A 72,089-nucleotide genomic window follows, 5' to 3' on the forward strand; every position below is an offset into this window, starting at 1 on the left:
AGCCATATCTCCACCCGTTTCTGTAGCTGATCTTTGAGAACCTTCCGCATTATCTACAACTCCCCAATCTAGGTGTCAAATGCAAACCGACCAGCAATCCACCTGTAATTACAGTATGTCCAAGTCTGTTGTATAACTCCTAAACAATGGAAGTCCCAGCGGGTCACAGATCTCCAGTAAACATAAAAGGTCAACATAAAAGCGAGCATGTACCTCCTGCCTGATAAATATGACCAAAGACAAGATATTTAGCCCAAACTTGACACTGGTAAAATCTAACCACTTCTAAAACATCATGAACAATACCCTCTAGTTCTAATGATTAATCTACTTGCCAATGGCTCAAATACTCCCTCTCGAAAAGGCCGATCTCTTACACAGAGTTTGTGCACTACTCCAACTCTAGACACTCCGATCTGAGGAGGCAGGGTCTTGGCATGAACTCAATCCTAGAGGCTTGTACATCACAATGAAACCAATTCTCACTCTTCTAGATTCCAATGCGATGGGGTTTATTTGTTCAATCTCAGCCCTGCATCTGAAAAGACAATTTAGTGTATCTATGCTGTGGTAGTCCAAGGGAAATGTGAGGTTATCCATTCTGGGAAAGCTTGGATAGACACAGTGCTGAGGGATTAGATGGGGCAGACTATGTCCAGGAAAGTTTTCTCAAGCAGTGTGTAGATGGACCGACCTGGAAGGGGACAACACTGGACCTCCTCTTGGGGAAAGTAAACGGCAAATGGCTGAAGTGTCAGTGGGGAAGCACTTTGGGACCAGTCACTATAATTGTATTAGTTTTAAAATAGTTATGGAACAAGATAGGGCTGGTTCACAAGTCCTCTATTGGGCTGGGATCATTTTGATAGTATTAAACAGGAACTTGCAAAGGATTGGCAGAGACTGCAGGTAAAGGGACATTTGGCAAGTAAGAGTGAGACAGGAAGAGTTCAGGGCCAACGTATATATGTTACAGTGAAGGGGAAAGTTGGCGGGAAGTAGAAACCCTGGCTAATGTGGGATGTTTGATTGAATTATACAGCATGGAAACAGGCCCTTCGATCCACCGAGTCCACACTGTTTATCGAGCTCCATCGAACTCTTCACACTAGTTCTAGTTATCCCATTTTCACATCCACTGCCTGCACACTCGGGGAAAATTATAAAAGCCAATTAATCCTACAAACCTGAACCAAACTCCACACAGACAGCACCTGAGGTCAGGATCGAAGCCGGGCTTCTGGTGCTGTGAGGCAGCGCTTCCACAGTGGTTACTCTGATCATCAGATCATAAGTCATAAGGTCATAAGATCATAAGATCATGTCATATGTTCGTAAGATTATGATAGGAGCAGAATGCCATTCGGCCCATCAAGTCTACTCCGCCATTCAAATATGGCTGCTCTATCTCTCCCTCCTAACCCCAATGCTCCTACCATCTCCCCAAAACCTCTGACACCTGTACTAATCAAGAATCTATCTATCTCTGCCTTAACTGTACCCACTGACGGCCTCCACAGCCTTCTGCGGCATAGAATTCCACAGATTCACCACCCTCAGACTAAAGAAATTCCTCCTCATCTCCTTCCTAAAAGAACATCTTTTGATCCTGAGGCCTCTAGTCATAGACTCTACCACTAGTCAAACATCCTCTCCACATCCACTCTATCGAAGCCTTTTACTATTCTGTATGTTTCAATGAGGTCTCCCTCATTCTACCAAACTCCAGCGAGTACAGGCCCAGTGCTGTCAAATGTTCATCATATATTAACCTACTCATTCCTGGGATCATTCTTGTAAGCCTCCTCTGGACCCTCTCCAGAGCCAGCACATCCTTCCTCGGATATGGTGCCAAATGCGGCCTGACCAGCGACTTATAGAGCCTCAGCATTACATCCCTGTTTTTGTATGTAAACCCTCTTGAAATAAATGCTAGCATTGCGTTTGCTTTCTTTACTACCAATTTGACTTGCAGATTAACGTTTTGGGAATCCTGCACCAGCACCCCCAGATCACTTTACACCTCCGATTACTGGATTCTACCCATTTAGAAATCTACTTCTTCATTCCTACTACCAAATGCATGACTCCACACTTTGCTACATTACATTACATCTGCCACTTCGCTGCCCATTCTCCCAATCTATCTAAGTCCTTCTGCAGGTTCCCTGATTTCTCTACACTGCCTGCCTCTCCACCTATTTTTGTATCATCCGCAAACCTGCCACAAAGCCTTCAATCCCCTTATTCAAATCATTAATATACAACGTGAAGAGCAGAGGGCCCAGCATTAAGCCCTGCGGAACTCCGTTAGTCACTAGCAACCAACCAGGAATAGCCCCCTTTATTGTCACTCTTTGCCTTCTGCCGTCCAGCCAACCTGCTATCCATGCTGGTATCTGCCCTTTGATACCATGTGCTGTCATCTTCCTTAGCGGCCTCTCATGTGGCACCTTATCAAATGCTTTCTTAAAATCTAGGTAAACAACATCTACTACATCTCTGTCTGTCCTGCAATATATTTCTGCAAAGAATTCCAGCAAATTTGTCAAGCAAGACCTCCCCTTCACAAATCCATGCTGACTTTTGCCTATTCTATCGTGAACTTCTAAGTGCTCCATAACCTCATCCTTTATAATCTATACGTAACTAAAACTCTGATCTTGTTATCTTCCGCTTTGGCGGTCTTTCTATTTGCGCAATAACGGTTTGTGATAGCGCTACGAATTTTCGCCAGTTCACTCACTGTTCTGTGCTGTGAGTCCACCATGTTTCGTTATGATCGGTTGAATGTCATTAAAGTTAGCGAGGTTTAAAAATCTTAAAAACCGTGCGTGCACAGATCGATCTTTTCTCCTGCCAATCTGCGCCGCGCGGATTAGTCTCTTCTCCTGTCATTTACCGGGACGGTCCGCCCCTTTCTGCACCATTGCTTCTTTACTGGAGCTAAGGAAAGCTTGCGGAGGTTTCCAACCAGACTTTTGGTTTACCCGAATCAGCCCCGCCCCGAGCAGCAGCCCAGCGTCGGAGACCCGACCCAGCCCAGCCCGGAGTCGGAGATGTCACCGATGTCACCAAACAGAAAGCGGAGACTCTGATCCTGGCAGAGGAGAACGACCAGCGCCCGTTGTGAGTCCCATCGTACCGCCAATTCCAGCCACTACCCCTCTGGTCCCCCTTGTTGGCTCCTCCCCCCTCCCCATGATGCCCCCCACTTCCCCATGGCTCTTTCCCGTCTTTTCTCCGAGGTCGCTCCCCCCGCCCACACATCCCTCTCCCCCCACACAACCCCCCCGCCCACAAAACACCTCCCCACACACACACCCTCCCACATCCCTCCTCCCCCTCCCACACCACTCCCACACCCCTCCCGCCCACATACACACCTCCAACCCACCCCACACCCCCGCCACACATTCCACTCCCCCACACCACCCTCTTCCCCCCCTCCTACACCTCCCCGTCCACATACACCCCTCCTCCCCTCCCACACATGGGGAGAAGGGGGAGGGAATGCTCGGGGATGAGGGGAAATGAGCTGCGCCAGTGCAGTTATGGGCTATGGGTGAGTGGTGGACTATTGCGTTGGGTGAACGGGTTGTGTTGGAGGTCCAGGCCTCCCATGTGAGGAGGACCAGGCCTCCCATGTTTAGTCTAGTGGACTAAAATCTTACCAACCACCAGTCAGAATAACCGGCCTTTAGTTCCCACTATTCTGCTTTGCTCCCTTCTTGTGCAGCAGGGTAATATTGGCAATTTCCAATCATCTGGAAGCACTCCTGACTCTATTTGAAATATCACTATCAATGCCTCCACAATCTCTAAAGCCACCTCTTTCAGAATCTTAGGGTACAGTCCATCAGGTCCAGGTGACATCCACCTTCAGCCCCTTCATCTTCCCAACAACCTTCTCCCTAGTAACAGCCACTCCATGAACTTCAATCCCCTGACTCGCTTGAATTCCAGGAACGTTACTGGTCTCTTCCACCGTGAAGACTGATGCAATAAAGTTATTCAACTCCGCGGCCATTTCTTTGCTCCCCATTATCTCTTCTCCTGCATCATTCTCCAGCGGCCCAACGTCCACTCTTGCCTCTTTATATAATTGAAGATATTCTTGCTATACTCTTTTATAGTATTAGCTAGCTTACCTTCGTATTTCATCTTTTCTCCCGGTATTGCCGTTTTAGTTACCTTCTGTGGTTCTTTAAAAGCTTCCCAATCCTCTGGCTTCCCGCTAATCTTTGCAATGTTATATGCCGTTTCTTTTAGTTTTATAGTGTCCTTGACTTGTCAGCCACGGTCACCTCTTTCTCTCCCAAGAATCTTTCTTACTCTTTTGAATGAAAAGATCCTGCATCTTCTGAATTATTCCCACAATTCCTACCGTTGCTGTTCCACTGTCATCCCTGCTAGGGTCCTTTTCCAGTCGACTTTGGCCAGCTCCTCCCTCATGCCTCTGTAGTCCCCTTTGCTCAGCTACAATACCAACACAACCAATTTCACCTTCTCCCTCTCAAATAATAGATTAAAACATCATATTGTGGTCGCTACCTCCTAGTGGTTCCTTTAAATTCCTTAATCAAATCCGGTTCATTACACAACATTAAATCCAGAATTGCCTTTTCCCTGGTAGGCTCCACTACAAGCTGCTCTAAGAATCCATCTCGGAGGCACTCTGCAAATTCCCTTTCATGGGGTCCAGTACCAACCTAATTTACCCAGTCTACCTGCATATTGAAATCTTCCATGACCACGGTAGCATTGCCTTTTTTACGTGCCAATTTTATCTCCTGATGTAACTTGTACCCTATATCCTGGCTACTGTTTGGGGGCCTGTAAATAACTCCCATTAGGGTATTTGTACCCTTACAATTTCTCAGCTCTATCCACAATGACTCTACATCGTTTGATCCTATGTCACCCCTTGCTAAAGACTAAATTTAATTTCATACTAAAAATGCTAGCCCACCCCCTCTGCCCACCTGTGTGTTTTAATGAAAAGATGTATAACCTTGAAGATTCGGCAGCTTGCTCCGATTCTCTTCCAGCCACGTCTCTGCAATTCCCACCACATCACACCTACCAATTTCTAACTGTGCCACAAGCTCATCCACTTTGTTTCTGATACTGCGCACATTCAAATACAACATCCTTCATTTTGTATTCTCCCCTCTCACACTAGTCCCGATTTTAGCTGACCTTGGATGGCCCTCTCTATCCCTTCTTAAACTTTCCACCCCGTTAATTCAGGAGACTTCCATAACTTTTCCTGCACTCTCTTTCCCTTTAACCCCACCCTTACACTTCAAATTTGTTGATCCACCCCCCACTATTTAGTTTAAAGCTCTATCTGCAGCCCTGGTTATACGGTTTGCCAGGAGTCTGGTTCCAGCTGGGTTCAAATGGAGTCTGTCCCATCGGAACAGTCCCCTCCTTCCCCAATACTGGTGCCAATGTCCCACAAATTCAAATCTGAATGTTGAGGACCTGGTCAAGAAAAAGGAGACTTGGCAAGTGTAGACATCTGGGACCATGTGGAATTCCGTGCCACAGAGGGCAGTGGAGGCCAAGTCACTGGCTGGATTGAAGAGGGAGTTAGATAGAGCTCTTGGGGCTAGTGGAATCAAGGGATTTGGGGAGAAGGCAGGCACAGGTTGGGGCCGATCAGCCATGATCACAATGAATGGCGGTGATGGCTCGAAGGGCCGAATGGCCTCCTCCTGCACCTATTTTCTATGTTTCTATGCAAGGGTTGCAGGAGTACATGTAAGGTGGGCACCTGGTATATAAGGCATCTCGGACAAATAAAGTAAAGGCGGGAACTACAAAGAGATAGAGTGATCATCCATTAGCAACTGATGTAAGGACAGCAGCCTCAGTGCCTTCCTCTTAGTTCAGTCATTCTTTTACATATTGAGTGCTCACTTACATGGTGATCTCTCCGACTCGAATGGAACAAAAAGCACATTGTATTATACAGCTGTTGAGATGTGAAATTGATTGTTTTCTAACCCAAGGTTATCATTAAAGCTCCTTTGCGAAGGTACACGATGTGTCGAATATGTTATGGAGTGAGATTTCTCCTGACCTTGGAGTGAAGGCTCGCTTGATGGGTATTCAGTTTACCCTGAGAGTTACTCCCCAAGGTGACAAAGGACCATGGTTTTCATGACCTCCCCAGATGGTAGTATAATTGCTGATGGACCGATTCATGCTCATAGGTTGAGACATCATCAGGCTGAGAATAAGTTTGAAAAACTTTATTGGGAGATTTAGCATAACTTGTAAGGACTTGGGGCGAAATTGAAGCAAAGTAGGTTCAAGCAGGTTTCACCCACTGCTTATTCTCAGAGAATTGACTGTATTTTATGAAGATTACGTCCAGGATTGGTCAGTTGGCCAACTGGGGCCAAACCTACATCTGACACGGTCTGCACGTGGATAACAGGTGTTACTGTTTTTCATGATGTTAAAATGAATTTTGTGTGTTCTGAGGCTTTTTATTTGTATGCCTGACTTGGAAAATGAAATTCCTCGTATGTTGCAAAGCATACTTGGCTAATAAAGTATTACTAGACCAAGGGGGACCCGTTGTGTCCCGTTCCCCCAACGCAATACTCTAGCACTCACCCATAGCCCCCAACTGCGCAGGCGCGGCTGACAGGTTCCCGTTGTGACGTCAGATATCCCCGTTGTGATGTGAGTCACGGCAACCCTCCCCCAAATGCGCCTCGCCATCCCTATCCTCCTCCATTCCCCCTCCATTCCCCCTCATCTCTCAGCACTCCCTCCCCCTCCTCTTCACCCTCCCTCTTCTTTTCCCTGTCCTCCTCCCCTCCCCCACTCCCTCCCTCACCTCTCCCTTCCTCTCCTTTCTCCTGCCCTCAGTCACTCCCTTCATCCCTCCATTACCCCTCTCCGCTCCGTAACCCCCTCCTCTCCCTCTATCTCCCATCCTTCCCCACTCCCTCTCCTCACCTCCCCTACTTTCCCCTCCCTCTCCCTCAATCTCCCCAGTCTCCCGCCTCACCTCCTCAAGAACTCGATGAAAACCATTGCCGGCCCCATTTTCTCCAGATGAAGTTGTACTTGAGGCAGGGGCTGTTGTGGGGGGGGGGGGGGGGGGGATGGGGGTGAGGGTGCTGGAGTTGGGGGGGAGGGGGAAGAAGAGACTGATGGTACCCAGCGCGGCCTCACCCTGCCCCCGGTCCCCGCACCTGGTCCAATCTCCAATCTCAGCCCAGGGCCGGGGGTGGGGTGGGGGTCAGAAATTAAAATAGAAGGTGTAGCATTGCCTGCTAGCACACGCAGATATCGAACCCGGCGTTCGGAAGCCGCGGTCACGTGACTCGGGAGGGGCTGTTGTTTTCGCGCTGTTTTCCCCCTGCGCACGTTAGTTCAGCGCTGACCACCGATGTGGCCAGACGTGTCTGTTAAACCTGTATTCTTGAACTTTCGAATAAAGTATTGTTGAAAACTCCAGGAGTCGTTTATCAGACCATTAAATTGGTGGCCCCAACCTGTCTAGCCGTCGTTAGACAAGAAGAATTATGCAGGAAGAGAGTGTTCCCGCAGAATCGGCCAGCACGAGGCAGGGCTCACCGGCCTTCAAACTGCCAGCCTTTTGGCCTGATCAACCGCAGGTGTGGTTCGCCCATGTGGAGGCACAATTGCATTTACACTGCATCGACCACGACGACACTATGCATTTTCATGTGGTAGGAGCATTACCACAGGACTGTGCCTCGAGGCTGTTGCCCTATATCAGAGACCCTCCATCCAGCGGCAAGTACAAAGGGTTGAAGGCCTGTTATTTCACGCCTACGGTCTTACCCGTAGAGACAGGGCGGCAAGATTGCTACATATGGACTGCATCGGCGACTGAAGGCCATCGACGATCATGGCAAAGATGTTGGCCCTAATGGACGGGCACCATCCTGCCTGCTTTTTGAACAGACGTTCTTAGAGCAGATGCCCGACGAAGTGCAGCTGATGCTAGCGGGAGCAGATTTCAGCGACATGCAGCGGCTCGCAGAAAGAGCTGACGAGCTGTGGGCGCTCAGACGGCGAGATGTACACGCCGTCGCCCGCCCCATGAACATACAACGGGCGCAGCCGAACCAACATCGGGAAGGAGAAGAGACCCAGCCCAGCGTCGAAGACGAATCACCACGGCCAGTGGTCTAGAGTCAACGCAGATGGTGCAACTACCATCAACGATACGGGCCCGAAGCCCAAAGATGTCGGAGCCCTTGTTCGTTTCCGGGAAATTCCCCGGCCGATCGTCCATAGAGGCGAACGCGATTGGCCCCAACGTACGCCTCTTTGTCCGTGATCGCCACTGCGGCCACCATTTCCTGGTGGACTCCGGTGCCCAAGCCAGTATCCTGCCTCCAAGCGCCCGAGACGTTCATGCTGGTAAGGTGGGACCTGTCCTCTCGGCCGTTAACGGGAGCGATATCCGCACCTATGGCACACGGACCACAAAACTAAATTTCGACTCCCGCCAGCACAGGTGGAAGTTTATTGTTGCTGACGTCGCTCAACCGATCCAGGGGGCCGATTTCTTTCGCGCGTTTTCATTGTTGGTCAATGTATGGGGTGGTTGCATGATCCCTGCGTCGGACCCACGCCCTGCTAGGCCGCGCAACCCTTCAATGCCCCTGCAGCAGCCGAGGTAGCTGAGGTAGCAACTGTTCGCAGCCCTGCTCACCGACTTCCCAAGGTTGCTCATGCCCCGGTTCGACAGGGCCGCGCCCCGATTGGTGTGGTCCACCACATTCACACCGAAGGACCACCAGTACATGCCCGCGCGTGCTGTCTCCCGCCCGATAAACTGCGCATCGCACGAGACGAGTTCCAACTTATGGAGGACCTAGGGATCGTCCGGCGGTCGGATAGCCTCTGGGCCTCCCCGTTACACATGGTGCCCAAAGCATCTGGGGGTTGGAGAACGTGTGAATACAGGCGTTTGAACGCAGTAACCACAGCCGACAGGTATCCAGCCCCGAACATCCAGGATTTCTCAGCCCATCTGGAAGGTGCGACCATCTTCTCGAAGGTCGACCTCATCCGCGGGTATAATCAAATCCCGGTCCACCCCGATGACATCCCTAAAACGTTCGGCCTTTTCGAGTGGCTCAGAATGCCTTTTGGTTTGAAGACGCAGCCCAGGCATTCCTAGATGACCATCCTGGTGGCCAGCCGCTCGCAGGCAGAGCATACCAAGCACCTCCGCCTACTTTTCGAACGGCTGCACAAACATGGGTTGGTGATCAACCCCAAGAAGTGCCAGTTCGGTCTGCGCTCCATCTAGTTATTAGGGCATAGCATCACCTCTCAGGGAGCGAAACCACTGCCCGAGAAAGTCGACGCCATCCGTCATTTCCCCAAGCCGTTATCGGTCAAGGGTCTGCAGGCGTTCATCGGGACTTTTACTACCGATTCGTCCTGTCGGCGGCCACCATCATGCCGTTGTTCCAGTGTTTGGCCGGTAAGCCCAAGGGCCTGGTCTGGTCCGAAGAGGCACAGAAAGCGTTCGAGGGGGCTAAGACCCCATTTGCCAACGCCACTATGCTGGTACACCCTAGGGCTTCAGCCCAAATGGCCCTCACCGTGTACGCCTCCGACGTCGCGATAGGCGCCGTCCTCGAGTAGCATGTATGTAATCGCTGGGTGCCGCTGGCATTTTTCAGCAGGCAACTGCAAGCCCCAGAAGTTAAATACAGCGCTTTTGACAGGGAGCTCCTTGCGCATTACCTAGCAATCCGCCAGTTTCATTATTTCCTGGAGGGGCGCACTTTCACTGCATTCACCGACCACAAGCCGTTAACTTTCGCCATGTCCAATGTTTCTGACCCTTGGTCTGCCAGACAGCAACGGCACCTCACCTACATTTCCGAATTCACATCTGACATTCGGCATGTTTTTACTTTTTATTTATTTTTTAATCAAAAATATTTATTCAAATATTAAAATAGTATTTACAATACAATAAAACAAAACACCGCCATAATACAAGACAAACAAATATGCTAAGCAACTGCTAAACAACTATATTGCAATCCTTGTCCAGGATACATTCAACCCCCCTCGGTTGAATAGGGCATATTCCCTTTCTATCCACACCCGGGCATGGACGTATCCCTGGAAAAGGGGCAGGCAGCCGGCTCGGGTAGAGCCCTCCACCGTCTGGCGCCTTGACTCGCGGATGGCCAGCTTGGCCAGGCCCAGGAGCAACCCAACCAGGACATCTTCAGCCATGACATTCGGCATGTGGCAGGCAAGCTGAATGTAGTGGCCGACGCGCTGTCCCGTCCATCACTGCCCGAAGTTTCAGCTCTCAGTCTAGACGTTGATTATGAGGAGCGGGCAGCTGGATGCCGGTATGGAGATTTATCGCAATGCTGAATCAGGACTGAAGCTGGTTGAAGTGCCATGTGGCGCTTCCGGCGCGCAAGTCCTTTGTGATATTTCCACCGGTAAAGCCCATCCTATTGTCCCGGACACTTGGTGGCGTCGGATTTTTGACACCATGCTCCACAGCCTAGTGCACCCGTCCATTCGCGCCACCTGTGCCTTGGTCATGGCGAAGTTCGTCTGGCACGGGTTAAGGAAGCAGGTTGCTGCATGGGCTCATTCCTGCATCCCATGCCAGACCTCTAAGGTGCAGAGACATGTGCACCCGCCGGTCCAGGATTTCGCCGTCCCGGATAGCAGGTTCCAGCACATCCATGTTGACATGGTAGGTCCCTTGCCGTGTTCGCGCGGGGCTGCCCACTTACTGACTGTCGTGGACAGGTTTACCAGGTGAGCAGAGGCTATTCCGTTAGCGGATACCTCCGCTGATGCATGCGCGAGAACTTTGGTATCCCAGTGGATCGCTCGTTTCTGGGTCCCCTCACACATTACCACCAATAGGGGGGCCCTAGCGCACGCAGAGATCAAACCCCGCGTTCAGAAGGCGCGGTCACGTGACTCAGGAGGGGCTGTTATTTGCGCGCGGTTTTTCCCCTGCACACGTTAGTTCAGCGCTGACCACCGTTGTGGCCAGACGTGTCTGTTAAAGCCTGTATGCTGCAACTTGAACTTTCGAATAAAGTATTGTTGAAAACTCCAGGAGTCGTTTATCAGACCACTAAAAACGTACCTGTTGAGCCGTTGGGTTGCAGTTATGATGGGGAAAAAAAAGATGGCGGTCTGAAATTGTGCGAAGGTTGAGGGGTCCTTGGGGTGTCCTTTGTGATGACTGTCAAGTAAAGACACAAGTGGGGATGGGGCTAGTGGGTGCGCTGTGTTATTTTTTTAATGTTTTAAACGTCAATAACGTAAATTCAATCTGACGAAATTTGTTTAATTTACATCACAGGACAATGGTAAGTAAGGTGGGCCAAAAATTGTAGCGCTATCATGTACTGTTTTTGCGCAAATACAAACTGGGCAAACAAACTAGATGAATTTTAGTAATATAGAGATTGTATTGTATTGTATTTCCAATGACTGCGAGATATTCAACTAAATGTTTTCATTTTTTCTCACTAGATGTTGCTGCCATTGCAGAACGAGTTCCTGATGGAGGCCAGGTTCCTGCCCAACTCCATGACTGGTACTGTGCCTTTGGCTTCCCCCGTAGCCTCTCTAACATCCGCTGCACTTCCTTCCTTGCTTCCGGTTCCACCAACGGTTCACTGGTTCCATCAGCTTCCGCTGGGACCAGTGCGGATGTCCCACGGATCCATGCTCTTCAGTCCATATTAATTCAACAAGTCAACTTGGCAGCTGCTACTCACCAGCAGTGAAAACACTTAATGCTGTATCTCTACATCCAATTCCTGGGATTCTATGGAGCAGACAGAACAAGGTAGAGACGTGGAATATCAAAGCTTCAATGGAGAGGTGATGAAGACCAAATCAACTGGAGACAAAAAAATGTTTCAACATTCGTCAGGGTGTTGCAGCTTCGACCTTGGTGGCCCATGGTTGGATATATCTGGGACAAAAGCTGCAACCTCTGGGATCATTCTCCTACATCGACTGTTCCTCATATCAAATCTTGTCCCAGACTTTGCTGGACTTTATCTTGCACTAAACGTTATTCACTTTATCATGTATTTGTACATTGTGGATGGCTTGATTGTAATCATGTATTGACTTTCTACTGATTTGTTTTCGCACAACAAATGCTTATCGGGTGGCATGGTGGCATGGTGGTAGAGTTGCTGCCTTACAGCACCAGAGAACCGGGTTTGATCATGACTATGGGTGCTGTCTATATAGAGTTTGTACGTTCTCCGCATGACCTGCATGGGTTTTCTCTGGGATCTCCGGTTGCCTCCCACATTCCAAAGACGTACAGATTTGTAGGCTAATTTGCTTGGTATAATTGTAAATTGTTCCCAGTGTGTGTGTGTGTAGGATTGTGTTAGTGTGCAGGGATCGCTGGTCGGCGTGGACTCGGTGGGCCAAAGGTCCTGCTGCCATGCTGTATCGCTAAACTAAACTATAGTAAACTAAACAAAAGCTTTTCACTGTACCTCGGTGCACCTGACAATAAACTGAACTCCACTAAAACCTGGCCTTCAGCCATCAGTAAATAGTTAGAAGGCACAGCTAATGAACAATTCAACTAAAAATAAAGTACAAACGTACCAAGAGAAGGACAAGCTCAGTGAGAGAGATGAAGACTAAAGAGACTGCGGACTCTGGAATATGAAACAAAAGACAGGATGCTGAGTCAGCAGCTCAGTCAGCATTGTGGGAAGTCAAAGTGAAGAACCTGCATCAGGACCTTTCCTCACTGCACTGCTGTGTGAATTTTGTCTGCGTTCCCTGTGACCAGAGGTTCCAGGGATATCTCTGGTTCTCCTCATTCCAAAGATGGGGGTTTGCTCAATTAATTGACCACTGGCGATTCCCTTTGATGGGAATGTGGAGAGAATGAAATGAGTGTGTGAACAATGGGTACCTGAGGGTTGGTGTGCAATGGGTTTCAGTGTCTCTGTGTGACTCCAATAATGCTGTTCTTGCCTTTAATCAGATATGCTGTTTCCTGCTGTGCCATTGGATGCCAGAGGTTCTGGGTGTAGCTGTCACTTCATCAGTTTCATTTCACGTCAGTCACCAAGAGGCCAACAGAAGCTCCCCTCACAGTGACCAGGCACTGGGGTTAGGTTGTCAGTGTGCGGACAGTGAGATGACTATCTCTGGTCCTCACTGTTCCCGGTGGTGGAGATTCAGTCTCACGAGAGACTGCCTCTTTGATCTGGCCCACCTTATCATTACCTCTTTGTCCACTTGCCTTCATTGGGCTCCACAATTTTTCATTGTCGTATCCTTCATCCTAACAAGGATTAATTCTTGGTTTAGAGCCATAGAGTCACGTTTAGTGCAGGATGGTGTTAGAACTGTTTATTTTATTTTCCTGTCAAGGTTCTTACTTATAATTTAGGGTTGCACCTGCTTATATTCCCTGGTTAAAGTCATTCTTATTGGCGCCAATTGTAGGGAAAGTAGAGTTTAATATTCGAGGCCCTTGTATAAAGTTGCATTACAATTTATTGATCATGCCCCTTCCATTTGATCTGCTGTAGTGTTTTGGTGTTGGTCAAAATCGATAAATGGTTTAAACCTATACTTGGCTTTGTCAGTTTGGCAAGTGCGTCTATGATGCCTCAATACTTTTTCCTCTCCCTCTGAAGGGGTGTTGAGGATCTCCCATCTCTGCATCTCATGCTGCTCGAAGTGTCTGCTAAAGGTCTATTCTGGTCTCCCTTTGTAATACATAGAGACATAGAGAATAGGTCAGGAGTAGGCCATTGGGCCCTTCGAGCCAGCATCGCAATTCAATGTGATCATGGCTGATCATCCACAATCAGTACCTCATTCTTGCATTCTCCCCATACCCCTTCATTGGGCTAGCCCGAAGAGCTCTATCTAACTCTTTTGAATGCATCCAGTGAATTGGCCCCCATTGCCTTCTGAGGCAGAGAATTCTACAAATTCACAACTCTCTGTGTGAAAAACTGTTTCCTCGTCTCAGTTCTAAATGTCCTGCCCTTTATTCTTAAACTGTGGCCCCTGGTTCTGGACTCCCCCAACATCGGGAACATGTTTCCTGCATCCAGCGTGTCCTAGTAGATTTGCACGTTGGCACAAACGACATTGGGAAGAAGAGGAAGGAGGTTCTGCAACGCGAGTTTAGACTTAGGTAGAAGAAGGGAGGGTGGTGTTGTGTAGACACAGAGGTGTTGTGTCATTCCTCTACAGAGCCAGGCATTGCTCTAAAACAAGTGCATTCGGTGGACCAAATGTGTAGGAAAGAACAGCAAATGCTGGTTTAAAGCGAAGGTAGACACAAAATGCTGCAACTCAGCGGGACAGGCAGCATCTCTGGAGAGAAGGAGTGGGTGACGTTCTTCAGACTTCAGTCTGAATCTGGGATCTGACAGTTTGCTGCAGAGACAAAGAAATTTGTGACGAAGAAACGGGAATTAAATGATATCTCATGTTCCCAACACAAAACCAAATTGCACAACAAGCAATGAAAAGTGATCGAATACTGACAACAGTGCAAAGAGGAGGGGGGGGGGGGGGGGGGGGGGGGGTGAAGAAGGCGGTAGAGTTGTTCCCTTCCAGCGAATGCAGCGGCGGAAACCAGTTTGGTGGTATTGAGGGACCAGGACAGATCCTCTGAGATATGTACCCCGAGGAATTTGTAGTTGGAGACGCGCTCCACCTCAGTCCCGTTTATGTGGATGGAGGTATGTCTGCCACCTCTGGTCTTCCTGAAGTCTACGATGATTTCCTTCGTCTTCTTTGAATTGAGGACGAGGTTATTATTGGTACACCAGGCTGCCAGGTTCTGGACCTCCTCCCTGTAGGCTGATTCGTTATTGTCCCTGATCAGTCCTACCACTGTGGTGTCATCAGCGAATTTTATGATGACGTTGGAGCCATACATAGGGACGCAGTCATGGGTGAAGAGGGAGTAGAGGAGAGGGCTGAGCACACATCCCTGTGGCATGCCGGTGTTCAGTGACAGTGGAGGAGGTGAGGTTGTTGATCCTAACAGACTGTCATCTGTTGGTGAGGAAATCCAGTGTCCAGTTGCAGAAGGAGGTGGTGATGCCAAATCCGCTGAGTTTGATGATCAGACTGGCGGGGATGACAGTATTAAATGCGGAGCTGAAGTCGATGAACAACAACCTGATGTAGGAGTTGTTATTGTCCAGGTGGGTCAGGGTAGGTCCGCAGATATGGCATCCTCTGTTGGCCTGTTGGGCCGATAGGCAAACTGATGGGGGGCAGGTTTGTAGGTTAATAGGCTTGGTAAACGTAAATATTGTCCCTAGTGGGTGTAGGATGGTGTTAATGATTAAGGCCACCATGGGGCGCCGGGGAGTTGGCAGCTCTGCCGGCTGTCTGTTGTTTTTTTCTTTCTATTTGTTATTTTTTAATTTGTTAAAAGTTGGTTTTAATGTTCTTCAGTTTGGTTTATGGGGGGGGGGGGGGGGGGGGGGGGGGGAATCGGGGGGGGGGGGGGATCTTTTTTTCAAGCTCTTACCTTCCCGGAGATGTGATCAATTTTCGGATCACATTTTTCAGGCTCTGCAGCCTACCATCGCTGGAGCTGGAAGCCGCATTGGACTGTCGTGGCCCCCACCGCAGGGCGCGGACTTACATCGGAGCGGATCTATGCCTGGGATCGTGACCACCGCGACCACCGTGAACTTACAATCAAGGGCTCGCAGTCTTGGGAGAGGCTAGTCGGGAGCTCCAATGCTGACATTCCCGATGCAGGAGCTGAACGCCTCGATGCGGTGGGCCCGAACGCCGCCTGCTACTGGAGTTCAGACCATCCCATCAATGGAGGATTCGAGGCTGCCAACCGAGGAAGAACATAAGGAAGGACTCGAACTTTATTTTGACTTTCATCACAGTGAGGAATGTGTAGGAGTCACTGTGGTGGATGTTCAAGTTAAAATGTGTTTTTGAGTGATTTGTTGCTTTTAATTGTATGACTGACCTGCCCAATGAAATTCCTCGTATGTTGCAAAACCTACTTGGCGAATAAAGTCTGATTCTGATTCTGATGTGCGGGGATCACTGGTCAACGCGGACCCGGTGGGCCGAAGGGCCTGTTTCTCTAAACTACAGCGCTTCCTATTACACATGGTCCCTAAGGCATCTGGGGGGTGGAGACCATGCGGGGATTATAGGCGCCTGAACGCCGTTACGACCGCGGAACGCTACCCTGTCCCACATATCCAAGACTTCTCCGCTCATCTATTTTCTGAAGGTGGACGTGGTCCGCGGTTATCATCAGATCCCTGTTCACCCGGACGATGTGCCAAAGACCGCCACAATCACCCCGTTTGGGCAGTTCAAGTGGTTCCGTCTGCCTTTCGGGTTAAAAAACGCCACGCAGGCGTTCCAGAGATTGTGGACATGGTGGGTAGGGGATTGGACTTTATTTTCATCTACTTAGATGACATCCTGGTTGCGACAGGAACACTTCACGCACGTGCGGGCGCTGTTCTAGCGGCTCCAGGACCTTGGACTCGTAGTCAATCCCGTCAAATGCCAGTTCAGCCTCCGCACAAGTTCATTCCTGGGGCATAATGTTACCTCGCAGGGCGCCACCCCATTACCCTCTAAGGTAGAGGCCACCCGGCAGTTCCCCCGGACGCTCACTGCCTAAGGGCTGCAGGAGTTTGTCGGCATGGTTAACTTCCACCATCGTTTCGTGCCGGCAGCTGCCAGGATCATGCGGCCCCCGTTTCAGTGCCTCGCTGGTAAGCCACGGGACCTTGTGTGGTCCACTGAGGCAGAGGCCGCATTCGACGGCGAGAAAGAGGCACTCGCCAAAGTCACCATGCTGGTACACCCGTGGGCCACAGCCTCGACTGCCCTCACGGTAGATGCCTCCGATACGGCCGTGGGTGGGGTGTTGGAGCAGTGGGTGGGGTGTTGGAGCAGTGGGTGGGGTGTTGGAGCAGTGGGTGGGGTGTTGGAGCAGTGGGTGGGGTGTTGGAGCAGTGGGTGGGGTGTTGGAGCAGCTCATTGACGGCTGCTGTTAGCTGCTAGCCTTTTCCAGCCATCAGCTGAGGTCTTCCAAGCGTAACTACAACGCGTTTCGACCGGGAGCTCCACACCCTGTACCTGCCCATCTGTCACTTTAGATACTTCCTGGAGGGCAGGTTGTTCACGGCCTTTACAGACCACAAGCCCTTAACATTCGCCTTGGCCAAGGTGTCAGACCCCTGGTCCGCTTGACAGCAACAACACCTGGCATTCGAGTCAGAGTTCACGACGGACGTCCAGCACGTGGCCGGGAAGTTCAACACGGTCGCTAACGCCCTGTCCCGCCCGGCCCTCCTGGACTGTGGTGGCCGTGGACCACGGTGTGTATTACATGGAATTTGCTGCATCACAACACTTGGACAATGGGATGGATGGCTACAGGACGGCCGCTGCAGGGTTGCGGTTGGTTGGGGAACGTTGGTACTGTACGATGTTTCCACCGGTCGCCCACGCCCCATTGTTCCCATGGGTTGGCGCCGCTGGATTTTCTACGCCATCCATGGCCTGGCCCACCCTTCAATTCGGGCGACTTCTGTGCTGGTGGCGGACAACTTTGTCTGGCAGGGCCTCCGCAAGCAGGTTGTGGCTCGGGCTAGAGCCTGCATCCCCTGCCAGACATCCAAGGTTCAGCGTCATGTACGGGCCCTAGTGCAAGACTTTGCGGTTCTCTCGGGCCATTTCCAACACATCCACGTGGATTTAGTGGGTCCACTGCTGCCGTCTCACACTGCCACGCATCTCCTCACGGTTGTTGATCGGTTTACGAGACGGCCTGAGGCTATTCCGCTGTCAGACACCTCCGCCGCGTCTTGTTCCCGGGCTCGTGGATTGGATTGCTCGGTTCGGGGTTCCGGCAGACATTTCCACCGATCGGGGGGGCTCAATTTACGTCCTCATTGTGGGCTTCGCTGGTGAAACTATACGGGGCACAGCTGCACCCCATCACCGCCTATCACCCCCAGGCCAACGGGATAGTGGAACGATTCCACCTGAAATCGGCACTGAAGGCACGGCTCACTGGTCCTGGACTGGGTCGACCAGTTGCCTTGAGTCCTGTTAGGCATCCGCACGGCCCCTAAAGCAGACTTGGATACATTGGCTTTGCGGGTGCCCGGGGATTTCCTCCCTGCGCTTGAGGGCAGCCGGAGTCTGCCCCGGCGGTTTTAGTGAGTCTCCGGGAGAGAGTGGGCATGGGACAGCCCCTACCTCGCAGCATGGGACAGCCCCAGTGCATGTGCTGCCAGACCTCAAGAACTGCCTATTCATGTTTATCCGCAGGGATTCACATCGGTCCGCACTGCAGCGAATCTACAAGGGTCCGTTCCGGGTGTTGCGCCCCGGCTTCGTGACATTCCTGTTGGACGTCAGGGGTAGAGAGGAGATCGTCTCCGTCGCTCGACTTAAGCCGACTTAAGCTTGGGGCTAGTGGAATCAAGGGATATGGGGAGAAGGCAGGCACGGGTTATTGATTGGGGACGATCAGCCATGATCACAATGAATGGCGGTACTGGCTTGAAGGGCCGAATGGTCTCCTACACCTATTTTCTATGTGTCTATGTTAAACCGGCCACCGGATGTCGACTGCCCGGTGGTGGTGGAGCAGCCTCGGCGTAGGGCTATCCGCCGACCGGTCCATTCGCACCTGTTGTGCCTGTTCCCCATCACCTGTTGTTTCGTTTCCTCCTGCACCATTACTGTCCCCTGGCTCTGTTCTGCCAGCTCCACCTGTATCGCTCGCCCGCCCCGTCCGTTGTTAGTACGCATTGCGGTCGCCGTGTCCAGCCTCCTGCTCGGTTACGTACCTCGGGTTCTGGAGGGGGAATCCTGTAGCAGCACCTACTGGTGGCCCGGGTAATGTCGAAACCTCGCTATTGGCTGACGTGAGCGCGGGAGCACCTCGCAGTTCGAGCGAGCAGCGTTAATTTTAGCAGCTGTTAATATTGACTCGGGTAATCACTTTATTTTCGTTTGAAAAAATAAAGAACTTTGTCAGACTTGCCAGAGCATTTCACTTAACATGGTGCTTCTCCAGTGCTTAGCTCTCTGTTATTGGTTTACTCTTTCAATAAGGCTTGATTGTGCCTAATTGGCTGTTGCTGATTATCAGCCTGCAGGAAGGGTGTGGAACGGTGTGTGGTGTTGTTTGCAGCAGGATGGTCGACCATGTTGCTTGCTTGTTAGAGTACAAGTTAATGTATGCGTATGAAAATCGGATTGCTACCTTCAGAAACTGGCCATTCACTGAGAACTGCTGCTGTACACCAGAGAATGTGAGCATGGGGATGGATGAGAAAGCAATGAGATTAATTTGGGACCTGTTTCCTGCTGAGTCATTTTTCTGTAAATGGACTAAATTGTTGTTTCATGAAATCTATAGTTCAGCTGTTGGACTGTTTATCAGGAATATTTGATAGTTATCTGTTCCTGCCTGGAACATTTGGAAGTGGACGATAATATACATTTGCTCTTGGGCTGCGATCTGGTTTGTGGAAACAGTTTTACTTTGAATTGGGTTAAAACTCAAATGGTGCTTCATCCAAGGGAAGTGACTGGGCTCATCTTCAGATTTAAATGATCCTGTGAATTGAGATATTGGGCTGGTGAACCTGAGTTTAATGGTCTGTAAGATTTTGGAGTCCATTATGAAGGTTGAGGTTACAGGGTACTTAGAAGTTCATGATAAAATAGGCTGAAAATCAGCATGATTTTGTGAAGGGGAGATCTTGCCTAACGATTTGCTGCAGTTCTTTGAGGAAGTAAATAGCAGATTAGACAAAGGAGTCAGTGAATGTTGTTTACCTTGATTTTCAGTAAGCCTTTGATAAGGTGCTGCACGTGAGGCTGCTAAAGATGATGAGCCCATGGTATCAAAGGAAAGGTATTAACATGGATAGCAGGTTAGCTGGATGCTAGAAGGCTGAGTGGCAATAAAGGGGGCTTTTTCTGGTTGGCAGCCTGTGACTAGCGGTGTTCCGCAGGGTGAGCCGGGGCCGTTACTCTTCACATTGTATTTTAATGATTTGGATAAGGGGATTAAAGGCTTTGTGGGCAAGTTTGCAGATTATACGAAAATAGGTGCAGGAGCAGGAAGTGCAGAAAAAGCAGGGACTGCAGAAGGATTTTGACAGGTTTGGCGAGTGGGCAGAGAAGTGGAAGATGGAATATCGTGAACAAAATGTGGAGTTAATAATTCTGATAGTAGGAATAAAGACATAGACGATTTTGTAAATGGGGAGAGAATCAGGAAATCTGAGGTGCAAGGGGACTCGGGAATGCTGGTGCAGGATTCCCAAACAGTTAATTTGCAAGTCGAATTGGTAATTAGGAAGCAAATGCAATTTTTTTCGAAAGGAGTACAAAAGCAGGGATGTAATGTTGAGTCTCTATAAAGCACGGATCAGACCGCACTTGGAGTAGTGTGAGCAATTTTGGACCTCATATCTGAGGATGGATGTGTTGGCACCGAAGAGGGTTCATGGGAGGTTTACGAGAATGATCCCAGGAATGAGTGGGTTAACATACGCTGAGCTTTTGACGACACTGGGCCTCTACTTACTGGAGTTTAGAAGGATGAGGAGAAGGGGGGGGAATCGCATTTAAACTACCGAATAGTGAAAGGCCTTGATAGAGTGGATGTGGAGAGGATGCTTCCACTAATGGGATAGTCTTGGACCAAAGGTCATAGCTTCAGAATTAAAGGTAGTTCCTTTAGTCAGAGGGTGATGAATCTGTGCAATTCATTGCCACAGGAGGCCGTGGAGGCCGTCAATGGATATTATCATGGCAGAGATAGTTAGATTCTTGATTAGTTCAGGCACTGCCGATTATGGGGAGAAGGCAGGAGAATAGGGCCAGGAGGAAGAATGGCAGAGTAAACTTGATGGGCTGAATGGCCTAATTCTGCTCCTATCACTTCTGAACATATTGAATGTCACTATTTTGGGTGAAGATGAAAATTGGTACCTGACGGTAACTGTGCCATGAGCCAATGGGAATGTCCCATACTTTGATGTATACTTTGATGTAAAATGTCTGTTGCATAAAGACCTAGTTCTTGGTAAAAAGACACTTTTTATTTTTGTCAGAGTGTGAAGAATATGGATGTCCATTTTTATATTCCTACTTCTTCTTTCCTTGCATTCATCTGTATATAGTTATGTTTCCCTTCGAAATAAATACCAGACAGAATGAAATATCTTGTTCCCCTACAGTTATGTATAAAATTCCATTTGAATTTTAACTTAATTCAGAGAAAAATGTGTTTTTTCTATGACAGATCACAGCCCTAGAGCTGGAGTTAATCTTGGGTTAATACGGAGGACAAACCTTTCTGTGACGATTTATTTAACAGGGAAATATGAAAGTGGTAACATTGTTCCTCTGGTCTGGATTTGGAGGGGGAGTGGGGACATTGCAAGTTGGTTTCCAATGCAAACAGAAATTGACAGAGCAATGTGTTCAGTTTTGTTTGTGGTATTACAGGGAAGGTGCTGTTGAGTTACAAAGATGCAGCGATTTACAAAGATGTTGTCAGGACAAGGGCTTGAGCTGTAGGGAGATTGAATAGGCTAAGACTTCAATACTTGGAGTGCAGGAGATTGAAGGGTGAACTTCTAAAGGTGCATAACACACAAGAAGTGAATAGATGAGGTGAGTGGTCATTTTATCAGGAGAATCAAGAGACTAGGTTTAGGGCAAGAGTGGAAACATTTAATAGGAACCAGAGCGGCAACATAGTATGGTGGATATATGGAATGGTGCACATACAATAACAGCATAGATGGGGCATCTTGGTTGGCATGGATGACTTGGGTCAAGCCTGTTTCTGTGCTCCATGACTTTATAAATGTGACACCTATGTGTATACATTACCTAATTTCAATAGTGCTTTTGGGGAGAATGGGGTTGAGAGGGAATAATAGATCATAGAATCATAGAAAATAGGTGCAGGAGTAAGCCATTCGGCCCTTCGAGCCTGCACCGCCATTCAATATGATCATGGCTGATCATCCAGCTCAGTATCCCGTACCTGCCTTATCTCCATACCCCCTGGTCCCTCTAGCCACAAGGGCCACATCTAACTCCCTCTTAAATATAGCCAATGAACTGGCCTCAACTACCTTCTGTGGCAGAGAGTTCCAGAGATTCAGCACCCTCTGCTTGAAAAATGTTTTTCTCATCTCGGTTCTAAAGGATTTCCCCTCCATCCTTAAGCTGCGACCCCCTGTCCTGGACTTCCCCAACATCGGGAACAATCTTCCTGCATCTAGCCTGTCCAATCCATTAAGAATTTTGTACGTTTCTATAAGATCCCCCCTCAATCTCCAAAATTCTAGTAAGTGCAATCCGAGTCTATCCAGTCTTTCTTCGTAAGAAAGTCCCGACATCCCAGGAATCTCCCTGCTCCTATACTCAAATCCTTTTGCTATGAATGCCAACATACCATTTGCTTCCTTTACTGCCTGCTGCACCTGCATGCCCACTTTCAATGACTGGTGTACCATGACACCCAGGTCTCGTTGCGTCTCCCCTTTTCCTAATCGGCCACCATTTAGATAATAGTCAGCTTTCCTCTTTTTGCCACCTCACATTTATCCACATTATACTGCATCTGCCATGCATTTGCCCACTCACCCAGCCTATCCAAGTCACCTTGCAGCCTCCTAGCATCCTCCTCACAGCTAACACTGCCCCCCAGCTTCGTGTCATCCGCAAACATGGAGATGTTGCATTCATAGAAACATAGAAATTAGGTGCAGGAGTAGGCCATTCGGCCCTTCGAGCCTGCACCGCCATTTAATATGATCATGGCTGATCATCCAACTCAGTATCCCGTACCTGCCTTTTCTCCATACCCTCTGATCCCCTTGGCCACAAGGGCCACATCTAACTCCCTCTTAAATATAGCCAATGAACTGGCCTCAACTACCCTCTGTGGCAGAGAGTTCCAGAGATTCACCACTCTCTGTGTGAAAAAAGTTCTCCTCATCTCAGTTTTAAAGGATTTCCCCCTTATCCTTAAGCTGTGACCCCTTGTCCTGGACTTCCCCAACATCGGAAACAATCTTCCTGCATCTAGCCTGTCCAACCCCTTAAGAATTTTGTAAGTTTCTATAAGATCCCCTCTCAATCTCCTAAACTCTAGAGAGTATAAACCAAGCCTATCCAGTCTTTCTTCATAAGACAGTCCTGACATCCCAGGAATCAGTCTGGTGAACCTTCTCTGCACTCCCTCTATGGCAATAATGTCCTTCCTCAGATTTGGAGACCAAAACTGCACGCAATACTCCAGGTGTGGTCTCACCAAGACCCTATACAACTGCAGTAGAACCTCCCTGCTCCTATACTCAAATCCTCTTGCTATGAAAGCCAACATGCCATTCGCTTTCTTTACTGCCTGCTGCACCTGCATGCCTACCTTCAATGACTGGTGTACCATGACACCCAGGTCTCGCTGCATCTCCCCCTTTCCCAATCGGCCACCGTTTAGATAATAATCTGCTTTCCCGTTTTTGCCACCAAAATGGATAACCTCACATTTATCCACATTAAACTGCATCTGCCAAACATTTGCCCACTCACCCAGCCTATCCAAGTCACTTTGCAGTCTCCTAGCATCCTCCTCACACCTAACACTGCCCCCCAGCTTAGTGTCATCCGCAAACTTGGAGATATTGCCTTCAATTCCCTCATCCAGATCATTAATATATATTGTAAATAGCTGGGGTCCCAGTACTGAGCCTTGCGGTACCCCACTAGTCACTGCCTGCCATTGTGAAAAGGACCCGTTTACTCCTACTCTTTGCTTCCTGTTTGCCAGCCAGTTCTCTATCCACATCAATACTGAACCCCCAATGCCATGTGCTTTAAGTTTGTATACTAATCTTTTATGTGGGACCTTGTCGAAAGCCTTCTGGAAGTCCAGATACACCACATCCACTGGTTCTCCCCTATCCACGCTACTAGTTACATCCTCGAAAAATTCTATAAGATTCGTCAGACATGATTTACCTTTCGTAAATCCATGCTGACTTTGTCCAATGATTTCACCACTTTCTAAATGTGCTGCTATCCCATCTTTAATAACTGACTCTAGCAGTTTCCCCACTACCGATGTTAGGCTAACTGGTCTGTAATTCCCCGTTTTCTCTCTCCCTCCCTTCTTAAAAAGTGGGGTTACGTTTGCTACCCGCCAATCCTCTGGAACTACTCCAGAATCTAAAGAGTTTTGAAAGATTATTACTAATGCATCCACTATTTCTGGAGCTACTTCCTTAAGTACTCTGGGATGCAGCCTATCTGGCCCTGGGGATTTATCGGCCTTTAATCCATTCAATTTACCCAACACCACTTCCCGACTAACCTGGATTTCACTCAATTCCTCCACCTCCTTTGACCCGCGGGCCCCTGCTATTTCCGGCAGATCATTTATGTCTTCCTTAGTGAAGACGGAACCAAAGTAGTTATTCAATTGGTCCGCCATATCCTGGTTCCCCATGATCAACTCACCTGTTTCTGACTGCAAGGGACCTACATTTGTTTTAACTAATCTCTTTCTTTTCACATATCTATAAAAACTTTTGCAGTCAGATTTTATGTTCACTGCCAGTTTTCTTTCATAATCCATTTTTCCTTTTCTAATTAAGCCCTTCGTCCTCCTCTGCTGGTCTCTGAATTTCTCCCAGTCCTCCGGTATGCTGCTTTTTCTGGCTAGTTTGTACGCATCATCCTTTGCTTTGATACTATCCCTGATTTCCCTTGTTATCCATGGATGCACTACCTTCCCTGATTTATTCTTTTGCCAAACTGGGATGAACAATTTTTGTAGTTCATCCATGCAGTCTTTAAATGCCTTCCATTGCATATCCACCGTCAACCCTTTTAGAATTACTTGCCAGTCAATCTTGGCCAATTCACGTCTCATACCCTCAAAGTTACCTTTCTTTAAGTTCAAAACCATTGTTTCTGAATTAACAATGTCACTCTCCATCCTAATGAAGAACTCAACCATATTATGGTCACTCTTGCCCAAGGGGCCACGCACAACAAGACTACTAACTAACCCTTCCTCATTACTCAATACCCAGTCTAAAATAGCCAGCTCTCTCGTTGGTTCCTCTACATGTTGGTTTAGATAACTATCCCGTATACATTCCAAGAAATCCTCTTCCTCAGCACCCCTGCCAGTTTGATTCACCCAATCTATATGTAGATTGAAGTCACCCATTATAACTGCTTTGCCTTTGTCGCAAGCATTTCTAATTTCCTGTTTGATGCCATCCCCAACTTCACTACTACTGTTAGGTGGCCTGTACACAACACCCACCAGCGTTTTCTGCCCCTTATTGTTTCGCAGCTCTACCCATACCGATTCCACATCCTCCAAACTAATGTCCTTCCTTTCCATTGCGTTAATCTCCTCTCTAACCAGCAACACTACCCCACCTCCTTTTCCTTTCTCTCTATCCCTCCTGAATATTGAATATCCCGGGATGTTCAGCTCCCAGCCTTGGTCACCCTGGAGCCATGTCTCCGTGATCCCAACTATATCATAATCATTAATGGCTATCTGCACGTTCAACTCATCCACCTTATTACGAATACTCCTTGCATTGAGACACAAAGCCTTCAGGCTTGTTTTTACAATGCTCTTACCCCTTATATTCAATTCCTTCGTCCAAATCATTAATATATATTGTAAATAGCTGGGGTCCCAGGACTGAGCCTTGCGGTACCCCACTAGTCACTGCCTGCCATTCTGAAAAGGACCCATACTTTGCTTCCTGTTTGCCAGTCAGTTCTCTATCCACATCAATACTGAACCCCCAATACCGTGTGCTTTAAGTTTGTATACTCATCTCTTATGTGGGACCTTGTCGAAAGCCTTCAGAAAGTCCAGATATAACACATCCACTGGTTCTCCCCTATCCACTCTACTAGTTACATCCTCGAAAAATTCTATACGATTTGTCAGAAATGATTTACCTTTCGTAAATCCATGCTGACTTTGTCCAATGATTTCACCACTTTCCAAATGTGCTGCTATCCCATCTTTAATAACTGACTCTAGCAGTTTCCCCACTACCGATGTTAGACTTACTGGTCTGTAATTCCCCGTTTTCTCTCTCCCTCCCTTTTTTTAAAAAGTGGGGTTACATTAGCTACCCTCCAATCCTCAGGAACTACTCCAGAATCTAAAGAGGTTTGAAAAATTATCACTAATGCATCCACTATTTCTGGAGCTACTTCCTTAAGTATTCAGAGATGCAGCCTATCTGGCCCTGGGAATTTATTGGCCTTTAATCCATTCAATTTACCTAACACCACTTCCCGGCTAACCTGGATTTCACTCTGTTCCTCCATCTCATTTGACCCGCGGTCCCCTGCTATTTCTGGCAGATTATTTATGTCTTCCTTAGTGAAGACGGAACCAAAGTAGTTATTCAATTGGCCCGCCATGCCCTTGTTCCCCATGATCAATTCACCTGTTTCTGACTGCAAGGGACCAACATTTGTTTTTACTAATCTCTTTCTCTTCACATATCTATAAAAACTTTTGCAGTCAGTTTTTATGTTCCTTGCCAGTTTTCTTTCATAATCTATTGTCCTTTTCCTAATTAAGCCCTTTGTCCTCCTCTGCTGGTCACTGAATTTCTCCCAGTCCTCTGGTAGGCTGCTTTTTCTGGCTAATTTGTCGCTTCATCTTTTACTTTGATACTATCCCTGATTTCCCTTGTTATCCACGGATGCACTACCTTCCCTGATTTATTATTTTGCCAAACTGGGATGACCATTGAATTAACAATGTCACTCTCCATCCTAATGAAGAACTCGACCATATTATGGTCGCTCTTGCCCAAGGGGCCATGCACAACAAGACTGCTAATTAACCCTTCCTCATTACTCAGTACCCAGTCTAGAATAGCCTGCTCTCTCGTTGGTTCATCTACATGTTGTTTTAGAAAACTATCCCACATACATTGCAAGAAATCCTCTTCCTCAGCACCCCTGCCAATTTGATTCACCCATTCTATATGTAGATTGAAGTCACCCATTATAACTGTTTTGTCTTTGTCGCACGCATTTCTAATTTCTTGTTTGATACCATCCCCAACTCCACTACTACTGTTAGGTGGTCTGTACACAACTCCCACTAGCGTTTTCTGCCCCTTAGTGTTTCGTAGCTCTACCCATATCGATTCCACATCCTCCAAGCTAATGTCCTTCCTTTCCATTGCGTTAATCTCTTCTATAACCAGCAACACTACCCCACCTCCTTTTCCTTTCTGTCTATCCCTCCTGAATATTGAATATCCCTGGATGTTCAGCTCCCAGCCTTGGTCAACCTGGAGCCATGTCTCCGTGATCCCAACTATATCATAATCATTAATAGCTATCTGCACATTCAACTCATCCACCTTATTACGAATGCTCCTTGCATTGAGACACAAAGCCTTCAGGCTTGTCTATACAACACTCTTACCCCTTACACAATTATGTTGAAAAGTAACCCTTATTGATTTTTGCCCTGGATTTGTCTGCCTGCCACTTTTACTTTTCACCTTGCTACCTATTGCTTCTACCCTCATTTTACACCCCTCTGTCTCTCTGCTCACACATTTAAGAACCCACCACCTCTTATTCTGTTTATTATTGTTTTCTTCTTTCCCCCCCTACATGTTGGGTCTGAGTGCTTCCCTTCTCTACCTCCTGCCTCACACACTGTCCACTAGCTTTCTCTATTTGAGTTTCTCCTCCCAACTGTTCTAGTTTAAAGTCTCCACAGTAGCCTTTGCAAATCTCCCCGCCAGGATGTTGGTCCCCCTCGGGTTCAAGTGCAACCCATCCTTTTTGTACAGGTCGCACCTTCCACAAAAGAGGTCCCAATGATCCAGAAACTTGAATCCCTGCCCTCTGCACCAGTCTTTCAGCCACGCATTTATCCTCTACCTCGCTTCATTCCTACTCTCACTGTCGCGTGGCACAGGCAGTAATCCCGAGATTGTTATCTTTGCGGTCCTTCTCTTTAACTCTCCTCCTAACTCTCTAAATTCTCCTTTCAGGACCTCTTCTCTTTTTCTACCTATGTCATTGGTACCTATATGCACCACAACCTCGGGCTCCTCTCCCTCCCATTTCAGGATTTCTTGGACACGTTCAGCCACATCCCAGACTCTGGCACCAGGGAGGCAAACTACCATCCGGGTCTCCCGACTGCATCCACAGAATTGCCTGTCTGACCCCCTAACTATAGAGTCCCCTATTACTAATGCCCTCCTCTTCTTTTCCCTCCCCTTCTGAGCAACAGGGCCGGTCTCTGTACCGGAGGCCCGTCCGCTGTCGCTACTCCCAGGTAGGCTGCCCCCCCCCCCCCCCCAAACAGTACTCAAACAGGAGTACTTATTGTCAAGGTGTACAGCCACCGGGGCACTCTCTACTCCCTGCCTCTGCCCCTTGCCCCTCCTAACCGTGACCACTTGCGTGGCTCCTGTGGTCTTGGAGTGACCACCTCTCTGTAACTCCTCTCAATGACTTCCTCGCTCTCCCTGACCAGACGGAGGTCATCGAGCTGCTGCTCCAGGTTCCTAATACGGTCCCTTAGGAGCCCCATCTCGACGCACCTGTCGCAGATGTGGATGTCTGGAAGGCTATCAGATTCCTTGACCTCCCACATCTGACATCCAGAACAGTAAACTGCCCTGGCCCTCATTCCCCCCTATGATTGAATGGTAGAGTGGACTTGATGAGCCAAATGGCCTAATTCTGCTCCTAGAACTTGCACTTGGTTTCTTAACCATATAACAATTACAGCACGGAAACAGGCCATCTCGGCCCTACAAGTCCGTGCCGAACAACTTTTTTCCCCTTAGTCCCACCTGCCTGCACTCATACCATAACCCTCCATTCCCTTCTCATCCATATGCCTATCCAATTTATTTTTAAATGATACCAATGAACCTGCCTCCACCACTTCCACTGGAAGCTCATTCCACACCGCTACCACTCTCTGGGTAAAGAAGTTCCCCCTCATGTTACCCCTAAACTTCTGTCCCTTAATTCTGAAGTCATGCCCTCTTGTTTGAATCTTCCCTATTCTCAAAGGGAAAAGCTTGTCCACATCAACTGTGTCTATCCCTCTCATCATTTTAAAGACCTCTATCAAGTCCCCCCTCAACCTTCTGCGCTCCAGAGAATAAAGACCTAACTTATTCAACCTATCTCTGTAACTTAGTTGTTGAAACCCAGGCAACATTCTAGTAAATCTCCTCTGTACTCTCTCTATTTTGTTGACATCCTTCCTATAATTGGGCGACCAAAATTGTACACCATACTCCAGATTTGGTCTCACCAATGCCTTGTACAATTTTAACATTACATCCCAGCTTCTATACTCAATGCTCTGATTTATAAAGGCTAGCATACCAAAAGCGTTCTTTACCACCCTATCTATATGAGATTCTACCTTCAAGGAACTATGCACGGTTATTCCCAGATCCCTCTGCTCAACTGTATTCTTCAATTCCCTACCATTTACCATGTAGGTCCTATTTTGATTTGTCCTGCCAAGGTGTAGCACCTCACATTTATCAGCATTAAACTCCATCTGCCATCTTTCAGCCCATTTTTCCAAATGGCCTAAATCACTCTGTGGAGTTTGGAAATCCTCTTCATTATCCACAACACCCCCTATCTTGGTATCATCTGCATACTTACTAATCCAATTTACCACCCCTTCATCCAGATCATTGATGTACATGACAAACAACAAAGGACCCAACACAGATCCCTGAGGCACCCCACTAGTCACCTGCCTCCAACCCGACAAACAGCCATCCACCATTACCCTCTGGCTTGTCCCATTCAGCCACTGTTGAATCCATCTTGCTATTCCTGCATTTATACCCAACAGTTTAAACTTCTTAACCAACCTCCCATGAGGAACCTTGTCAAAGGCCTTACTAAAGTCCATATAGACAACATCCACTGCTTTAACCTCGTCAATTTCCCTAGTAACCTCTTCAAAAAATTCAAGAAGATTAGTCAAACATGACCTTCCAGGCACAAATCCATGTTGACTGTTCCTAATCAGACCCTGTTTATCCAGATGCTTATATATATTATCTCTAAGTATCTTTCCCATTAATCTGCCCACCACTGAAGTCAAACTAACATGTCTATAATTGCTAGGTTTACTCTTAGAACCCTTTTTAAACAATGGAAACAACATGCGCAGTACGCCAATCCTCGGGGACTATTCCCGTTTCTAATGACATTTAAAATATTTCTGTCATAGCCCCGGCTATTTCTACACTAACTTCCCTCGATGTCCTAGGGAATATCCTGTCAGGACCTGGAGACTTATCCACTTTTATATTTTTCAAAAGTGTCAGTACTTCTTTTACTTTGAAACTCATAGTATCCATACCTACTCTATTCGTTTCCCTTACCTCACATAATTCAAATTCAATCTTGTTGGAATCTAAATTTTATTTATTTATTTAACCTTTATTTAACCAGGAGAAGTCTCATTGAGATTAAAAATCTATTTTACAAGAGAGTCCTGGCCAAGACAGGCAGCAGCACAGTTCCACAGTTACAGACAATAATTTAAAAACAACAGAGAACATATAAATAGAGTCAGTCAGAACATCATCAAACAAAGCATGTACAGACAGAAGAGCCCGCTTCAACTTCTAAAGTAGTTATTTCACTCGGATAATCTTGCTGCAGCGTCGGAGGCTACGTTTTTTTTTTATAAACCATCTTTCCCTTCAAGACACTGATAAAGTAACAGAATAAAAGTTCAAATTGCCATTTGTGTTTTGTCCAGTAAAATATTGACAGAAGAAATGAATAAATATTGACCAATGACTGTCTGTCCCTCTGTTCTCTGAGATGGCCAAGGCTGGATTTGTACATTGTCCGACTGAGAATGAACCAGATGTCGCCAAGTGTTTCTTTTGTCTGAAGGAGTTGGACAGCTGGCAGCCAGAATATGAGCCTTGGTAAGTGTGAGGAAACTCAGATGAAACGTAAAGCAAGTTAACAATTCTGTAATGCTCCAAGCCAATTCACTGGAAGTTTTCAAGAGAGAGTTGGATTTGGCTCTTAAAGCTAATGGAATCGAGGGGTATGGGGGGGGGGGGGGGGGGGGGGGGGAAAGCAGGAATGGGGTACTGATTTTGGATGATCAGCCATGAACGTTTTGAATGGCGGTGCTGGTTCGAATACTCCAGCACCTATTTTCTATGTTTCTACTCACTGGTCTCATCTGCAGCCATTGAAGGTCCGAATGGCCTACTCCTGCAGCTATTGTATATCTTCTATTGACTTGATCTTTGTTCTGCTTGCCAAAATTAAATTGCTTGATTTGTTAAAGGTAGTGAGTTGTGATTCATTGTTTTTATTCTCTTCCCCCCCCCCCACCCCCACCCCGACTGGAACTACTAAAAGGGTGGAACATCAACTACACTCCCCAGCTTGTGAATTCCTTGCATTGAAAGTGGATGTGTTGGATCTGATGGTGGAAGAGTTCTTCCGACTGGAGATGGAGCGTCTGAGGTTGTATGTGGTGAGAATGCACTTGGACCCAGAGGGAAGAAGTGGCTGTGGACCAGGGGTGGGTCCCTCTAGGGGTGGGTGCCTCTGTAATTGCAATGTTGCAGGTCCTGCAGCTGGATGGCAGCTTTAACCAGAACAGGAAGTGGGGTGTGGGGATATGTTGGAAAGTGATGCACTCTGTAGAGAACCAGGAAGTGTTCCACGTGCCTTGAGCTTGGTTCTGATTGCCATGCAGGTTCATAAATATTTTTCTTTCCTCGTAGAAGAAGATTGCCTCTGAGCAAGTCAGCGTTTATCGAGAATCAGTGAAAGCAGCAAGAGTGAAAGTTCTGGAAAGCCTGACTGGAGCTGGAGTCTGACTTCATCTGTGACGGGGCTGGGGAAATGGAGCTCCAAAGCAAACGTTAATATTGATAATAAAGTTGTGTTTATTTTACTGGCCTGTAAACTGTTTCCTGTCTGTTAGGACTTTGGGAATACCATCGCGTTCAACTCTGCAGTTCCAGGAAAAGCTGCAGGGTTGGGATGTAATAGTAGGAAGAACTTAATTTCCCAAAGGTTACTTGGCAAATAGTTTAAAAGCCAATACTGAACATGGTGGGTTAGCAGCTTCTGCAGGAGAATGGTTGACATTTTAAGGGATGCATCGGGACTGAGCAAAGAGGGAAGATGGTAGTGTACATGGGGGAGAAATGAGGTGGGGGCTGGACTTGGGCAACGGGAGTGTGGACAGAGTCGGAAAGGTGATGGATAAGAGGCAGGAGATTATGTAAATGAGGAGGGTTTGCCAACTGTCCCGTGTTAGTTGGGATATCCTGTATATTGGGTAAATTGGTTTGTCCCATATTTGACCGCTACTACTCTGTAATTCTAGATCTGATACAACAGCGTGCGTGTGTGTTGCATGCGCAGTTGATGCCACGTACGAGTGATTCGCCCGTCATCCAATCATGGGGCCCCCTTATGCATCTCAGTTGTACACTATATTTTGCCCGTCTCTGTAACACTCTCCCCCCCCCCCCCCCTTCCCCCCCCCACAATGTCCCCTCCCAACTCCCTCCTCTCCCCGTACCCCTCCCACCATCCCCTCCTCTCCCTTAATATCCTTCCTCCTCCACTCTCCTCTCTTCCTACCCTCCCACCTGAAGGGGGTGGGGGATGGCTTCAGGTGGGGACTGGTGGTGTGTGTGAGGGGGGGGGGGGGTGTTAGCATCCTGCAGTTGGGGGTGGGGGATGGCTTCAGGCGGGACCAGCAGGGTGGGGGAGAGCGTCCTGCAGCCGGGGAGGGCTTCAGGCGATGGCCGGTGGGAGGGGGGTTTCTGGAGGGCTAGTACGGGTGTTGTGGGGTGAAGTGACTGGATTCCAGAGGGCTAGTACGGACATTGTGGGCCGATGGGACTTTTCTGGGGCCAGCGCAGGTGTTGTGGAACGAAGGGACTGGTTTCTGTAGGGCTAGTATGGGCATTGTGGGCCGAATTAACTTTTCCTGGGCCAGTACGGGTGTTGTGGGCCGCATGGACTGCAGATGGAGAAGGGGACGGCTTCAGGCAGGGGCTGGCAGGATCGTTCTGTAGAAGCCGTCCCGTCCGGGGTGCGGGACGGCTTCAGACTGGGATTGACGGGGAACGGTGGGGAGGGGGTAGATCTGCCGCAGCCCACCCTTGCCGCTGGTGTGGCCTATCGCTGCCATGGCCTAACACTGCCGCTCCCCACCGGCTTCAGGCGGGGCTGGTGGGGAGCATCTTGTGGCTGGGGACGGGGATGGCATCAAGCGGGGACCGGTGGCGGGAGAGCTTCTTGCAGCTGGGGATGGGTATGGCTTCAGATGGAGGCCAGTTCAGTTGGGCGGTGGGGTTGTGTGGGGGTCAGGGAGTGTGTGGGTGGGGAAGGGTTGTGTGGGTGGGAGGCTTGAGTGTGGGTGGGGGGGGTGTTGGGGTTCAGTGGGTGTGGGGCAGAGTGGTTGTGTAGGGGGAGGGGTGTGTGTGGGCGGGAGGGGGGTGGGGGGATGTGTGTGTGTGAGGGGGTGTGTGTGTATGTGGGGGGGGGGGGGTGTTCCGACCTCACTCAGCATCTACCAGCCCCAGTACCGGCAACATTCAGTGGCTTCCAGCCCATGCTCCTGCCGCACTCAGCGGCTCCCAGTTCCGACCTCTCTTAGTGGCTCCTGGCCCCGGCCTCACTCAACGGTTCTCGGCCCCAGGTCCGGCCTCACTCAATGGCTCCTGACTTCCGGCTCCCGGCCCGTCGTGGTGGCAGACGCAGATGCAGACCCACTCGCACTCTGCTCCTTCAGCTTTATTCTCCTCGCCGCTGGTGATTGACAGTGGGAGCTGGAAGGGGTGTCGCCATACCGGCGAATAACAGGAGAGAAGGCCAATCTGCTGACTGAAGTGGAGACCAATCTGCACTTTTACGATTTTTTTACGATTTTTAAAACTTTTGTAATGTTCCACCGATTGGAACAAAACTTGTTGCATTTGGAGCACAGCAGGTGGCGAAAAATCGTAGTGCTATCGGGTACTGTTTTTGCGCAAATGTAAAAACAACATAATTATAGATATATAGAAGATAGCTACAAATAGAAAGAAAATAGAATAGAATAAAAAGGAAATAGAATGGAAAATACACACACACACACACACACACACACACACACAGAGACACACACAGAGACACACACACTGTGTATATACATATAAACATCATCATCGGCGATCACTCAACGATAGGGTCATCTACTTGTGGGTCTGTAGAGGCCGATCCACGATCGCAGTGGAGACTGGCGGTAGTTGGTAGTCGACGAGCCCCCTTCTCTCTCTCCCTCTCTGCTTACGGTGCTGTCGCATTGCCTCTGCGACACGTCGTAGTTCCGTTTCCTGATGTGCAGCTCCTTCCTGCACGTATTTCCTCCAGGCGCACCTGTCCAGTGCAATGCGCTCCTAGTTGCTCGATGGGATGTGGAATTTCTTCAAACTGTTCTTCATGTTGTCCTTGAAGCGTTTCTTTGGCCCGCCGGGGGCTCGTCAACCTTCCTTCAATTGAGAGTACAGGTTTTGTTTAGGAAGACGCGTGTTGGACATGTGGATGACATGGGCAGTCCATCGAAGTTGGTGCTGCATTATTGTGGTGGTGATGCTGGTCATGTTGGCTTCCTCCAAAACGCTGATGTTGGTGCGTTTGTCCTCCCAGCTGATCCTCAGAATCTTTCGTAAGGATCTTTCATGGTATTGTTCCAGGGCTCTCAGGTGCCTGCTGTAGGTGTTCCATGACTCGGCTCCATACAACAGGGTGGGGAGGACAATGGCTCTGTAGACCAGCAGTTTTGTTTGAGCCTTTAGGTCTCGGTCTTCCAAGACTCTTTTCCTGAGTCTGGTGTAGGCTCCGCTGGCACAACTCGGGCAATGGTTGACCTCAGAGTCGATGTCTGCTTTTGAGGAATGAATGCTGCCAAGGTAGGGGAAGTGGTCAACGTTTTCAAGAGTGGTGTTGTCCACTTTTATAGTGGGCTGGGTAGACGGCTGGTTGGGTGGAGGTTGATGTAGGACCTGGGTCTTTTTTATATTTATGCCTAGGCCCATGGCTCTATGCCTAGGCAAAGGCATTCAGGATGCCCTGGAGGTCTTCTGCAGAATGTGCTGCAATGGCGTAGTAGTCCGCATACTGAAGCTCCATGGTGGCGGTGTTACTGACTTTGCTCTTGGCCCTCAACCTATTAAGGTTGAAGAGCACACCGTCAGTTCTGTAGAAGATAGGGATCCCCTGTGCAGCTCTTCACTAATGAGGTGAAATATGGCAGCAATGAAGACGACAAACAGGGTGGGTGCGATGATGCATCCCTGTTTGACCCAGTTTCCACAGTGAAGGGCTCTGGTTCAGAGCCATAGTTGCTGAGCAGTGTGACCGACAGGGCTGGATTTGGATGGAGAGAGGCCCTAAGCTATTTCACTTGTGAGGCTCCTTCCTCCCAATCCCCCATGACTACCCGACAGTGACAGTGAGACACATTTAGATCCTTCTGTATGTTGTCATTAAACAGTCGGTTTTAAAATACATATTGGATTCACCGCGGAGCGGGCGATGCCTTACCTGGATCGCTGTTTGAAGCTCTGGTGTGTTGGACCTGCTGCTTCAACATTATGGAGCTGCAGTTTATGGAGCTCCCAGCCTCGGGCCTCACTGATTTCAACATTGCGGAGCCCTGGGATCCCGTTGCTGAGGGCCGCCAGCATGAATCTCCGCCCAGCTCAGCCTGTGCACTTTGGGAGCCGTGGTCGATTCGGAAGTCCAAGTCGCTGAGAATGTTCTCCCGTTCCGACATCGGATGGTGACCCCAAATTTCATTGTACCAATTGGTGCATGTGACAATAAGTGTCTCTTGAATTAAATGTGGAATATTAAGAAATAAAGAAACTACAAATACACTAAGAGCAAAAATGTTTTTTTCTCGCCTTCTTCATAGCAAAATCATCCAGAAGTTCACCAAGATTTGTTTGTCTAAGTTTGTCACTCTCAATGCACAGAATGCTCAGTGCAGACAACCTCTCTTGAGATTGTGGACCTTAATTCATTTTTTATTCTTTTGTGTCTTGAAAAAGACCTCTCTCCCGAGCAGTTGGTGACCATTAAGCTAAGAAATAGCCACAAGGTTGCTTCCACATTAGGGAAGGCCATCTGAATTGTTTCCTTGTATATAATTTGATAAAGGACTGTATGAGACAGAGAGTGATCTTCTGTAGGCCTGTGGCTTTGTCTCACCTACAAGTGAAAGTGCAAAAATTCATCAGTAAGTTTCAGGTCAACATCTTCTGGGTATGCTTCTGAATTTTGCTGAATTTCTTGCTTAGATGTGGTCAGATTAGCAAGAAAGGAAAACTGTTGTGCAACTTCAGTGTACACAGTACCCCTTCTTTTTAAATTGGTTTCAAGTGCATCTAGTATAGGAATAAAGGATTTTATCCTAAATTTATCTCTTGAAGAGAGTTTATCTAAAGCATCAGGACCAGGTGCACTTCCATCATTTCCTTGCCATTTCCTTACTCTTTGTCTCCCTGTGACAGTTCTGTATTTAACATCTGGCAAGGTGGACTTTGCTTGTTGCTCTAGCTCATCAAAATCTTCTCTAATTTTGCTTACAAAATCCTGAAGTGAACTGTACAAACTTGCACAAGTACTCAATAACAGTTTGGATTTCTGAATGGCTTTGTTGACCTTGTGGAAATGACCTAGCAGATGGGTCCAAAAATGCAGCATAAACACAAATTTCGGTTCTTCCACTTTCTGCAAAAGATTGTTAGCTTGAAGCCTGGTATCACCCTTCACATTAACATCAGAGAACAAATGACTGAGGGCATCAGTGATATCACTGTAACTTTCCAAAATAGCTTCTGTGGCTTTTGCATGTGCTTCCCACCTAGTGTCTGACAAATATTTAGGCACTTTTGACTGAGGTTGCAGAAATGATTTTAGAACTGCCCATCTCTTTGTGGGGGATGAAAAGAAGGTATAAATTTATTTGATAATTCCAAAACAGTTCACTGCATCAAGGCAGCAATCAACAGCCGAACGGCCCACCAAATTTAATGAGTGAACAGCGCATGGAATAAATCTTGCAAATTTGTTTTTTTCCAGGTTTTTTGCTGCATACCCTTGTACCTACCAGCCATGTTGGCAGCATTGTCATAAGACTGCCCTCGGAAGAAGAGCTCCAAATCGCAGCGGGCGCGGAACTAATTGAGGTGGGGACGGAAGGGGACAAAGGTGAGGCCTCTGCTGTGGACAGACCGTTCGGTATCTGAGGGGGACACATGGCAGGGATGGGGGATGGTGAGCACATGGCAGGGATGGGGGTTGGGGCCAGAGGAAGGCAGGTGAGTGGACTGAGGCCGAGGCGATGTCTGGTGGAGCGCTGGTGGGTGGTCAGGGGGTAGGGGGGTATGCGGACTGTAGTGTGAATGGGGAAGAGCTGGGGTCACTTGGTTTGAGGGGAATGGGGAAGACCCAGTGGAACAGCCACTGACGTTACCAGGGTTGGGGGACTAGCACTAGGACCCAGCACAGTCAAACTCAGGGGAGTTGGAGTCTGCAGCGTGGAAACCTCAGGCCCGGTGCTGAGTCCAGGCTGCAGGTAAGGCAATGGCTGCGGGCTGTTGGAGAGCAGTAGAGTGGCGAGGGTCAGCGGGCAAAGCGTGGGAGGTCCCGGTGGGTGGGAAACCAGCCCCATCAGAGACTGTGAGCAGGGCTAACTATAGAAAGGACCATTCTGCCTATAGTAGTGGGTGGCTACTCGTTCTCACCCACCCTTTACCTCGCCCGGACCCTCATCTCTTCTCCCCTGAAGCAGGCAGGTTGGGCACAGTCGGAGCTGGTTCTGACATTGTTAAACTTGCAGCCACGCACCGACTCCAACACTCCTGACTGTTGAAAGGACAAGACTCAGAAAATACGAAAATGTCAAAAGTTTTATACACCCTGGTGGAGTGGGCCGAGGCCCCCCTAGATCTCGAGGCCCTAAGCTTCAGCTTGTCTAGCTTATACATAAAACCGGAAATCTGGCCCTGGTGACTGACAGCCATCATATAGATGCCTCAATATTCTGATGTACTTGTCGTTACAACCGTACCTTGATAGTGTCATGGCCGTCCGAAGGGGGGAAGGGGGGGGGGGGGGGGGGGGGGGGGGGTGGTGCGTTGGGTGCGGTTGGTTGCTTTTTTTTCCAGAATAAATAAAATGCCCCCCAAATTGGAGCGCATTCAGTGTTTCCACTTTGAAGGAATTTACCGGAAATTCGTGAAATTCTGGTTCCGGCCCTCGGAATGTTTTGGAAAAAAATATTTGCCACCAACCACGCGCCTGCACAGTTGGAGGAAGCTGGTGATATGGTAGCGACACAAAATTACGCCGTCTCTCCGCAGTGGGCGGGATCAGATCACCGCCATTCTCACTGTATCGCCTCAACACCCCAGGCCTAGTTTGGGTGGGTGGGGCCGTGAAATATTGCGTTGCGTTGCGGGGAAGGGGATTGTGTAAATATAACAGGTTTTCTTCCCATCTGTCTTTTAGAATCTTTTGGTCTAGTTCCTCTTCCCAGTCTCTTCTAATTGCGTCTGACGATGGGATTTCTATATTTAGAACGGTGTTATACAAATATGATGTTAAGTTGTTTGACTCTGAATTTCTATTCATACATCCGTCTAGTATATCTGGCAGCAAAGTTTGGTAGACTTGGGTATATGTTTTCAGATAGTCTCGAATTTGAAGATATCTGAAATATTGATTACCTTTCGGGTGATATTTCGACTGTAATTCTTGAAATGAGAGAAGAGTTCCCATCTCGTAAAGATCTCCAAGATTTTTGATTCCTAGTCTTTCCCAATATGTAAACATTTTATCTATAATAGATGGCTTGTACAAAGGGTTATTGGCTATTGGCGAAAGAAGAGATAAATTTCTTGTTTTACTTGTCTCCAGGTTCGTAGAGTGCTGTGAATTATCAGATTTTTATCATATAGTGTGTTCTTCAAATTTGTTGGAGAGAGAAGAATCGCGCCTATATTAAAAGGCGAGCAATCCTCTCTCTCCATTATTAACCAGTCTACCCGTTGGCATGTTGTCCAGCATGTAGATTACATTTTTAATATTCACTGCCCAGTAATAGTATAAGAAGTTGGGGAGAGCCAATCCGCCCGTTTCTTTGGGTTTACATAGATGCCGTTTATGAATTCCATCTGTTTTATAATCACAAATTAAGTTTGTAATCAGAGAATCAAGATTTTTGAAAACAATTTCGGAAGATATATCGGTATTGATTGAAATAAATACAGAATTTGTGGGAGGAAGATCATCTTTATAGCATTTATTCTGCCTATTAGAGACAACGGGAGTGTTTTCCAGAATTGAATAAGAACGTTTAATTTAGTAACTAAAGGCGGGAAGTTTGCGTTGAATAGAGAAGTATATTTTCTTGTTACCTGAGCATCCAGATATTTGAATTTTTTCGGAGCAATTCTGAAAGGTGTATCGGCTCTTCAGGTTTTATTGACATAATTTCACTTTTGTTCCACTTTATTGTATATCCTGAAAAGGAACCGAATTCCTCTATAAGATTTAATATATTTGGAATACTAACGAGAATCGGTGAAATATAATAATCCATCATCTGCATATAATGATATTTTATTATTGGAGTATTTAGAATTGTAGCCGTGAATGTTCGGATGTACTCTTATACTTTCCATGAGGGCAAGGCTTTCGAAGGCAGCGTCGGCAGGGAACATCTCCCTGGCTATGTTCTCGATCACCTCGGGCTCGAGTCTGCAGTGTTTTAAGAAATTGTCCAAGCCAGAGCAGGCTCCGGAGAAGCGGCAGCTGATGTCGGAGTGCGAGCGCCGTAATCCGCCTTCACCAACCTGCCGCTTGAACGACCTGCTGCTGCTTCTCGTGACGCTGCTGGCGTGGTTGCTTGTGCACCCTGGGATGACAATAGACACTAGACAATAGACAATAGGTGCATGAGTAGGCCATTCGGCCCTTCGAGCCTGCACCACCATTCAATGTGATCATGGCTGATCATCCCCAATCAGTACCCCGTTCCTGCCTTCTCCCCATATCCCCTGACTTTAAGAGCCCTATCTAGCTCTCTCTTGAAAGTATCCAGATAACCTGCCTCCACCGCCCTCTGAGGCAGAGAATTCCACAGACTCACAACTCTCTGTGAGAAAAGGTGTTTCCTCGTCTCTGTTTTAAATGCCTTACCCCTTATTCTTAAACTGTGGCCCCTGGTTCTGGACTCCCCCAACATCGGGAACATGTTTCCTGCCTCTAGCGTGTCCAAACCCTTAACAATCTTATATGTTTCAAAAAGATTCCCTCTCATCCTTCTAAACACTAGAGTGTACAAGCCCAGTCGCTCCATTCTCTCAGCATATAGAAACATAGAAAATAGTTGCAAGAGTAGGCCATTCGGCCCTTCGAGCCTGCACCGCCATTCAATATGATCATGGCTGATCATCCAACTCAGTATCCTGTACTTGCCTTCTCTCCATATCCCCTGATCCCTTAAGCCACAAGGGCCACATCTAGCTCCCTCTTAAATATATCCTCAACTACCTTATGTGGCAGAGAATCCCACAGATTCACCACTCTCTGTGTGAAAAATGTTTTTCTCATCTCAGTCCTAAAAGATTTCCCCATTATCCTTAAAGTGTGACCCCTTGTTCTGGGCTTCCCCCAACATCGGGAACAATCTTCCTGCATCTAGCCTGTCCAACCCCTTAAGAATTTTGTAAGTTTCTATAAGATCCCCCCTCAATCTTCTAAATTTTAGCGAGTACAAGCCGAGTCTATCTAGTCTTTCTTCATATGAAAGTCCTGACATCCCAGGAATCAGTCTGGCGAACCTTCTCTGTACTCCCTCTATGGCAAGAATGTCTTTCCTCAGATTAGGAGACCAAAACTGTATGCAATACTCCAGGTGTGGTCTCACCAAGACCCTGTACAACTGCAGTAGAACCTCCCTGCTCCTATACTCAAATTATTTTGCTATGAATGCTAACATACAATTCGCTTTCTTCACTGCCTGCTGCACCTGCATGCCTACTTTCAATGACTGGTGTACCATGACACCCAGGTCTCGTTGCATGCCCCCTTTTCCTAATCTGCCACCATTCAGATAAAAGTCTACTTTCCTGTTTTTGCCACCAAAGTGGATAACCTCACATTTATCCACATTATATTGCATCTGCCATGCATTTGCCCACTCACCCAACCTATCCAAGTCACCTTGCTGCCTCCTAGCATCCTCCTCACAGCTAACACTGCCCCCCAGCTTCATGTCATCAGCAAACTTGGAGATGTTGCATTCAATTCCCTCGTCCAAATCATTAATATATATTGTTATACCTTGCGGTACCCCACTAGTCACTGCCTGCCATTGTGAAAAGGACCCATTTACTCCTACTCTTTGCTTCCTGTCTGCCAGCCAGTTCTCTATCCACATCAATACTGAACCCCCAATACCGTGTGCTTTAAGTTTGCATACTAATCTCTTATGTGGGACATTGTCGAAAGCCTTCTGGAAGTCCAGATATAACACATCCACTGGTTCTCCCTTATCCACTCTACTAGTTACATCCTCAAAAAATTCTATAAGATTCGTCAGACATGATTTACCTTTCATAAATCCATGTGGACTTTGTCCAATGATTTCACCACTTTCCAAATGTGCTGCTATCCCATCTTTAATAACTGACTCTAGCAGGTTCCCCACTACCGATGTTAGACTAACTGGTCTGTAATTCCCCGTTTTCTCTCTCCCTCCCTTTTACAAAAAGTGGGGTTACATTAGCTACCCTCCAATCCTCAATATGCTGCTGGCGTGGCGACTGGTGCACCCTGGGGTGCTGCTGGAGTGGTTACTTGTGCGCCCTGGGGTGCTGCTGGTGTGGTTACCTGCGTGTGTACCCTGGGGTGCTGCTGGTGTGGTTACCTGCGTGTGTACCCTGGGGTGCTGCTGGTGTGGTTACCTGGGTGCTGCTGGTGTGGTTACCTGCGTGTGTACCCTGGGGTGCTGCTGGTGTGGTTACCTGCGTGTGTACCCTGGGGTGCTGCTGGTGTGGTTACCTGCGTGTGCACCCTGGGGTGCTGTTGGTGTGGTTATTTGTGCACCCTGGGGTGCTGCTGGAGTGGTTACCTGCGTGTGCACCCAGTGGTGCTGCAGCTTCTGTACTCTCTGCTAATTCTCCCCCTTCCGATGTTGATGGTCCCGTTGCCGGCCCCAGCTGCTTGTCGCCGTGGCCGCTAGAGCCAGGCAGCAGCCGCAGGACCAGGCTGCCGCTGCTCTTGAAACTGCGGGCGCTGCTGGTGGCCGCCACTCCCCGCACAAACTCCCACTTCTGCTGGTACATGTAGCAATGTTACAAAATTTTGAGATTTAAAAAATCAAGTCTGCAATTTATCCCATCAGATAAAGCATAACAATAAGTTTAATTTGACACCAAATTCACTTTCATATCTCAAGTATTAAAAAAGTTATGACCATTTTCATACTCGGAAATTAGCATCTTGTTCCCTATTGATTTTCAATGGATATTACAAAAAAGCTGTGATCTTGGATAATCAAACGCCCATTTCTTAAGGAAAGATTAACATTTTTAAATAGCCTATGTGTCCAAAGATTATTCACAAATAATTCACAATATAACATGATTTTTATATCTAATTTACATTAATTTATAGGCCAAATGGAAGGAATTTAGTGTTCAATTGCTGTAAATAAATGCCCATTTAAATCGGCTTTCTAGTGGGTTCATGTGAACGCGCGCTGGTTTAGAATGTTGACAGCGCGCTGGATTAGTGCCCTCAAATGCCGAGAAAAATACTGCGGGATATAAAAAGCCCAAAATGAACTATTCGTTATAGATAATTTGATATATAGGGTTATATATATGCCCCATTTAATGTAAAAATAAGGTACATACCTTTAATTGTTTGCTTTATAAAACCCTGGGGCTGCGAGAGATTGCGGAATTAAACAGTAATTTTAAAACTATTAGAACTATATTATCGAGGCCTATAAAACTAATAATACCTTTTGCGACCGGGTCTTGCAGCGATTTTTCGTTAATGATTTACTAGGCTGAACATGTGCGATTAGTACAGCCTAGTAAAAATCGCGTTTTAAACCCGCCCCCTCCAAACAGCGCCAAAATCGCCGACATGGCTGAGGGCAGATTCCCAATGGCGATTCAGGTAGGTTTAGTAACATACCTAGTACATGATCAGCGAGTCTGACCTGAGCTGCCTCTTGGAGCGACGCACAATTTGCCCGCTCTGTTGGAGGCCAGGTACGTTTTTGTGCTGCTGCCTTCCTTGGAGGCAGAGCTGAACAAACGATTGGGATCCAATTTGCACCCCCTTGCCGTCTGGCTCTTCAAGTACTTGGCCTTGTCGGCAGCCAGTCTCTCCATGGCACTCTGCCGACCCCGCCTGTCCCCCTCCATTTGACTGCGGAGGTAGCCGGGACCTTTGGACATGAGCCTGAGCAGCAGAGAGACGCTCGCCTCGGGCGACATGCTTGCAGTGGGCGCATCTCGTTCGGCATCTTACTTTGATCCAGCTAACGAGGACAAACACATTTTCACATCCGCAAAGACCAGGACTTCTATGGCAATGACAGGCTGTCTGCAATTGCCTTAATCCACATTTACCATAACTTGGACAAAGTCGTGACTGGGTTTGCGCAGTTACATTCCATATAACCATATAACAATTTACAGCATGGAAACAGGCCATCTCGACCCTTCTAGTCCGTGCCGAACACATATTCTCCCCTAGTCCCATATACCTGCGCTCAGACCATAACCTTCCATTCCCTTCCCGTCCATATAACTATCCAATTTATTTTTAAATGATAAAAACGAACCTGCCTCCACCACCTTCACTGGAAGCTCATTCCACACAGACTGGAATTCTCAGAAAATGGTACTATAAATATATGATGGTCTACCAATAGTGTTGTCAAAGTCTGTGAGAGGAACCCTGAACTGTCTGCTAATCCCCTCACACTTTGGGAGCCCAAACAGGGCACTGCAAGAAGAGGTGGAAGTCGGGCTACCTACATCAGTGTACTAGCTGCGGAATGATACAGGCCTTGGACAGCGTTAACGAACTGAACACTGCCATTAAAGGTAAAGTCACACTATGGGAGACCAAACAGCACTGCAAGAAGAGGTAGAAGTAGGGCCACCTACATCAGTTTACTGCGGAACGACACATCCTTTGACAGCATTAACAAACTGAGGACTGCCATGCTAGATGAACTGGTCCGAGGTGCTATATTCGTGGAACCAGGGATGACATATAGACTAAGGCCAACAAATGCCTTTGCATTAGTTGAAGTAGTGGTAAATGACAATACACATTCAGGAGCACCTGAATGATTTTGCAACATCATGCCAGCGTACTGAGTGACAGTGAACTAAGAACCCATTCCAGTCATGCTAGTAAGCAGCCAAGAGGCCCATGGTAACTCTGGAGGAGCTGCAGAGATCCACAGCTCAGGTGGGAGAATCTGTCCACAGGACAACTATTAGTCGTACACTCCACAAATCAGGCCTTTATGGAAGAGTGGCAAGAAGAAAGCCATAGTTGAAAAAAAGCCATAAGAGGTCCCGTTTGCAGTTTGCCACAAGCCATGTGGGGGACACAGCAAACATGTGGAGGAAGATGCTCTGGTCAGATGAGACCAAAATTGAAGTTTTTGGCCAAAATGCAAAACGCTATGTGTGGCGGAAAACTAACACTGCACATCACTCTGAACACACCATCCCCACTGTGAAACATGGTGGTGGCAGCATCATGCTTGTGGGGATGCTTTTCTTCAGCAGGGACAGGGAAGCTGGTCAGAGTTGATGGGAAGATGGATGGAGCCAAATACAGGGCAATCTTGGAAGAAAACCTGTTAGAGTCTGCAAAAGACTTAAGACTGGGGCGGAGGTTCACCTTCCAGCAGGACAACGACCCTAAACATACAGCCAGAGCTACAATGGAATGGTTTAGATCAAAGCATATTCATGTGTTAGAATGGCCCAGTCAAAGTCCAGACCTAAATCCAATTGAGAATCTCTGGCAAGACTTGAAAATTGCTGTTCACAGACGCTCTCCATCCAATCTGACTGAGCTTGAGCTATTTTGCAATGAAGAATGGGCAAAAATTTCAGTATCTAGATGTGCAAAGCTGGAAGAGACGTACCCCAAAAGACTTGCAGCTGTAATTGCAGTGAAAGGTGGTTCTACAAAGTATTGACTCAGGAATACTTTTGCACGCCACACTTTTCTGTTTTTTATTTGTAAAAAACGTTGAAAACCATGTATCATTTTCCTTCCACTTCACAATTTTACTTCGGAGTCACGTGAGGGACTCCATGAAGAAGCCCGCTACTGCGCATGCGTGTCATATCGCATACACGCATTGAACGAGTCAGACGTGGGAGAGGACGTCTCCCTAGAGAGAAATGCAAAGAAGCAGGTAAGAGACTGCAAAAAATTTTTCCACTTACCTTGCAGGTAGGAAATACAAGAAGCTGCAGGAGCTGGAGAGGAGACTGCAGAAATATTGCAGCCAGCAGCTAGCAGCAGCCGTTAGTGCGAATCCTCTGGAGGGGATTCCCAAACGGCTATTTTTAGCACAGAACAGCTGTGCCCGACGTCGCTCCCCGCACCGGCAAGATGACTGCTGCCGGGCGGGAAACAAAGCTACACGGCCCGGGGAGTTTCTAGACCAAGTCGGGTCTATTTTTTAGATGCAGTCGTTAGGGGCTCCGCAGCTGATTGAAGCAGCTGCACCACCCGGGAGAGAGAGAGAGCCGACATCGGGGACAGCAGCCCATGGACCTGCGCTACGGGGTCCGTGGGGCTGCGGGAGGAAGGACGTTCCTCCGAAAACGGCAGGCTGAAAACCAGTACAGGTAAGAACAAATTTCCCTTACCTTTGTTGGTGCTTTTTTCCAGACGTGCCTGCTGTATTCTGAAGAGACTGGTGTGTTGCTGAACAGCAGGGAGCCAGCTAAGGACGTCAGGGCACAGCCACAGGTCGTTACTGGTGTGTTGCTGAACAGCAGGCAACCAGCTACTGATGTCAGTATAGAGCTGAAGGGCTGCCAACACAGAGTTTGCTGTTGTTTAATGACCAGCAGCAGGCAGCAATAAATGTCGGCACCAGCATCTCCCAGATGGGAGCGAGTGCCAAACTTCACCCTAAATGGGTAGAGGTGCCCGTGAGTACCAGGACCATGGGGAACGGTCCAGTGCCCGTAGGCATGGGGACGGGCTGTGGGATATACCGCGTGCGACTAGTGCCCGAGAGCACCAAGGTCGGCAGGAGCGGTCCCATATATTAAGCACCCGCGACGACTAGTGCCCGAGAGCATGTAAGTCGGCTGGAGCGGTTTGCTGGAGTAAATTTCTCCATAGTGGCAGGCTCCGGGATTGGAGGATAGCCACAGTGGGCAAATAATATAAGTCCCACAGCAGTTTCCCATATGGGCTGCATGAAATGTCGGACGCCTCTGAGGAGGGTATGGAAGGTCTGACGGGGTAAAGCCTGAGCAGGTGATGGAGCCACTGTCCCCTATTGAAGGGGGGGATACGACCTGCCGAACATGATGAGCAGTACTGCCAGCAGAACTCACGGAGAATGATTTCGAGAAGGATGGCTGTGAGTATTGAAGGACTGTGAGTCCACCCATTAACTTCAAGCTAATAGTTTGCTGAAGTGTTGGCAAGGGTTCTATACCCCGGAATATTGTGGTGCTCTCAATGTAGCCATTGTCACAGGTGCATTTGCAGACGTGTTGGGAAGGCCGTAATACTCTGAAAGGTCTCATGGCGGGCATACAGCTTTGGCCCGCTTGTTTTTTAAAAAAGGTGTACAAAATTAGTGACCTTAAGGATGCCGTTAGCACTATTTTTGAAATGTGTAGTTGAAGGGCCATTCAGCCAGCTATAGACCCTAGTTCGCTATACTATGTGAGCAAAGGGCTATAGACCCCGTTATTTGGGGGGGGGGGGGGAGACCTGTCTAAACAGGTAAAGAATTGGCGTGGTGGCTTGACTTTGGGGCTGATTAAAGCATCCAAAGGTTTCTGGGGAAGACATTAACCTTATGTGCATCCTAAGAGAGGTAGTGTGTTTTTTGTAATTATACTACAAAGAATTGGGCAGAGGTACCCAGCAGCAGCGTCCTGTTTAGGGTTTGGCCGGGACGACCACTGTGGAGATGCAAGTAACATTAACCTTTAGGCTCTCCACAACCGCATATGAAACCAAGTAAAATAACTTGGTTACCACCAATAACCATGGAGGTAGGTGAATTTGGGGCTCCAGTATTAATAGGGAGCACGGAAGTTGGGGGGGATATTGCAACTTCATGTTGATGCTTGGTGTAATATATCTATGGACAGATATATCCTTAGCAGTTTTAAGGGATATCTGATAGAGTTCTACACGAACAAAACCCTCCAGTACATAACCGGATAGATATACATGCTGGTATGAAATAAACTAAACCTGAACACCAGGATTTGTCTCAAACATCTTTATTAGAAATAAGAAAGATGGGGGATGCCGTATTGTTATGGATTATCAATACTTCACAATGTTGTGCAATATATTCATTTTAAAAATGGATATGTTTAGCAGTGCTAAGATTTAGTGTGCAGCAGGCTAGTCTATGGGAGGTATTAATTTAAGATCCTTGCTATTCAATATCAAACTGGGGGGAAATTTTAAACCAGTGTTGGGACTGCTGCAACACCAAAATCATAGAATTATGGTATAGTTGGATGATATCCTTATTGTGGGAATAATTTAGGAATTGGCATGTTAGGCAGTGGTTGCCACTAATCAATTGTTTGTGCAGCTGGGATGCATTGTCCATCCACTTAAGTCAAAATTGACACCATTAACACATTTAATATGCTAATGACTTACTAATATGGAAAGCCACAGAGGCAACCCGGCTGTGCTATTACAAACAGATGCCAGTGCAATTGGTGATGGTACAACTGATACCATCTCGAGCTATGGGGGAGATGGAATATATAAGAAGCTAACCTACATAACACTAAGGGTTAGAAATGTTAAGTGCATTTCATGGGCTAAAATCTTATTGCTCAGGAATGAAACTGCAGCATGGTAGATGGTAGATAGATAATACCTCGGTGATGGCATATATAAGTCATATGGGTGGAAAGATATCACCAGCTTGTGATGAATTGGCAAATTAAACTTGGGAATGGTGTGTCCAAAGGAATATTTGGTTATTGGCTACGTATCTACCAGGGATACTAATTCAGTGGCAGACACCAGGCCACGAAAAATTATTGGAAGTACTAAATGGGTGTTGGATAGATGGTATTTGCTAAAATCAGTAAAGTAGGTAAGGCCGGATATTAGAATTGCATCCGGGGTTAAATCACCAGTTACCGAGGTATGTATCATTGATACCAGATCCTGAGGCAGAAGCTACAGATGCTGTTTCACTGCACTAGGGGAGGGGTTTTTTCATTTATGTATTACCTCCTTGTCTAGTTATAAATTTGGGGTACGAAGGGACATTCAACAGGAATCGGCATTGGGGATGTCTTAGTACCTGATTGGCTTACCCAACTATGGTTTTTCCGGGGTACAGGACATGGTGCTGGAACTATGTATAACGGTAGACGTAGTCCTAAGTTGCTGGTGCATCCAGTAACTGAGGATAGCTATCCATGTCATAGAAAATATTGATTTAGTAGGTTGTAGACTCTAAAACACCGCTATGGGACATGGGGCTATCAAAAGAACTGTGGACATGATCACAGCAGCACGAAGAAGGTCTACTCTATAACAGTATTTAGGTCATATTAAAATGGACTAATTACTGCCATGATAACTTTCTGGACCACAGAAATAAGGATGTTCCGGGGGTGCTACAGTTGCTTACCAGCCTGCAATATGGAGGACTGTGTTTCAGCACTGTGAATAGTGCCGAAAGTGCATTGTCAAGTTATTAATGGCAAGAAACAGTAAGATAACTATATTTGGAATGTAAGTGTGGCTTTGATCTTGCTAAGGAATTGGTCGCCGGCTACAGCATTAAATCTGGATAACTAACTAGAAATGGTAATGCTGATAGCGCTAGTCACAGTGCATAAGCTCCAGTTATTGCTAAAAGTAAGACTGGATGGCTTCACTATTGCGGCACGAAGATTGAGGTTTGTGATCCAGGACCGTATTATTAAACAAAATAGGCCAGGATTAGCGGGGCAGGTCATAGAATTGATGGCCTACCCGGAGGACAATGCCTCTGTATAGTAAAGTACGGTTTTGTTATACAGTAAGAAAAAAGGCTATCAGAGGCAAGGAATTGGCGTTTAATCAGCTATAAGATACTGTACCATAGAGTGTAACTCAGACCATTTCGCGGTGGCTGAAATATGGGATATGATAGGCGGGAGTGGACAATAACATATTTAATTCTCACCCCACCAGGGCTGCAGCTACATCTGCAGCAAAACGCCTTGATGTATCCATGGACCAAATCCTCAGGATTGCAGGATGGTTGTCGGAGAAAACGTTTCAGAAATGTTAACAAACCAGTTAGCAGTATGGGAACGTTTTTTCGGGGAACAATTTTAAGTTCTGTATGATAATTTATCCCTGAAGAATACAGGGTTATGAATTGAATTAATTCAATATTATTTATCATTTCCATTAAATAATTGGTATGAATGTTTTGAATATAATTAACAATTTCTCTCTAACTACCAAGGCAGTTGTGAAGCATGGACTCGTTTCCACGGCATGAGGTCACAGAGCTTTGAAATCTTCATGGAGTCCCTCACGTGACTCCGAAGTAAAATAGTAAGATTAAACGAGAACTTACCAGTTTGAAGTTTGATCTGTATTTTATGAGGAGGAACGTTGAGGGAATACATGCCCTCCGCTCCCACCCTCATAGGGTCATATCTTAAGCTGGTATCTCTTTGATAATCTTGCTATTTTAGGTCAATATAGGGTATCTGTGACCTCACACCGCTGCTTTGAAGGATGACACGCATGCGCAGTAGCGGGCTTCTTCATGTATTCCCTCAACGTTCCTCCTCATAAAATACAGATCAAACTTCAAACTGGTAAGTTCTCGTTTAATCTTACTATTATGCACCACTTTGTGTTGGTCTATCACATAAAATTCCAATAAAATACATTTACGTTTGTGGTTGTAATGTGACAAAATGTGGAAAAGTTCAAGGGGTATGAATACTTTTGCAAGCCACTGTATATATTTGTTATTAACTAGAATTTGTTATAATAGTATGACAGTAAAATAGGTTAGTTTGAAAGCTGTCATAGGAATGTAAATGCACCATTTAGTTTGACTAGTTTGAAGTTGAACTAAATGCTGTATTCACATCACTATTCCATGTTGAAATTGGTGTGATATGAAGTTGTTAGGTCAGGAGGACCATTAAATGTGTACTGCACACACTACCACAGTCTAACAGTAACAGGCAATCAAAACACACACAAAAGGTTTTCTTTACTGCAAAAACTTACAGTATTTTATTTGCAGTTTTTGCATATTCTTTTATAACATTTTACATAACATTTTACTATTGTACAACTTGATTATTAAAACGACAATTATTGATTTTTTTTAAAAAATGACCCCAATCATCCCATTCCACCCCCTCATTAGTCTTGCAAACTTTCCTTTCATGTTAGCATGACGATGAATCTAGATATCGACTTCAAGAAGCATGGTGCAGTACATGCCACCATTCGCAGCATTTGTGCTAAAGTGGAAATGTTTGAGGGCACCAAATCAATTGATGTTACTATTACCAATGATTGGTGGTGGATCAACAATATTGAAAGGTTCCTCATAATAAAACTCGAGCGTTAGTATTTCTTGATGCATAAAAGGAACACTTCTATATTTATCCAATCTGTCTTCCTGAAACAATGTTGTAGTCAGCTTTCTCTCCTCATCCTACAATCAGTCTGAACAAGGATTTCGACCTGAAACACCATGTATCCATGTTCTCCAGAGTTGCTGCCTTGTCGCTTGAGTTACTACAGCACATTGTGCTTTGTTTTGTAAACCTCCATCTGAAGTCCCGTGCTTCTACTAGTTGTATTCCATGTTCATAGTTGGTACTCCTATAACCATATAACAATTACAGCACGGAAACAGGCCATCTCGACCCTTCTAATCCACGCCGAACACATATTCTCCCCTAGCCCCATACACCTGCGTTCAGACCATAACCCTCCATTCCTTTCCCGTCCATATAACTATCCAAATTATTTTTAAATGATAAAAACGAACCTGCCTCCACCACCTTCTCTGGAAGCTCATTCCACACAGCCATCACTCTCTGAGTAAAGAAGTTCCCCCTCATGTTACCCCTAAACTTCTGTCCCTTAATTCTCAAGTCATGTCCCCTTGTTTGAATCTTCCCTACTCTCAGTGGGAAAAGCTTATCCACGCAACTCTGTCTATCCCTCTCATCATTTTAAAGACCTCTATCAAGTCCCCCCTTAACATTCTAGTAAATCTCCTCTGTACTCTCTCTATTTTGTTGACATCCTTCCTATAATTAGGCGACCAAAATTGTACACCATACTCCATTTGGACCATTTATTATTATACATATATATATATATATAATATATATATGAGATATATATATATATATATATATTGTATATATCTGGATATATATATATATATATATATATATATAATATATATATATATGTTTATATATATCTCTATATATATATATATATATATATATATATATAGATATATATATATATAATATCCTGTTGTAGGGAAATCTGGACTTCAAAGCAGAAATGTACATGAAGACCCATCATCAGATATACATATTATAACATCCTGTGAGTATAAAGAAGGCTGATTAGTGTTGATCCTGGGACAATAAAGAGTATATTAGGGAATAGAAATAGGGATACAGTCAATAGGAAATGGAATAGAGAATTATAGGGAATGTATGGGGAAGCATGGGTGCATGATGGTAACTTGCTTTCTTCCAAGTTTGTCAGAAATTTCAGGTTTTAGGTTTGACTATGGAAAGGGATGGAAGAATGGGCAGCAACACGGATGGAGGAAATTCGCGCCCACGAAAACTCGGGAGGTGAAGACTCATCAGTCGGAAATTGTGAAGTTATGCCCATGAATACTCAGGACACTTGACAAGATTCTGGGAAGAAGCATCATCATCTTGCTGATTTATGGGATATGTTGCTGATAGATGGGAAATGTAATGTGCACACATATGTATAAGTGTGAGGTGCTACATCTTGGCAGGACAAATCAAAATAGGACGTACATGGTAAATGGTAGGGAATTGAAGAATGTAGGTGAACAGAGGGATCTGGGAATAACTGTGCACAGTTCCCTGAAAGTGGAATCTCATGTAGATAGGGTGGTAAAGAAAGCTTTTGGTGTGCTGGCCTTTATAAATCAGAGCATTGAGTATAGAAGTTGGGATGTAATGTTAAAATTGTACAAGGCATTGGTGAGGCCAATTCTGGAGTATGGTGTACAATTTTGGTCGCCTAATTATAGGAAGGATGTCAACAAAATAGAGAGAGTACAGAGGAGATTTACTAGAATGTTGCCTGGGTTTCAGCAACTAAGTTACAGAGAAAGGTTGAACAAGTTAGGGCTTTATTCTTTGGAGCGCAGAAGGTTAAAGGGGGACTTGATAGAGGTTTTTAAAATGATGAGAGGGATAGACAGAGTTGACGTGGAAAAGCTTTTCCCACTGAGAGTAGGGAAGATTCAAACAAGGGGACATAGGGCTGATGTTTGGAATGAGAACTTCTTACCAGTGAAGCTGTGTGGAATGAGGAGGCAGGTTCGTTTTTATCATTTAAAAATAAATTGGATAGTTATATGGATGGGAAGGGAATGGAGGGTTATGGTCTGAGCGCAGGTATATGGGACTAGGGGAGATTATGTGTTCGGCACGGACTAGAAGGGTCGAGATGGCCTGTTTCCGTGCTGTAATTGTTATATGGTTATATGGTTAGCTGATTATTGAACTATTTGATTATCGTAAATAATGGGTTATCATATATGATAAAAAGGAAGAAATGTTAATCCTGGTCAAATTGGAGAGGCTAGGATTTTAAAATGGGGTAAAAGCTTCAGGGCTGCTGGGAGATTTGGTCAATTTGGAATTGCTCTCTGTAGAATTGGGACAAGCTGCGGAGTGGTGCCAGTGTGTCTAGAGCCTAGATACAAGTTGCAAGAAAAGACCTTGTTAATTAGGCGCAAAATGTATAGTACGGATTGGATGGCTGCAAACCAGACATACAGCTTGTAAATAATTGTAAATAATGTTGCAGAGTTCTACTTTGCCGAGTGTTGATTGGATGATATTGAGCCTTATCTGGGTTCCTTGCAGTTCAGGGTAAATGTTTCTAAGTTGGCTTTCTTGAGAAGTCCTGTTTGAATACAATGTATTAAGCTGCTGTATTATTGAGTATGGGGAATATCTGTTATGTATGGGGTTGTTCGATATCTGTAACAAGATTGTTCAGAGACATGTGGTTCGGCCCCTTGAGGTCCAGCACCGATCTTCTGGGAGAGCACTTGGGACTGCGTGGCCTTCAGGAGTGTCTCTGTTTGAGCGAGGCCTTGAGGGCTTGATCAGGCAGATACGAGGATCGAACCCGTGGTGGGATAGGTACAGTAGTTGAACTGTAATTGTGTTTTGCTTAAATAAAGTTTAGATGTTCATGTGCTTGATTCCATGTTTTTGACTGAAACTAGACTGGGGGGAAAGCTTAGAATGAACAATTTACAGTACGACCGATAACCAAGATATGTCTGCTCCTAGAAGCAGAAGAAGAAGATAGAAAAATCACTAAAGAAGTTTGAATGCTAACATATAGTGCATATTAATTTGGTTTTTGATATACAGGTGCACAACCTTTTATCTGAAAGCCTTGGGACCAGACACTTTTCGTAATTCAGAATTTTTCGTCTTTCGGAATGGAAGATTTTTAGCGTAGATTTTAACGGCTGGCTCAGTGGTAGAGTGCTCGGCTCATATCCGCAAGGTCGCGAGTTTGCGCCTCGATCCCGGCAGTTACTCGATCGCGAGTTTGAGTCTTCAATGTAGTTTTTTCTTACAGAATAGGAGAGAATAGGGAGGGTTAGGCTGGGATCATTCTCTGCGAGATAATCTTAGTGCGGGAGACAAGTGTAGGAGAGGTGTACTGACTGTGTGGGCAGAACTTTGGAAGTGATTGCCCACCATTCTCAAAAGCCGCTGTGTCTCCCTGTCCCTCCAACTACAGAGGAATCCGCTGCCCGATGGGCCGCTACGGCGACAAGTGGCAGTTCGCCCACAGCCCGAGCTGCGCCCCCTCATCCGCAACCCGGGTTCCTCTGGAGTTGGAGTGGGGCTGGGCTAGAGTTGTTGCTGGCTGTGAGTCTCTGGGATCTCCGTGCTTGCAGTGGGCCTGGGGGTCGGTGTCCCGATGAGGGGGCGCAGCTCGGGCTGTGGGCGAACTGCCACTTGTCGCTGTAGCGGCCCATCGGGGAGCGGCTTCTGGTGGTCCTGATGTCTCTCAGCTCCTGTCCAGGGGGACGGCCGGAGACGTCAGGACCAACAGGAACCCGCTCCCCTGATGCGCCACTACAGCGACAAGTGGCACTTCGCCCACAGCCCGAGCTGCGCCCCCTCATCCGCAACCCGGGTTCCTCTGGAGTTGGAACGGGGCTGGGCTGGAGTTGTTGCTGGCTGTGAGTCTCTGGGATCTCCGTGCTTGCAGTCGGTGTCCCGTTGGTCCTGACGTCTCCGGTCACCCCCCTGGAATGGAGCTGAGACTGGGAACTGTACCGCCCTTGCCCCCTCCCTCTGCAACTGCAAACAACCCCACAGTTCCCAGTCTCAGCTCCTGTACAGGGGGGTGGCCGGAGACGTCACAGCCCGAGCCATCAGCTTCTGTCCCTACGGGGACAGCGGAGAGCGTGTTTCTCTGGAATTGGAACGGGGCTGGGCTGCTGCTGGCCGTGGGTCTCTGGGTTCTCCGTGCTTGCAGTGGGCCTGGGGGTCGGTGTCCCGTTGGTCCTGACGTCTCCGGTGACTGGCACCGGCTCCAACGTGAAGACAATGCAAAGCCCCCGCGCCGGAGCAATGCGCGGGGAGCTGGAGAGGGGAGGGAAAGGGTCACACACATGGCCGGGAAGCAGAGGGGTGTAGGTGGGGTGAAACTGAAGGGAGCGACTGCCTGCCCACTGTGTATCGTGAGTCTACCGTGGGAACTTTTTAACTCAGCGGGCAGGCAGCAGCAGATTGTCAATTATTAACCCTCCCGTGCAATATACCCTCACCTTCTCTTTTATGAATGGGGATTTAGTTCCCCTTTCTTCGAGGACCGACCGGAGGTTCTGCTGTCACCTCTGCGGGCCGCCCTCGGTGAACGTTTTCAAGGACCTTTCTTCAAGGACTGAAAAAATGTCGCTATTCGGAGGTTTTCGTTATTTGGATCTTCGGATAAAAGGTTGTGCACCTGTATGTTAAGCTTTTATAGCTCCTTTTAATGTCTATTGGTAATTTGTTATATACATAGAACAATTAGGGGCCGGTATGTAGGAGCAATTTCTGCTTAATTTAGTTACTGTTAGTATATTATAGCCATGTCTAGATATTTCTTGTTTTTTCTTTTGGCTTGTGCGTTGGATTGGATACATAGAAGGGAGTGTCTACATCTGAGGAGGTTGGCGTAGCCACAGGGATTGGGATTGACTTTAGCCTCGAGGGATAGTTGGGACAACAGTTTTTTACCACTCACGCACGACTCTTCATGACACGATATGGATGAAACAGTTATTAAGAATTAAAAGTTATAATTTGTATTTGAATAAGAAATACTTGATATAAATCACTTCTTTGTTTGTACTATTTCAACAAAAGACAAATTAATCAAGAAACAACGAGTGGAAGATTCGTTCTTACTATCTGCGAGTGCGTAATCTCTATCTCTGCTACATCCACGAGTAGTAATGGCAATTAATTAATGGCAATGCTCCTGCCCGGTGCCTCAGGTCAGCGGATCAGCTGCTCCTTGAGGTACCAAGGTCTAAGCGGAAGCTCAGAGGGGATAGAGCCTTTTCTGTTGCTGCCCCGGCACTCTGGAACACCTTGCCGCTGCAGATCAGACAGGCCCCTTCACTGTCCATCTTTAAATCCTCCCTAAAAACTCACTTTTATTCACTGGCTTTCGACACTGGCTGAGACATTGTTCCTGTTTTTAGTGCTTTTAATGTCTTTTAATTTTTACTGTTTTTATAGCCCTGTCGTCTTAACGGTTTTAGTAGTTTGTAATAACTTTTTGTTGACTTCCCATGTACAGCACTTTGTGGTAACTGATGTTGTCTAAAAGCGCTTTATAAATAAAGTTATTATTATTATTATTATTAAAAGTTGGACATTGGAAAGTTAAGAAATTGCCATTACAGACTGTATTCAGAAAAGCTTAATCTAATCAAATGAAGTTAACGTCTTTGCCTTAGGAAAGAAATATGTTTGGCACATTTGTTGTAACTTTTTCCAAGAGCACTTTTGAGTAGTGCGGAATCTATAACTGAGTGCAGTTGTCTACTCAGGACGCATGTAGGAATCTGTCACATGACATAATGGCGCCCAGTGCAACAATGCAGGATACAGAGAGGTATGTGTTCACATGGATTGAAGAGTAGCTATCGCACAGAGGGCAATGTTTAGGTGTGAACGAGTCCTTCTAAGGCTGTGACAATTTGGATTCTGGAGCATCCCGACATTCATTTCTTGGCCCTCGATTATGTACTATCTATATTACTAACTGCGAGAAGGGGACATGGTGTTGTTTTATCGATAACACGACAACAGTTGAAAATCATCCTGCAATAATAATATTCGGACTGAAATTGGATCAAAATAAGTCAGTGACCGAAAACTGGGCAGTTAAGCAGCAGCCGTCAAATACTATTAATTGTTATCTAAATAGAAAGAGATTCCACCTGAATTAGATATTGAGGGAACGAGATGTCCTAGTGCATGAGACCACAGAAAGATCGCGAAGTGCCAATATTTTATGAAGGCGGTTAAATATTGTCATATCTTGCAAGAGGTTTGGAGATTAGAAATAAATAAATATTTACACAGCTGCCTCAGATATCAAGGCCACTCCTGGAGTACGGTGTACAGTTTTTCAACTCGTGTTCAGCGGAAAAGATAGAAGCATCAGAGAAAACCCAGGATAGATTGGTGAACAGTAAAACTATTGAAGCAGAATTATGTCCGTATTAGAGGTACCCGGACATAAGCTGAAGGACAAGAAGCTGAAACGAAAAAGTGGAAGCCAATATACCAAACAGAAACAACACCGAGAAGCCAAATAACCCAATGGGCGCAAGGCCGAAAAGCCAAATAACCGAATGGACACGACGCGGAAAAGCCAAATAACGTACATGACGTCTTCAGGGACGGGATTTGTCCGAGACATTGTCAGTGATTGGTCCAGACCCCCGCGACCATCACATCACTGGCCGGGGGAGACGGGAGGGTGGGGGGAATTTTTAATTTTCGTTTGCCACTTTTGAACTTTCCTGAATATAAAATAAAACTGTGTGATTGGAACTTTCGGTTGATTTAACAAATTAATAATCCAAATTGGTTCCATAGATATTTACACCAACAGTAACGCTGCAACAATTATATTTTGACTACCACAATGCATACACTACCGTGCATCTTGAAGGCTGGTATTACTGTTTTTTTAAAGAATATCTTACCTCCCTGAGTCGGTTCAGTAATATAGTACTGGTTGTTTTGCACTCAGTGATTTCCTTAGCGTTGGAAAAGGGGGGCAATTGTAGAGAAAACCTTTATCAAATGCATTGGGTGAAATGAAACAAATTTTGGAACCAGCTTTCGTCTGATCTAACTGACCACATCAACTATATTCTGCTTTCCAATAGGAAATACACTCAGAATGATAGGGGAAATTGTAAAAAATATCCAGTATCAACAATGCCATCTATTTGCATGGGTTTGTAACTGACGGTGCAGGGTACAAAGGCAAGGAGGTTGTGTTGAACTTTGTTAAAACATTGGTTTCATTAAGGTTGGGATATTGGGCACTGCACTGTACAGTGCGAAAGCACTGCAGAGAGCGCAGACAAGATTTACTAGAACAGTGTAGGAAGGAACTGGAAGATGCTGGTTTACACTGAAGGTAGACGCAAATTGCTGGAGTAACTCAGTGGGACAGGTAGCATCTCTGGAGAGAAGGAATGGGTCACGTTTCGGATCGAGCCCCTTCTTCGTTCTGAAGAAGGGTCTCAACCCGAAATATCACCTATTCTTACTCTCTGGGGATGCTGCCTGTCCCGGCTGAGTTACTCCAGCATCTTGTGTCTATTTCTTAGAACAGCCCTGCGACCTGGAACTTTGGTTGCAATGCTGGAGAATGTCTTTTAGGAGGTGCGAAGCCTGAGGAGATTTGGTTTCCAAATCATCGCGGGCAGAGGGATTAAGGTGGAATGGGTTGCACTGGAGTTTGGGGTGTTTGATCTAATATTTTGATTTCATCGCACAGTATTTTTCTTTTCACTGTCTTGTACAATTTATGTATAATTTATGCTTTTGTGTGTTGTCTATGTGTGCCTGCGATGCTGCTGCACGCTAGTTTTTCATTGTTCCTGTACCTCAACACACTTGTGCATCCAAAAGTAAACTAGACTTGAGAACTAGACTGGAGACCATAGACTTTAAGTGGTGTCAAAAGAAAGATAAACAATGGCAGTGAATCGACTGCTCTTACAGAAAGCATATGGACAGCAGACACTCCACCTACCTCTCCCATCCCACCATCAGTCCAAACCAGTTGCATAATTCCATACAACGCCTCCACGGGGTCTACATTCCACAGAGATACAAAGAATACTTGTGAATAGACACAAAATGCTGGAGTAACTCAGCGGGACAGGCAGCGATTCTGGAGAGAAGGAATGGGTGACGTTTTGGGTCGAAACCTTATTTCAGACTGAACTGAACTCTCATTGGTGAGAGTACTTGTGATTGGCTGAAGAAGGGTCTCTACTCAAAATGTCACCCATTCCTTCTATCCACAGATGCTGCCTGTCCTGCTGAGTTACTCCAGCATTTTGTGTCTATCTTCAATTTCAGTGTTAAATAATAAACACAGTGTGCTGGAGGAACTCAGCGGGCTAGGCGGCATCTGTGGAGGGAATGGATTAGGAGTTGTTTCGGGCCAGGGTTCTTCTTCAATAGGAAGGAACTGCAGATGTAGTTGCCTTTGCAAAACACCAATGATTCTGGGAATGCCAAGAGAGGGAGAGATAGATAGATAGATAGATAGACAGACAGACAGACAGATAGATAGATAGATAGATAGATAGATAGATAGACAAGGAGAGAGAGAGGGAGGGGAGTTAGAAAAGAGAGAGAGTGTGAGAAAGAGAGAGAGAGAGATTTCAGCACTGTGGTAGGTCAACGCTTACAAAAATAATCTGCTCTATGATCTTTGGCGGTCGAAAAGCAGTGAAGGAAAATTAAAAATCCCCCCACCCTCCCGTGTCCTCTGGCCAGTGATGTGTTGGACGCAGGGTCGTGTGCGTTCGGTTATTTGGCCTTTCAGCGTTGTTTTCACCCGTTCGGTATCTTGGCTTCCACTTCTTCGCTTTGGCTTCCTGACCTTCGATGCCCCATCCACACATGGGTTTTAGATGTTATTATTGCACCATCTGATTTTCTCAGGTGTCATGCCCGGGTAGATGTTGAGAAGTTTCCCCAAATCGGAATAATCGTGGGAAATAGTTCCATGGAGAGGGGCGATCATTCAAAACTGAAATGCATCTGAAGTTTGTGATCTTATGTAATCCCCATGCAGGGTGTGTGGAGGCCAGTTATCTGGACAATCTAAAGATAAAAGGGATAGATAGTTGCATGGTCAGAGAACTACAGGTTAAACATCTGGAATGAGAGCCTTTGTGGAATGTGAAAGAAGCAGCAGAGAAATGAAACATGTTATGAGGAAGGCTAGAAGGGACACTGGACCATCTGTAACTAATAGGATTAAAGTGAATCCCAAGCCTTTCTACACAATCATTGAAAAAAGTGGGTAATGATATAGATGATATGACCACTGGCGGGCAATGCTACAAATTTATGCCTGGAGCCTGAGGAAGTGGACGAGGTGCTGAATGATTATTTTATATCGGCAGTCAACAGGGAGCAGTACAAGGCATATACCGCGATCAGGATGGGGGCCTGTTGATATTCAAGGGCATGTTGGTTCCAGGAAGGACGATGATTCGTAGCTCTTGGTGGACATCTGGATGGATATATCCCCTGGGGGCAATGGGATGCATCCCGTGCTATCAGGAGAGGGAATATGGGAGACTTCCAGCGACTTGACAGGGATCTATGGATCCTCTATTACTGCAATGGAGGTCACAGAGGAGTAGATTGTAGGGAATGTTGTTACCCTGCTTGAGAAATGCAATAGAACCAGCCCAAAGACTGAAATTATGGTAAACCTTAGGTTACATGAAGATCAGTAATGAAGCAGGGATTCCTGTATTTTATAGTCCCAGCTGTTTATTCCTGGTATGGGGGGGGGGTGGTGATTGGTAGTCACCGAGGTACGTTGTTGAGTAGAATGACAGCCGCCGGAAAGAAGCTGTTCCTCGACCTGCTGGTTCGGCAACGGAGAGACCTGTAGCGCCTCCCGGATGGTAGGAGGGTAAACAGTCCATGGTTGGGATGAGAGCAGTCCTTGGCGATGCTGAGCGCCCTCCGCAGACAGCGCTTGCTTTGGACAGACTCAATGGAGGGGAGCGTGGAACCGGTGATGCGTTGGGCAATTTTCACCACCCTCTGCAATGCCTTCCGGTCGGAGACAGAGCAGTTGCCATACCATACTGTGATGCAGTTGGTAAGGATGCTCTCGATGGTGCAGCGGTAGAAGTTCACCAGGATCTGAGGAGACAGATGGACCTTCTTCAGTCTCCTCAGGAAGAAGAGACGCTGATGAGCCTTCTTGATCAGAGTAGAGGTATTGTGGGTCCAAGAGAGGTCATCGGAGATGTTGACTCCCAGAAACCTGAAGCTAGAAACACGTTCCACCTCCGTCCCGTTAATGTGGATGGGGGTGTGCGTGCCGCCTCTGGACTTCCTGAAGTCTACAACGAGCTCCTTGGTCTTCTTGGAGTTAAGGGCCAGGTTGTTGTCAGCGCACCATGCTGCTAAGTGCTGGACCTCCTCCCTGTAGGCCAGCTCATCGTTGTTGCTGATGAGGCCAATCACCGTTGTATCATCTGCATACTTGATGATGGTGTTAGTACCATGTACAGGTGTGCAGTCATAGGTGAAGAGGGAGTAGAGGAGGGGGCTCAGCACACAGCCCTGAGGAACGCCGGTGTTCAGGGTGAGGGTTGAAGAGGTGTGCTTGTCTAACCTCACAGACTGGGGTCTGTTGGTTAGAAAGTCCAGTATCCAGTTGCAGAGGGAGGGGTTGATGCCCAGGTTACCGAGTTTGGTGATCAGTTTTGATGGAATAATGGTGTTGAATGCTGAGCTGAAATCGATGAACAGCATTCTTACGTAAGTGTCTCTGTTGTCGAGGTGGGAGAGGGCGGAGTGAAGTGCCGTTGAGATGGCATCCTCCGTACTCCTGTTCTTGCGGTAGGCAAACTGATAGGGATCCAGTGTGGGGGGTAGGCAGCTTTTGAGGTGTGCCAGGACCAGCCTCTCGAAGCACTTGGTGATGATGGGGGTAAGTGCAACTGGGCGGAAGTCATTGAGGCTTGCCGCAGTGGAGTGTTTTGGCACTGGCACGATGGAGGTGGTTTTAAGGCAAGTGGGGACAACTGCTTGGGCAAGTGACAGGTTGAAGATGTCAGTCCAGACGTCTGTCAGCTGCGCAGCACAGGCCCTGAGCACGCGCCCTGAGCACATTTCTCAGGTTTGTCATAAAAATCATGTTTACAATCGCAGCAAAATATATAGTGCAGCATTACGATGAAAATATGTCTAACACAATTAAAGTTTTGCGTTTAATTGAAGAATCAAGGTATTGTAGAAAATTGAAAATAAAAAATGCTGATTAGGAAATACATTTGCCAGAAATACTAGGGGACCGAGGATCTAGCGTGACGGAGGAACTGGAAATTCACATTAGTCATGAAAAGGTGTTGGGTAAACTGTTGAGACTGTAGGCAGATAGATCGCCAGGACCTGATGGTCTGCATCCCAGAGTATTCAATGAAACGTGGATGCATTTTTGATCATTTTCCAATGTTCTATAGACTCGCGATCAGTTCCTGCGGACTAGAGGGTAGCAAATGTAATCCCACTTTTTAAGAAAGGAGGGAGAGAGAAAACAGAGAATTATAGACCAGTTAGCCTGACATCGGTGGTGGGGGAGATGCTTGAGTTGATTATTAAATATGTAATAGCGGTGGAATATGTAATATGTAATAGCATTTGGAAAGCAGTGACAGGATCGGTCAAACTCAGCATAGATTTATGAAGGGGAAATCATGCTTGACTAAATTCTGGAATTTTTTGAGGCTGTAACAAGTAGAATGGATAAGGGAGAGCCAGTGGAAGTGATGTATCTGGACTTTCAAAAAACCTTTAGAGATTAGTATGCAAAATGCTATTGGGGGTAGGGTATTGTCATGGATAGAGAACTGGTTGGCAGACAGGAAACAAAGAGTAGGAATTAACGGGTCATTTTAAGAATGGAAGGCATTGACTAGTGGGGTGCCGCAAGGCTCAGTGCTGGGACCCCAGTTATTTACAATATATATTAACGATTCAGATGAAGGAATTAAATGTAACCTCTCCAGGTTTGTGGATGACACAAAGCTGAGTGGCAGTGTGAACTGTGAAGAAGATGCCACGAGGCTGCAGGGTGACTTGGATAGGTTGGTTGAGTGGGCAGATGCATGGCAGATGCAGTATAATGTGGATAAATGAGAGGTTATTCACGTTGGTGACAAGAACAAGAAGGCAGATTATTACCTGAATGGTGTCAGATTAGGAAAAGGGGAGGTGCAACGAGACCTGGGTGTGTTTGTCACAGAAAGTAAGCATGCAGGTACAGCAGGCAGTGAAGAAAGCTAATGGCATGTTGGCCTTCACAGCGAGAGGATTTGAATATACATTTCCTATCTATGTACCTGTCCAATTGTCTTTTATGTGTTCAAAATCCTCGCATGGCAGCTTGTTCCACACACCTACCACATTCTGTGTGAACAGGTTTTCCCAGTTAATATTAAATCTTTCCCTGGCCACCTTTATCTGTGTCCTTTGGTTTTGATTCCCCGAGTCTGAGATAAAAACTTTGTACATGCACCTCATCTATCAGCCTCGTAATCATCTAACCCCTAATCCACCGGCGCTCAAAGGAATACATTTCTAGCCTGACCACCCTGTCCATATAGCAAAGGCCCTCACGTCCTGGACATTTTCTTGGTACTCTTTCCACATGTAACAATATATTTCCAATACCGCGGTGTCCAAAACGGAACATAATACACTAAAATCACCAATTTATTGTACAAATTTACCATGCCAGTTAATACTCAATACTCAATGAAGGCCAATGTGTTGAATTCTGTCCTGAGCACCCTATTTACCTGCGACATAGCTTTCAAGGAAGGATGTACCTGCACTCCTAGATCCATCTGCTCCTTAACACTTCCCAAAGCCCTGCCATTTACTGCGAAACTCCTGCAAGACTTGGACTTCCCAAAATACAAAGACTTGCACTTAACGCCATTAACTTCTACTAACCACTCGGTAACCCACTTGCTGAACTGATCAAGATCCTTCTGTAAATGTTGTTTATCATCTTCGCTATGTACGATGCCACCCATTTTAGTGTTCTCTGCACACTTACTAAACATGCCTTCCACATGCTCATCCACGAAGATACAAGATTCATTTATTTGTCTAAATCGTAATAGTAACAGTGATATCATAGAAACAGAGAAACATAGAAAATAGGTGCAGGAGTAGGCCATTCGGCCCTTCGAGCCTGCACCGCCATTCAATATGATCATGGCTGATCATCCAACTCAGTATCCTGTACCTGCCTTCTCTCATACCCCCTGATCCCTTTAGCCACAAGGGCCACATCTAACTCCCTCTTAAATATAGCCAATGAACTGGCCTCAACTACCTTCTGTGGCAGAGTTCCAGAGACTCGCCACTCTGTGTGAAAAGCAGTAATTTTAGTAGCAGTACTAGTAGTATTTCATTAAGTAGTAGTATTAACGATGGTAGAAGTAATGATAGTAGAAGTAGTAACATAAATAATAGTTGGGGCAGTAAGAGCATCAATAGTAGCAGCAATAGGAATAGTTAATTGGTTAAATATGTATTCAACAATACCGGGTGTCGAGGCAACATGTACAGTTTGTAACCTGTAATCGGAATAATATCGAAGGAAATCCAGGGCAGATTGCTGAGCAGTAAGGACATTAAATCAGCATTGTGTTATAATTAGATGAACTAGGGGTAATTTATTGCAGCATCTGAGATTTTCAGGACTTATAACAAGATAAATGTTGAGTGGATTTCCCGAGATGGAGAAGAACAATCAAAGCCAATGGTTACAGGATGAGGAGGTGATCATTAAAAAGTGAAGTGTACATAAATCAGTGATGTTATGTAATGCCCCTGTCCCACGTAGGAAACCTGAACGGAAACCTCTGGAGACTTTGCACCCCACCCAAGGTTTCCGTGCAGTTCCCGGAGGTTGCTGGTGGTTGCCGGAGGTTGCAGGTAGTGGAAGCAGGTAGGGAGACTGACAAAAACCTCCAGGAACCGCACGGAAACCTTGGGTGGGGCGCAAAGTCTCCAGAGGTTTCCGTTCAGGTTTCCTAAGTGGGACAGGGGCATTTAATTCTCCACATAGTGGGATTTGGAGCAAGGTTAATTGAATTATTTAATGTGGAGAGAGATAGAAAAAAAAAACATTGTTGAAAGGCTACGGAATTCCAAACTTAGAAAAGTGAATTTAGGTAGGACCTTTGATGAATGAAAAGCTTCAGTAAGATGGTCCAAATGTCGCGTATTCTTGTTCACGGGAAATGCTGCCTGACATGCTGAGTTACTCCAGCACTTTGTGTTTTTTTTCAGCAAACCAGCATAGGCAGTTTGCAGTCGATGGTAACAGTCGTGATTAAAAACGATTGTTCCAAATGCGCAGGCCACAAAAAAGTGAATGAAATCGCTTCATCTGGTAAACAATCAAAACATTAATTCCTACTTGCAGCAACATAACAGTCCTGTAAACAAAGATAATACATATTATTTTGAAATTGCCGTAACATAACAACGCAAACAATAGTCCCAAAAAGTGGTGGTGGTCCCGCCACATTCCAAAGAATTCTCGGTGCTTAGAACAATGAACTGACCCTCGCAATTCTCGTCACATCCATCAGAAGGTTGCGTCACTCCATCAGCACTCAGTGCCAACAATCAGAAATATTCCAAGAAACAAAGTGCTAGATCGGATCTGTGGAGGGAAATGGACAACCGACGTATCAGGCAGTATAGCAGCGGTAGAGTTGCTGCCTTACAGCGCCAGAGACCTGGGTTCGATACTGACTAGGGGTGTTAGTCTGTACGGAGTTTCAAGGAGACATAGCTCGACAACGACATTCTAGAGTTCACAGTGACTAGTGGGGTACCGCAAGGCTCGGTGCTGGGACCGCAGCTATTTACAATATACATCAATGATTTAGATGAAGGGATTCAAAGTAACATTAGCAAATTTGCAGATGACACAAAGCTGGCTGGCAGTGTGAACTGCGAGGAGGATGCTATGAGAATGCAGGATGACTTGGACAGGTTGGGGGAGTGGGCGGATGCATGGCAGATGCAGTTTAATGTGAGGTTATCCACTTTGGTAGCAAAAACAGGAAGGCAGATTATTATCTCAATGGTGTCAAGTTGGGAAAAGGCGAAGTACACAGGATATGGGAGTCCTTGTTCATCAGTCAATTAAAGTAAGCATGCAGGTACAGCAGGCAGTGAAGAAAACGAATGGCATGTCTGGCCTTCATAACAAGAGGAGTTGAGTATAGGAGCAAACTGCTTCTGCAGTTGAACAGGGCTCTAGTGAGACCACACCTGGAGTATTGTGTGCAGTTTTGGTCCCCTTAATTTGAGGAAGGACATTCTTGCTATTGACGGAGTGCAGCATAGGTTTACAAGGTTAATTCCCGGGATGGCGGGACTGCCATTTGCTGAGAGAATGCAGCGGCTGGGCTTGTATACTCTGGAATTTAGAAGGATGAGAGGTAATCTAATTGAAACATTTAAGATTATTATGGGTTTGGACACGCTTGAGGCAGGAAACATGTTCCCGATATTGGGGAAGTCCAGAACCATTGGCCACAGTTTAAGAATAAGAGGTAAGGCATTTAGAACAGAGATGAGGAAACACTTTTTCACACAGAGAGTTTGAGTCTGTGGAATTCTCTGACTCAGAGGGCGGTTATCTGGATATATTCAAAGGAGAGCTTGATAGCGCTCTTAAAGATAGTGGAGTCAGGGGATATGCTGAGAAGGCTGGAACGGGGTACTGATTGTGGATGATCAGCCATGTGGCACTAATGTCTGTGGTGAAGTGGTTTGAGAGGTTGATTATGGCTCTTATCAACTCCTACCTCGACAAGAACCTCGACCCACTGCAGTTCGCTTACCGCCATAACAGATCAACGGTGGATGCGATCTCACTGGCTCTCCACTCCGCTCTGGATCACTTGGACAACAAAACTCATATGTCAGGCTGTTATTCATTGACTACAGCTCGGCATTTAATACAATCAGCCCCTCCAAGCTGGTTACCAAACTCTCAGATCTGGGTCTCTGCGCATCCCTCTGCAATTGGATCCTCAACTTCCTCATCCACAGACCACAGTCCGTCCGTATTGATGGAAATGTGTCATCCTCAGCAGGGCCGGCCTTAAGCCGATTTGACCAATTGCTCCCAATTGGGCCCCGCGCCTCAGGGGGGCCCCGCACTAATGTTCCGTATTTCGTACGGAAATACGAATTCTCTTTGTTAAATAAAGATTTATTTTTAATTCGCCATCCGTTTTTTTTTTTAAACAAACATGTATAACAACCGATGCACGGCCATCAGACACAAACAATTTGTTAACTAGTGCTGTTAGCACTTCTTAACAGTAAGTAGTTAACAATTAGTTATACAATGTCAACAATGCATCCATCCACATTCCTCAGTAAATGTTATTGTGTTTTGAACAAGTATTAATGACGCCGTGTTACTTTGAATAAAATTCAAAATTCACGTAGCATCATCAATACTTGTTTAAAACACAATTACATTTACTGAGGAATGTAGATCGATGACACATTGAGAATTTCATTAAACTCACCATCATGAGTGAGGGCCCCGGACCATGAGAAGGGGCTTCTTCCTGGTGTGCAGGTTAGTCATTTACCGACCGACCCACGTTGTGTCTCTCTGTTTTGTACTCTCCCTCCCTCCCTCTCTCTCGCGCTCTCTCTCCCGCTCCCCATCTCGTCTCTCTCTAGCTCTCCCACTCCCTCTCTCTCACCCTTTCACCTAGGTATTCCCGGAATCATTGACGTCTTGCGATAGACAAAAATGCTGGAGAAACCCAGCGGGTGAGGCAGCCGCCTGGCCCGCTGAGTTCCTCCAGCACTCTGTGTTTTTTGTTTGGCTCTGAAGTTGAAGGTGGCTCAGCGGGACGGGCATGGGCTCTGGGGAGAGGGTTGCGTTTCTGGTCGAGACCCTTTTTCAGACAATCACAAGTATTCTCACCGACGAGAGTTCAGTTCAGTCTGAAGAAGGGTCTTCTCTCCAGAGTTGCTGCGCTGCCTGTCCTGCTGAGTTACTCCAGCTTTATATCTATCTTCAATTTCAGAGAAGTACAATTTCTCAAGGGGGGGCTTATAACGTCTCTAAACCCCTCTGGGACCCTCTGAACACCTCTGAACAACTCTGAACACCTCTAAACTCCTCTAATCTCCCCTATTCCCCCCTATTCCCCTCTAAGCACGTCTAAACAATTCTAAACACTTCCAAACACTTCTAAACACGTCTAAACACTCCTAAACACATCTGAAGCCCTCTAAACTATGCTTTATTTAAGAAGGAGTTAGATGTGGCCCTTGTGGCTAAAGGGATCAGGGGGTATGGAGAGAAGGCAGGTACAGGATACTGAGTTGGGTCATATTGAATGGTGGATTAGCCATGATCATATTGAATGGTGGTGCAGGCTCAAAGGGCAGAATGGCCTACTCCTGCACCTATTTTCTATGTTTCTATGTAAACATCTCTAAACCATTTAAACCCCTCTAAACTAGGAGGCTGCAAGGTGACTTGGATAGGCTGGATGAGTGGGAAAATGCATGGCAGATGCAGTATAATGTGGATAAATGTGAGGAAAGTAGACTAATACCTGAATGTTGGCCAATTAGGAAAAGGGGAGATGCAACGAGACCTGGGTGTCATGGCACACCAGACATTGAAAGTAGGCATGCAGGTGCAGCAGGCAGTGAAGAAAGCGAATGGTATGTTAGCATTCATAGCAAAAGGATTTGAGTATAGGAGCAGGGAGGTTCTACTGCAGTTGTACAGGGTCTTGGTGAGACCACACATGGAGTATTGCGTACAGTTTTGGGCTCCTAATCTGAGGAAGGACATTCTTGCCATAGAGGGATTGCAGAGAAGGTTCGCCAGACTGATTCCTGGGATGTCAGGACTTTCATATGAAGAAAGACTAGATAGACTCGGCTTGTACTCGCTAGAATTTAGAAGATTGAGGGGGGATCTTATAGAAACTTACAAAATTCTTAAGGGGTTGGACAGACTAGATGCAGGAAGATTGTTCCCGATGTTGGGGAAGTCCAGAACAAGGGGTCACCGTGTAAAGATAAAGTGAAAATCTTTTAGGACTGAGATGAGAAAAACATTTTTTACACAGAGAGTGGTGAATCTGTGGAATTCTCTGCCACAGAATGTAGTTGAAGCCAGTTCATTGGCTATATTTAAGAGGGAGTTAGATGTGGCCCTTGTGGCTAAATGGATCAGGGGGTATGGAGAGAAAGCAGGTACAGGATACTGAGTTGGATGATCAACCCTGATCATATTGAATGGCGGTGCAGGCTCGAAGGGCCGAATGGCCTACTCCTGCACCTATTTTCTATGTTTCTATGACTGCGTCCAACTGCTGTCTGGTTCGTTGATCGGTTTGCTAGATATGAACTGTTTTGGGAGAGAAAAATACTCACGGCAGACCAAACGTGTTAAACAGAAATTGGTCAGATATTGAGCTTTTCACAGTGAGAAATAATCACTGAATTTAATTTTAAATGAATGTACCTGCATGTTATACTGTTTAGTTTGGAGATACAACTAGATAGTCCACTGAGTTCGCACCAACCAGCGATTTTTGTTTTCCTATTTGACAATTTTATTTGGCGGCCAATCAATCGCTGTCTCTAAGGGGGTTGCATCCAATCACCAACCAGCTTGCCTTTAAATTCCCGTCCAATCAACAAATAGGTCTCCTCCCGTCGAATCAGCCGCTGTTTCCAAGGGCATTGTGTCCAATCACATAATTAGCAGCTACGGTAAAGGTTGGAAGCCAGCGGAGCTACTGACAGTCAAACGGGAGCAGGAAAGATTCACACAGTGTATAATCCATAGCACCTAGTGTGCAATTTCATGATATGTACTAAATAACTGGGCTGACACACCTTGGCTGGGAATCTGGGGTTCACCAAAATTGTTCCCAATTGGGCCCCGCACCCCCTAAGGCCGGCCCTAATCCTCGGTGACAATCAGCACGGGAGCTCCTCAAGGCTGCTTGCTCAGCCCCCTGCTGTACTCACTCTATACTCATGACTGCGTAGCCAGACGTAGTGCAAACTCCATCATCAAGTTTGTCGACGACACCACTGTTGTGGAACGAATTGCTGATGGGGACGAGTCAGAGTATAGAAGTGAGATCGACCTATTGATCAAATGGTGCCAGCACAATAACCTGGCTCTCAACACCAGCAAAACCAAGGAACTGATTGTGGACTTTGGAAGGGGTAGGATAGGGACCCACAATCCTGTTTATATCTACAGGCCGATGGTGGAAAGGGTCAAGAACTTCAAATTCCTAGGCGTGCACATTTCCGAAGATCTTTTCTGGTCTCAGCACACTGATGCAATTGTAAAAAAAGCACATCAGCACCTCTACTTCCTGAGAAGATTACAGAGAGTTGGTTTATCAAGGAGGGCTCTCTAGAACTTCTACAGGTACACAGTAGAGAGCATGCTGACCGGTTGCATCGTGCCCAGTCCATCATCGGCTCTTACCTCCCCACCATCGAAGGGATCTATCGCAGTCGCTGCCTCAAAAAGGCTGCCAAATTCATCAAGGACCCACACCATCCTGACCATTCACTCATCTCTCCGCTACCATCGGGTAGAAGGTACAGGAGCCTGAAATCTGTTACATCCAGATTCAGGAACAGGTTCAGGAACAGCTACTTCCCCACAGCCACCAGGCTGTTAAACTCACCAACAAACAGACTCTGAACTGTTACAGCCAATTGCACTTTATCTGTTTATTTATGTGTATATTGGACTGAACTGTTCTGTATTTATGCTTACAATATTCTGTTGTGCTGCAGCAAGCAAGAATTTCATTGTCCTATCTGGGACACATGACAATAAACTCTCTTGACTTGACTTGATGATCATATTGAATGGTGGTGCTGGCTCGATGGGCCGAATGGCCTACTCCTGCACCTATTGTCTATTGTCTATAACACAAGTGTGGATGGCTTTCAGACTGTTCGGGCAGACAAGGACTGCAGAGAGCGTGGCGTGTGTAAAGGTGGGGGAATTGCTATTCCCATTAACAACAAATGGTGCAACCCTGGTCACACCACGGTTAAGGAGCATGTGTGTAGCCTGGACATTGAACTGATGGCTGTGGGCCTCCGTCCTTACTACATGCCCAGGGAATTCTCACACACCATTGTGATGGCTGTTTACATTCCTCCGTCCACCAACCCTCTGTGGGTGGGTGACGTCATCCACACAGTCACCGCTAGACTCCACACAACACCCGAGTGCTTTCATCGATATCTCGGGGGATTTAAACCACGTGACTCTGGACACCACCCTACCCACTTTCACTCAGTTTGTTGGCTGTCACACCAGAGGTATGAAACCATTGGACCTGCTGTATGCCAATGTTAAAGAGGCGTACAGCTCCATAGCCCTCCCGCCACTAGGAAGAACCAACTACAACCTGGTTCATCTCCTACCCAATGGTCTAGAGGCTGCCTGTGAACACAAAGTCAGTGAGGAGATGGTCATAGGAGGCCTATCACGCTCTGCACGGATATTGTGAGATCATAGACAGGGATGCACTCTGTAGTCCCCATGGAGAGACATTGATGGACTTACGGACTGTGTTACCAGCTACATAACGTTTTGTGTGGATAACGTTGTCCCTGAGGAGACTGTACACTGTTTCCCCAACAACAAGCCCTGGGTCACCAGCGACATAAAGGCTCTTCTCAACCAGAAGAAGAGGGCCTTCAGAAATGGTGACAGGGAGGAGGTGAAACGGGTGCAGGAAGACCTGAAGGCGAGACTGAGACTGGGCAAGGATGACTATAGGAGGAAGCTGGAGCTGAAACTTCAGCAGAACAACATGAGGGATGTGTGGAGTGGGATGAAGAGCATTACAGGCTACAAGAAGACCATTGGCCTGGGGAGGGAAAGCAATCAGGACTGGGTCAACCAGCTAAACCTGTTATTTAATAGATTTA

At 46.6% G+C, this 72,089-nt stretch overlaps 1 protein-coding gene and 1 pseudogene across 1 annotated transcript; one reads left to right on the top strand and one right to left on the bottom strand.

Moving 5' to 3' along the window:
* The first annotated feature begins 19,178 nt into the window (after nt 1-19,178).
* LOC129712476 (baculoviral IAP repeat-containing protein 5.1-like) lies at nt 19,179-32,075 on the top strand. The gene is made up of 4 exons (XM_055660950.1): nt 19,179-19,355; nt 30,982-31,091; nt 31,540-31,657; nt 31,911-32,075. The coding sequence occupies exons 1-4, from the start codon at nt 19,239-19,241 to the stop codon at nt 32,004-32,006; spliced, it is 441 nt and encodes a 146-aa protein (XP_055516925.1). The 5' UTR covers nt 19,179-19,238; the 3' UTR covers nt 32,007-32,075.
* Nucleotides 32,076-33,827: 1,752 nt separating this feature from the next.
* LOC129712226 (protein FAM110C-like) lies at nt 33,828-44,452 on the bottom strand (annotated as a pseudogene).
* Nucleotides 44,453-72,089: the final 27,637 nt, after the last annotated feature.

Source organism: Leucoraja erinacea, chromosome 32 (assembly GCF_028641065.1).
Source record: "Leucoraja erinacea ecotype New England chromosome 32, Leri_hhj_1, whole genome shotgun sequence".
Lineage (NCBI taxonomy): Eukaryota > Metazoa > Chordata > Chondrichthyes > Rajiformes > Rajidae > Leucoraja > Leucoraja erinaceus.

Bases quoted from the DNA above. Each gene is read 5' to 3' on its own strand.
- LOC129712476 (XM_055660950.1), top strand. From the start codon at position 19,239: ATGGTCGACCATGTTGCTTGCTTGTTAGAGTACAAGTTAATGTATGCG. The intron at 31,092-31,539 runs GTAAGTGTGAGG...AACTACTAAAAG, and splicing joins CAGCCAGAATATGAGCCTTG to GGTGGAACATCAACTACACT. The intron at 31,658-31,910 runs GTGAGAATGCAC...CTTTCCTCGTAG, and splicing joins AGCGTCTGAGGTTGTATGTG to AAGAAGATTGCCTCTGAGCA.